The 72,089-nt window shown below is 38.0% G+C and overlaps 1 protein-coding gene across 1 annotated transcript; it reads left to right on the top strand.

Moving 5' to 3' along the window:
• Positions 1-30,373: 30,373 nt before the first annotated feature.
• Positions 30,374-38,294, top strand: LOC139731959 (U11/U12 small nuclear ribonucleoprotein 25 kDa protein-like). Its single transcript, XM_071642829.1, has 4 exons — positions 30,374-30,665; positions 33,309-33,414; positions 35,845-35,919; positions 38,225-38,294. The coding sequence occupies exons 1-4, from the start codon at positions 30,374-30,376 to the stop codon at positions 38,292-38,294; spliced, it is 543 nt and encodes a 180-aa protein (XP_071498930.1).
• Positions 38,295-72,089: the final 33,795 nt, after the last annotated feature.

Consider the following 72,089-nt stretch of genomic DNA (forward strand, 5'->3'; position numbering starts at 1 on the left):
GTGCACCACAAGACAAATCTCCAGTCATCAATATTCAAAGGAGTGCAATGGATGGTTCCATTCCTGATTCTTCACATGATGGGACATTATTTCTATCAAAATGCAGCACTTTGTATGTAATTTAGGAGAAAGTGGTGATTCTTAGCCTGCACAGAAATGATTTCATTAATGTATCCACTACAAAGACACCTTATCCCCCCTTTTGTATGATGGTGTAGGGTATCTTTCACAGCCATGTTGGTAAAGTTGAGCACGCAAATCTATTTTTCTTTCATCTTTAAACAGTCTATGATGCAAGCTGGCCATTGAAATACACTCTTGAAAAACTGTTTCAGGCTCAAACTTACTCTTGTAGGCTTTCACGAAGCCCACTCTTACACAGCTATCTTTGATCGATGCCAGGTACTTGAACATCATGCACACGAAAAAAAGGAAGCAGAAATGCTTAAAGTTTGATTAGTGTCAAACTCACTGACTCCCTCTTCCTGCACCCCCTCCCCCCCTCCAAAAAAAAAAAAAAAGCACAAACAGCAATTAAACCTCACTTAGAATTCTCCAAGCTTGATATTGATCTGTGCACTTGTGAGCACCCTACGCCGCTGATGCTGTCGCCATGGCGCTACCAGCAGGCATCCATTGTGACAAGGAACACTCACTCGCTGCACTCAAATACCACTCCGGAGGACCTCGGGGGATCCGGGAAAAAGGCTCGAGTAGAAATGCCCTTTTCCGATCACAAATGTCAGCGACGTTTTGTCGGGTTCAAATTTGTCCTGTTCTAAAGGTTCTGATCGGCAGGGTTGTGAAAGATGTTGCTATCTTCCAGAGAGACCGTTTTTGCTTCTCTTTGTCAAAATTCTTGTATCCTTGCTTTTGATGACAGTAAAAGAAGGGGGAAGCTGAGGGGAGGTTGAGGGGATGAGGGATGCTAGTCAATGTCTACGTTACAGACTAGTCCCGAGGATACTCGGGCAGGTGTCTATGGGAAACGCATGTTATAGCAAAATCAGTCCATCCTCAATGGGTTAATGCAAGGAGCTTAATACAACAGGCTATGTGTGTGTGTGTGAGTAGTAAGACTTCACAGTGGAAACAGAATGGGATGAAGTATAATAATGTGACCGAGATGTGGACTCTGCATCCAAAAAGGAACAACATTAAAGCTACAAGAGACAATCTTTGGGTCAAGTTCAGATCCGGAGAAGAAATTCTTCTTAGGGTACCAGTATACCAATATCAGGATACCAGGACACCAATTCTCAATGATACCAAAGTCATTGAAATTGGATGTTTCTAATCCATCAAATGACTGATGGATGATCAATCACGAAGGATTGCTTTTTTTTGGGGGGGGGGGGGGGGGGTTGGAGTTAAAGGCTCATTCTATAGTATAAATTGAGTAACCCTTTTTATGTGTGTGTGGAACAAAAACGGGACCTGAAACTTCATGGCAAGCAATATGAAGAATGGATTTAAATCAGTTAACCTACAATGTAAAAGCTGGCATGCACTCAAGAGAAACATTCCCTTTATGAATTAAAAAAAAAAGTGTTAAACTGAGCTGAAGAATGAGGAAGATATACAGAAAGGAAAAGAGCTCTATATTTTATGAATAAATTTAGCAAGAAGGAAATGGACAGAACAAAAGTGAGAAAAAGACATTAATATTAAATTATTAAGAAGAAGAGTAGAAGGCAAAGACACAGATACTTTAGAGAGGAAACAGAAACTTCAAGGGTAAATAAGAAGAGAAGAAAAAAAAAATGAAGTGGAGTTTGGGACGGAGGAAACATTTGGTATTATTTGAGATGCTTGAAATACAAAAAGTACATAAATGGCACTTATTACTGCCAGCCATACAAAGGTATTAATGTGACATGTGTACACTGTCACATGCCAAGTACACTCAGACTGTTACATCATTGTATAATGAACAAGGTTGTGACAAAATTCTCATTACAATGAAGTTGTAATTTCAGGTTCCGAAATCATCATCTGTCCATACATCTACAAAACAATTGTTAAGCTGTCATAAAATGATGATATCTTTAACAAAAGAAAATTGCTGGTCACAAGGACTTTGTAATGATGGGAGTCGCCTGTATATGACATAAATTCAGTGTAGTGTTCAATCTCAAGGAAAACTACTACATTCTTGCCTAGAGACATCATGTGTGGATACGGAGACACTGTTCTCATTTCGTTTCAGAGATTCTTGAAAGCGCTGATGTGAAGCATGAACCCAGTTGTGATCTCGCCGCCACCTCCAAAGTGATTTCATCCATCAACTCGCTCCAGAATGCGCTACAGCACTCAAGTCATAATCGTGATCTGCCACAGACATTTTGAAACATGATCAGCTTCTCCCCCCCCCCCCCCCCCCTTTGCTCAATGACATTTTGAAAAAAGAAAATGGGGGGGGGGGAGTTAGGCCTATACAAGTTTCATGGAAACATGGAGAACAATTTGCATGCAAGACTCTTGAGAACATTCTACACCGTAACAACATACGTGTATAGCACGAGCTATGAAAACTTTTATGGATTACAGTATGTATGGAACAGATTCTATGAAGCGCAGACTATCAAAGGAATTATGGGAGCAAACAATTAACTCACCAAATGGAATTTACATTCAGTTCCTGATATCAAGGAGAATATGAACTCTGATAGCAGGGATTCTTGGGGACAAAATACGAACATATAACCTGATTTTCATTCTATTCTTCCGTACTGCTGTCCCTGTTTCCTATTCTCCCATTTCCACTCTCGAGTGCAACTTTACTTCCATCTCACCACTGCCCTTTGAATGAGACTGTTTGCCTTCCTTACACTCTCCCTACTTCGCTTCTCTCCTCCACTCTCCTCATTCTACATTGTAGGGTCTTTTTTTGCCAACAAATCCTCTCAAGGACTACATACACTTTACCCATTGAGGACGGTTTGATTTTGCTACAACATGCATTTCCCGTAGACGCTTGCTTGAGTATACTGTAAAACAAGGAATATTCACGTGCATTTTAATTTTGCGAATTTCGCGAGCGCTAAGATTTGCGAAATTAAAATGCACACAAAAGTTCTTGTCTACACTATATGCAGTGAATGCCAGTGGCAATTCACAAAAATTTCATGCTGCGAAAAAGGCGAGGCTCCAATTCGCAAAAATTTCATGCCTCGAATATATCATGTTTTACAGTACTCGGGACTCGTCCTCTACGGGTTAATACCACAAACCTCTTCTCTTCCAAATTTTATATGAAACATACAATGTAAAGGCATTAACAGCCACACACACACTAAAAAAGCCAAAACAAAATATAACCACTTTGACTAAATACAATATTGTAATCATATTTACAAGAAAGACAGCTTACCAACTTTTCGATTATTCCTCAACTGAAAGACAAACAAAATTCAGCTCAGTCATTTCCCACGTTATCCAAGATTCATTGCACACTATCCTACCTTCATTCTATGTCTATAGGTGTGCTGTAGGTGGACTATTGAAAAGATGAATTCTCTGACCACACACTCCCGCAGCTGAAGTTTTCGTCTGGAGAAAATCCTCACAATGGTTTCTCCGAGTCTTGCATGTGCATCAAGGAAGAGGCATTAATTCCCAAAGTGAGCTGGCCCCTTCTCAATTTCTCCAAACTTTACCGACCAACCAATCAGCTCCCCTTTATCTACCCCAAGAGTTGCTTCTGGAGCTGGGGGTGGGGGTGAGGGGTAATCAAATTTATTTTCAATAAGGCCCACCGACCACACCGTCTCAAGCTCACGGGCAATTTGCGCTGGATTGGTAAATAACGACATCTGAACGCCTCGGACGATCATTCCCCCGTAAATGAGGCATGCAGCAGTATTGTGGATATCGAGTGATTGTCCCATGAGTTTTGTGAATGCATTTTAAAGTAATCTATGTCTCAGCATTAAAATATATCTTTGTTTGCATAGTGATACAGGTGTATGTGTTTTCACAAATTTAACAATGCCTATGATTGTATGAATGGCATACTCTATGTGTACATTAAGGCAAGACATTCAAATCTTGTCTATGTTGTTGAACATGATAAGGCCAGAAGGAAAAGATGTACAAAGTGTACGTATGCATTTGTACGTGTACACTGGTAGGGGAGCTGCAGCAGACTAGAGGGCACTTGCTCAAGGCTCTATAACCCGTTGAGGACGAGTCCCTTGTAAACTCGGGCAGGTGTCTATGGGAAACGCGTGTTGTAGAAAAATCAAACCGTCCTCAACGGGTTAAATGAGAGGTTCTGAGTTCAAAGTTTCAAATCCTGCTGTCCTGTCTGTAGTGGATTTCTGTTTATTTTTTTATTTTTTGGTTCAAAATGTATTTGAAATGATTAAAGGTCCTGTTTACCTTTGGGAGCAGTGATTAAAAAAATGTTCAAGATATCACTTTTGATGCATCTGTGATGTAGTATGTAGGTCAGTTGTATCACAAAACATCCTACGAGGTACCATATAAAATTTTTGCGATAAAGCCTAAAATATATGAGAGCAAATTTGTCCGACAACTTTGTCGGACAAAATGCTTTATCAAATGCCCCCCTGGAAAACATGAAAACCAAATTGGATCAGATTTGAGTATTTATTTGGTTGGGCAATGCTGCAAACTGGCATAACTTTTTCAGGAATGGACCAGTAAACGATGGAAAAACTGGGTACCTACATGTAGGGCTATTGGTCTGACAGAGAGGTTGCTGCCAGAGTGGATCTATGGAATTCTGTAAAGGGTGGGGGGGGGGGGGGGGGGACGCGAAAAATATTTCTGTGCTACTTCCGGGTTTCATCTCATTCTTTTTCTTTTTATTTCTTTTGTTTTTAAAAAATAAAGAGGGGGTGGGCACCCGGTGCACCCCCCTCTGGATCCGCCACTACAAATTGTAGGTTGGACCAGTAGAAAAAAATGGGTTAGTGTGCAGCCCTGGGTTGGGTATCAAAATGCATCTCAAGATCAGTAATGTTACCTACAAGGGAAAAAGGTTTCATTGTTTCCAATCAAATTTTTGTTTCGTGCTTTCAATACACATCAACCATTTGATATCAATATTGCCTTTTAGTATTCCTCTACAGTCACTACCATTTAATTATTATTATTATTATTATTATTACTATTATTTATAGTGCGCTTTTCCCACAAGGCCCAAAGCGCTTACAATCAATTCAAAACATGTACGACAGTATGTATAATTGGATAAATGTTATATATACAGCTACGAACTAGTTGCTACTGAAAAGATGTGTTTTCAAGGCTTTTTTGAACACACTGACTGATGGAGACTGTCTAACGGTAAGTGGTAAATTGTTCCAGTGCTTTGAAGCAGACACAGTAAATGTCCTATCACCGGCTAAGGTGCGAGTAACAGAGTATGTGAGACGAAGCGGATCACTAGATGACCTCAAATTTCTAGTAGGTGTATATAAAGTCAAACAGGCGTCTAAATATTTCGGAGCTTGATCGTTAAGGATTTTATAAACAAACAAAACTAATTTGAAAATTATCCGTTGCTTCAAAGGAAGCCAGTGCAACGACTTCAGAAGTGGCTGAGATGGGTAGTCCCTAGAAACCTGAAACACTAATCGGGCTGCCCAATTTTGAAGTCGCTGCACACGATCCAGTTGAGTTGAAGGAATGGAAGAGAGAAGCCCGTTACAATAATCTATACGGGATAGAACTAAAGAACGCACTGCGTTATGACATGCAGATTGATCAATAAATCTCCTAATCCTAGCAATATTTCTTAAATAAAACGTAACAGTACTACAAATTTGAGAAATATGTTGAGACATTGACATTCGACAATCAAAAATAACACCAAGATTTCTTATTGTTTCTGAGGGGCTAATTAGTGTGCAACCAACATTGAGCTGAATGTTTGAAAGACCGCGCAGATTGTGGGCTGAAGCTGCTACAAAAAACTCAGTCTTCGAATCATTCAGTTTCAACTTATTTGCTACCATCCATTTCTTAATATCTAAAATACACATTTCAAGTTTAGTGATGGCATTAAAAGAAGCTCCTGGAGTCTTCGGGTCATAAGAAATATATAACTGTATATCATCAGCATAAAGATGATAATTAACATCATAATGTTGGGCTATCTCGCCAACTGGAAGAGTATAAATTGAGTATCCTATGGGTCCTACTATTGATCCCTGGGGAAGTCCAAACTCTAACACAGTGGGGTTTGACAAATTACCGGCAATGTCAACTTGAGAAGACCATCCCAAAAGGTATGACTGAAACCAGGACAAAACTGTTGACCTAACACCTGTTCGTTTATATAAACGGGAAAGAAAAATTTGATGATCAATCGTGTCAAATGCGGCTGACAGATCTAAAAGAACAGCAAAAACAACCTTGTTTGAATCAATGGCAAACATAATATCATTTTTCACTTTTACTAAAGCTGACTCAGTACTGTGCAGAGACCTGTAAGCAGATTGAAACGAATCAAAAAGATTGTTAGACTCAATGTGATGAACTAACTGTTTACAAACTGCTTTCTCAATAAGTTTACCTAGAAATGTTAAATTTGACACTGGTCTGTAATTCTTAAATTCGTTTTGATCCAGGCTGGGTTTCTTCAAAAGTGGTTTTACTATTGCCGAGTGTGCTCCTTTGGGAAAAACACCTGTGGAAAGAGATTGATTGACTATGTTTGTAAGCAATGGTAATACATGATTGAGGTTCTCTTTCAGGAGCCATGTTGGAATGGGATCAAGTTGACAAGATTTAGTAGCAGATGACATAATGATTCTGGATAAATCTGATTGTGTAAGCAACTGAAAATTCTCAAAAAGAGGAATATTTACGTTTACAGTATCACAAAATTGGTTTACAGTGATTCTGTTGCACGCATCTACTTCATCTCTAATTTTTCTTATCTTTCCGACAAAAAACAAAGAAAATTGATTCGCTAATATGGATGCAGAATCATACAAGGGGAGATAACTTGCTTTCTTATTCAAAAGTGAGTGGATAATGCGATATACCTCCTTGACAGTGCATGAACTCAACTTGTCTTTCAAAAATTTCTCTTTAGAGACATTAATAACCCGACATACATCTTTATTTGCTGCAATGAACAGTTTACGATCTGAATCAAGTCTTGTTTTCCGCCATTTTCGTTCTGCTTTACGACGAAGTTGGCGAGCTACAAGTGTGGACTCATTAAACCAAGGCATACGTGATTTCAAAGGGCGAGATTTTGTCTCAGATGGAGCATAGGTATCGAGTACCTTAGTAACTCCAGAAACATACCAATCAAACAAGGACTCGCTATCTAATCCTGCGGGTTGAGACGACACTAATTCCTGCAAAGCATTAGCAAATTGAACTTTATCAATTTTGCGATAATTGCGTAATGAAGAAGTAATAAAAATTAACTCTGATTTCTGTTTAGCCAGTGAGAAACGGATCATATGATGATCAGAGATACATGTTTCAAATGTATTACAATCTGATATTACTAAATCATCTCGGGTAAAAACTAAATCTAAGGTGTGACCCAGATTATGAGTTGGACCTTGGACGTGTTGGATAAGCCCAGCAGATGCTGTACTATTATTCATATGGAGCACATCGCTTTTAGACATGTCTTCCCAATGGATATTGAAGTCTCCTAATAACACCAATTTCCCCGGATACAAGGATATCTCACTTACAAATTCATCAAATTCGTTCAGAAACTTAGAAGATGTGAGTCTATTTACTGAAGAGGGTGGTGGTCTATACACAATGAAAAAATTGACCGAACATGACAAATCAGTAATGTGTGCCCACTCAAAAGTGGAAAAAGACAGAACAGAATTTTTCATCATCAACTTAAGAGTAGACTTGTACAATACACCAATTCCACCCCCACGTGTACTTGTATTTCGTGGTGAATTTATAAAAGAATACCCTCTAGGAGTCAACTCCCCAATTATCACATCATCCTGGGGGTTAAGCCACGTTTCTGTGATAAACATGATATCGAAGTCATGTTCGTGAACATATTCAGCAATGCATATTGTTTTGTTTCTGACAGAATGTACATTCCATAAACAGACATTACAATTGGACTCTACAAAAGAATTACTTAAATTTGGCACGACTTTAAGATTGTCGACGTTCATCCCTCTCAGTTTCTTGTAGGTCAGTTTCCTACATGATGAGGTGATCACTGGTATATGTGACAATGTGACAATTTAATTGGGATCCACACAAGTGAAAAAAACAACAACAACAACAAATGCTTTATACATGTAGCTCAGGAGAAAATCACTGCCATAATGCTTCTGAAGCACATTTTTTTTTTTTTTGCCATCTAAATGTGGCCTCTTTTAACCAGGACAGCTGCTCTATTGAGACAAAGGTCTTTATAAAACTATCCAAGAAATCCCAATGAAAGCAGTGACAACAGCATGCCATATAATACCAATAAGGCTAAATGTATTGAATTAACAAGCAAAAGTCAAACATGATGATTTGAGACAGCTCAGAATTAAAAGAATTCCCAGCTCTTTGCAAGCCAACTCCCAAAATACGTCTAGTTTCTGCAACCAACCTATACTTGGAAGACAGGCCCCATGTCAAAGAGAAGATTGCAATTACAAAAAAAAAAAAAATTCCAAGAGATTCAGTGTAACTATGGCAACAGGTCTGAAGCAACCAGACAGCAGGGAGCATTCCTACTGTTGCCATGGTTACAATGTAGATGCTCCTGTTGAAACATATCATATGCAACTTAATATGCAACATCAAAAAGGCAACCCTCTTCATACTTATGTATTTATAACTCTAAAAAACAGGGGGCCCCCGGCAGTGCTCACACCAATATCAACACTATATACTGCAATCAAGAGACCTCACGTGTCCTTACTCCAAAGAGGAAGATGAAATCTGTGTGGGGTAATGGGCAACTGTGGGTGTCGCCTAATCATCTTGCCCCATGTGTGCCTCACTGATGAGCGTTATGAATATTTGACAAGGAGTAATACCATCACGGACAGAGACTGCGTACCTCATCACCGCGATGAGGCAAGAGATACGTGGACAGAAATATGAGCAGACAAAAAGAACAACACCACCACCCCTCTTGTTTTGCGGATCATGCATGAACTATGAAGGAAGGGAGAAAAAGTACATGAAGTCTCACTGGAATTACATTGTGGTATTCGACGGCACGTACGAAATGTGGATGCCTTCATTTGTAAACGCTACCACATTTCGGCAGTAATTTTCATTCCAGCATGGGTCATTGCATTTTATGGCTGAACCCTCGACCAATCGTGAAACGCATGGGACCATGGAATTTAAAGTTTACACAGAAAAACGATAATGGTGTGTGGATGTTACAAAAGACTTTTTGAGCTAGACAAGATACTTGTACATCATACGCATCATCTGAGATGAACATTCCTACATTTCATTGATTCCTAATATTGCGTACAAATTGTGTACGCTTGGGTTTCATACTTTTACGATTATGATGATAATACTATAGTTTGATTATAAATGTAACACATGCTGTATTGACTGCCACCCTCTCTTTGAAATGGTAATTTCTATCTAGTACATATGTGACCGTGCACCACAAAACAAACAAAAAGTTGCACCCCTTGATTTTAAGTGAGGACTCAAAAAAGGTGAAATGGTTCAACCAAGTCAACCTTGAGTTGTTCATATTTTCTGAAAGAGCTATCTTTCTTCTACATTATTCTTTAGTTTGGGATCATAACACGAATGGGAAAGTGTGTTTTCAGCAGTTTTTGTACAACCCCTTTTGGGGGGAGAGTAGATTGATCAGGTTTCTGTTCGAGACCCCCTTTCATTTCTTGAAATCCTTTGTACACTCTTCACTTTCAAGTCTAATATTAACTTTAGACAGGATAATGCTAACCTGCTTTGAAAGTTGACGATAATCATGGGAAGAATGTGCTGATAGAACATGCTTAATTTCAGCTTAATCTGATAATCCCTTCATTGTTGTTGCTCCAGTGGTTTACATCCTGTGTTTTGTCCCTTTCATGGCACAGCTAGCATGGCTTGGTAAAGATTAAGCGCTTGAATAGACCGTGTACTTCAGAGCCTCTTATACATCATTTTAAAGCTTAGAGTCTGCTCTTTCAGAATCTGCCCTTAACTGAAAATCCATGTCTGGCGACTTTTTGTTGGTTTTGTGGTGCAGGGTCACATAATTATAGAATAACGGCTGAACCATACAATTGTTTGTTTAAATACATATGTGTACAGTCAAACTTGTCTGTAGTGGCCACTGAATTCAGGAAAACAAAGAAGTAGCTGTTACATGTATAAATAGAAGGTGACACTATAGTCTCTCTGAGGGAATTGTGTTTAGTGGCTGTACACATGTACTGCAGGTGGCCACTAAAGACAGGTGGCCACTAAGACAGGTTTGACTGTATCTCTTTTGCACACATCATAAAATTATGCATGTTTAACCCGTTGAAGACTAGTCGTGAGAATACCTGGGCAGGTGTCTATGGGAAATGTGTGTTATAGCAAAATTAGTTGGTCCTCAGTGGGTTAAAAACAATTCACAACTGTATGTTTCCCAATGTGTGTGAAATCTCACACTGGTAGTAATTAATACAAAGGATCAGAGTTGTATACTATCTTCATTTTTTTTCAAAGAAATTACAAACAAAATTATTATCACTTGAGATACTCGTCTTTTGCACTGAGCATACTGGATGGAATTTTATGGTACAAGTAGGTCCAAATAAATTCTCACACTGTGCTACAATAGTACTGTTTCCTCCATCATACATGTACATCAAAGAAGTTTCTAGTTTTATTTGATATTCTGAAGAAAGTCTGTCTGATTTAATACATTTACCTCTATCATATGAAATATCAGGTAATAATGAAAGGAATATAGTTTTCATGGTTGAAAAAGGGACATACAAAATTGAACGGGAGTGTAATATCTCCCTCTCTCTCTCTCTCTCTCTGTGTTGGAGTGAGAGGATAGACACTCACAGTTACATAATCTCTGTCTCTCTCTTATTTTCTGCCTCTCTGTCTCACGAACTGTCCCTATGCTTACAATAATAAAGATGTTTTTTTTTTTTTTTTTTTTGCAACCCATCAAGTTTGTTTATACCTGAAACCATGACTATTTATGATCTGAGAAGGATTTGGTGTGTTGGGGTTGGAATGAATTAGTAGTGTGCAACAGAGAATGCCACTGAATGACCAAAAATGCAGATTTTTACACAAGAAATGAATATATATCGTTATTTTAAGCTTTGGAAGGCATTGTTCTAGAGCAGGCATGTTCTTAAATACCAACTCATACATTGCACCAAATTGCACAATTTTACAGCAAGGGTCCAGGGTAATTTTGTATACATTGTATATCCACTGAAGATATGAACATTGCAGGGATAGATCACACCTGCATATTAATATGATGTATCATATCGGACATTGAAGTTGATAATCATTGGTGTATTCTACATGAAGATGTTGTGTACACATGTGAGCATGATATTAAGTTAGTTATTTAGTGTAGTCTAAGTTAGTCTGTACAACAATAGGTCAGTTCATGTGCACATGGGTTCAAATAATTTTTTTTTTTCTGTGTTGGTTAGGCACTTCAATTGTTTTAAAAGCAACAAAGTGCATGTACATTGTATGCTATACATAAGTAGGCTTGTGTGACATAACAAATTACCATACATACACGTATGTACCAGGTTCATTAGTCACGTTCAAACAAAAGGACAAAGGATGACTTGCGTAAACTGGGGGGGGGGGGGGGGGGAGGGCATTTCATGAATCTTGTCAGATTTTGTTTTTCAGACAAAACTGTCATAAACTACTGAAATCCTTGCATCTGATTGGCTGAATGCAAATTTGTGTGACAAATTTGTCAGACAAAATGCCAAAACTCCATGTCTGGTGACATCTTGCTGGTTTTGTGATGCCGAGTCACATACATACATGTATACTACATGTAATCATATTACAACATTACAACAGACAGCTGCTACATGAAAAAACTCAAATCATCGATATAAAATATCAGTTACTCATGCAATACAGTGTTTCTTTTTTATTGTTGTTGTTGGCAAACAAGCTCCCTCCTATCCAATGTCTCAAAATGCAGAGCCTGACGTCACGCAGGAGCAGGTTACTACCGGATAATGACACCTGTAGCCAAGAATAGGTAGCACTGAATCCCATCAGTATTAAACACTATCATCATACAGGATGTGAATATCACACCTGATACAATGTGTATCTTCTCCACATGAAATGTCAAGCTTCTGGTTTTTACATGATTCATCTATTAATTGAAAGTCTGCATTGTATAGTACAGGGGTGGATCCAGGAATTCCGTGAAGGGGAGGCGCGTTTACAAAATTAAAGGGAGCGCAAATGGCCCCCCTCCCCCATTTTTTCCTTTTCATTTCTTTTGTTTTAACAGAAAATAAAGAGGGGGGCGCGCGCCCAGTGCTCCCCCCTCTGGATCCGCCACTGTATGTACGTACAATATATTCTCCATGTGACCATCTTCAGGAAAATGCGTCAGAGATTCCGAGATCACTCACATGCCTTTGATGGATATCATTAGAGCAGAGGCAAATATGAAAAAGAAAATAACAAAAAACAAGCAATTTGATAGTTTTTAATACCAACATTGTATCAATCCTGTGTGCCAAAAATAATGGTGGGCACTTCAGAACTTGCACTGTAACTCTGTAATGTCTGTGGTTGTGTGCTGATGTCAGGTTTTGAACTGAATATTAAAACCACATTGGATGGTTACAACATTTCAATGAGTCACACATTTTTTTGGGGGGGAAACTGCATCCTAAATTACAATATCAGCTAAAAAAAAACAAGTAAAAATGAATGAATAAATAAATAAAAGCCTAAAAAAGAATATTTTTTTTTTTTGAGGGGGTTGGATCTTCTTGAAACGATCAAGCCTAATTAATTCGAAAAATCAAGAAATCAAGAAATTACCATGCTGCCCTCACTGTCCAAATTTTGAATTTTACTAGTTCCATATTGAAGAAATATTTAAAGATGTAACTTCCAATCAATTCAATAAATCTCCACAAAATTGGGGGAAAAAAAGAAAAATATCCCTAAAATTTGTCATCTAGAGAGATAATCAGGAACTTTGATGGGCTAAAATATTTTGCTAGTAGGAATCAGTTATAAATATATAGAATTACAAATAGTGGGGATTTTCAAAATTCTGCAGCTGGCAAAAACAACTAGAATCTTTAACCCGTTCAGGACGAGTCCCGAGTATACTCAGGCAAGTGTCTATGGGAAATGCATGTTGTAGCAAAATCAGTCCGTCATTAATGGGTTAAGAAGCACTTGGAGAGCTTGGAGTGGCATATTTCCATACACGCACGCTGAAAATTGCTCTTTCATTTCCCACTGATAAAGAAGTCTTTCTGCTCTGTCTCAGACTGCAGAGTGTACACTGTAACTCATCAGCAGCTTGACACAGCTGTAGCTGCATGCTGCGCCTCGAGTGTGTGCTCAGTGCACGTACATGTATGCATGCCTCAAATACTGTAAAAGTGGTTTCTTTCGCGTACAGAAACTTTCGCGGTTTCCATCGGTGCCGACTTTTTCGCGTGTGTTTAAATTCGCGGTCGGTAATTATAGCGTTGTACAAGCGACGAGATCAAAACATTTTCATGTGATGTTAAATTCGCGGTTCAACCTCAAAGCGCGAAAATAAAACCACCGCGAAAGAAACCACTTTTACAGTACGCAGTTTGAACCCCCAGTTTGTTGACCCTAATTGCCAATGATAAACCTTCTCCCCCACCCCCCCCCCCCCCCCGAAAAAAAAAAATCACCTAGAAATATCACTATAGCGACTGGTATGCCTCTGCCATATTGCATGGTTCTCCCCATGGGTCTAGAGTACACAATGTATGTCTTGACAATGTGAGATGACAGTTTTACATAATTGACAAAAAAATTGGAATGACACTGTTGTCACATATGTGTTGAGTGTTTTTTCTCTTTTTTTTTTTTGACATACATTGTAGGATGTACAATATCCATACAATGTATCAATATTAAGAAAATAATTTAGACACATAAAAAAACATGCTGTACAATGTATCCATACGAGAACTCCCTAGTCTGAAAAGCAGCTTAGCAATAAAAACATACATCACCGAACCACAAGAAAAATGGTTTCTGAGAGTTGAATGGTTAAAGATACCGTATATTTGCCAATGATCCACAGCATGAAGGCAATTCATAACGGCATGTCCAAATCCGGTGGGAAATCAACTGGATACGGATGCCATGACATCAGATAGTACAGCCCTCTCAACTTATCAGCTTTAGTATCATACTACAAGTTGCAAATTGTATGATCTATTATCTCTGTTTGGCTACAGTATAAAAGCTTGCTCCTACTAACGAACCCCAAGGACTGCCTAATCTGGCGTCTACTTCATACTTCACAAAAGTAACATTGACAATTTCACTACTGGGATCGACATGAAAGGAATCATGCTTCATGATTCACTGTCATGCTGCTTTAAAGGACTGGTTACACTGAGTTATTTGAAGGGTTCATATAATCTACAGTATGTTGAACCAAATTTATTGTTCGTTTGCTTTCATTTTGACTTGCTACACTGTACATTGTACAACCGCACTAGTAGTATAGCATTTGTTCCAAAACTGTTTTTTTTTTCTACAAAAGCGTTGTAAACATTAAATTAATATGCTGTCATATTTGCATTTTTATATGAGTTTGCATTCAAATGAATTTCTAACGTTCTATTTCACTTCAAGTTGCATCAATCAAGGAAAAAACTAGATATATCGCTACGGCTACTGATATGCCTCAGCCATAATGCATGGTTCTCCTAATAGGTCTATAGTACAATGTCTTGACAATGTGTGATGACAGTTTCACACAATTGGCAAAATATTAAAATGACAGGTTTGACACAAATGTGCTGAATGTTCAGTTTCCTAGAACTAGGTTCAATTGGATGAATGATTAAAATGTCAGAGTGCAGGTATTTGGGGAACTGATGATTTTTACTTGACTTTTGACCCTTTTATAAGTTTATGCATTGAGTAATTTTCAAGGTATTAAAAAAAGTATAATTTCAGTATCAAATGGGAAAATAGCATTATCTAAACCTGGCCTTTGACCTTTGACCTCACAGTTCCAAAGAGAATCACTGTTAGGTTGAACATGCATAAATATGTAAGTTTCATGATGATCCCTTGAGTTACTTTCGAGATATGGAGGAAAAAGTGCAATTTAGCACTTTCACTTGACCTTTTACCTTTTGACCTTTGACCTTTTGGCAAGAAACTTCCCCAAAAATATATATTGGGTAATACATGCCATACATCAAGTTTAAAAAAAAACAAAACCTTCAGGCATATTGCATTTTAAGGAAAGTAGTGATATTTTGAGGAGTTGACCTTGACCTTTGACCCCCTGACCTTTGACCCATGACCCCCAACTTCCCTAGATAATCACTGCCCATCGGTACAAGCATATATACTAAGTTCCATGAAGATACCTTGAACCATTTGCGAGATATGGAGAAAAACATGAAATTTCATTTTTTTTTCCACAAAATAACCCGTGACCTTTTACCTTTGACCCTGTGACCCTAAAATCCACACAAAGTATTATCCCCCAAGGATATACCCTCATACCAAGTTTGATGTAAAACCACCACGCGGTTCTTGAGATATCGACAAAAACAAAACGGGACGGACGGACGTAGGGACGGACGGACGGACGGACGGACGGACGGACGACCCGAAAACATAATGCCTCCGGCCACTTCGTTGCGGAGGCATAAAAAGGACAACATCTGTGCTTTTCCCTTGTAGTGACATTCATATTGTTAGACATTATCTCATACAACTGATGTAGTTGGTATGGACTGGAGTTTCATCGCACACATGCTGTCTGAGTAATTAAGACAACAGTTTTTCATAGACGAACCACAATCATGCCTCCAATGATATCTTTTGTTTTTTCAGGGCCACTCATAGAACACGTCTAGATCTCCTCCATGTTACATGGTCTAACTAACCGAATTCAAATGGCTGGACAAAGGCCGACTAATAACATTATAATCCCGAAATCCAAGCTTTTGAATAAAATGTGTGAAACACATGAAAATAGTACCTGGTACACAAAGTTCCCACACATGAAGACACCCAAAAAGAGCCTTAATTTATTTTGAAAAAGTATTCAACGTGTATGAATGATTATTAGAAAGAATGTGGATTTTAGCTACCCTGACATATGAAAGTGCACATGTCCTGTGATGCAACTTTCGGAGTTAAAGTACATGCTGAAGTACTGTAAAAGTTGATATTTTCGCGTGACTAATTTTTCGCGCTCGGCCGGGCAAGAAGAGTTTCGTGTGTTTTTAATTCCGCGGTATCAAGACATCAACCACTGGAACATATATGGCAAGCAAAAATATTTGCGTGCTTTTATTTTCGTGCTAGTTTCTGGTTGCGCGAAATAAACGAAAATTTCAACACCGCTAAAATTTCCACTTTTACAGTACTGTATTTACTTGTAGGTATTCAAAATATTGAATTACCAATCCCATTCACACGGAAAACTACGGATATGGAATGTCGATTTCGCAGAAATGTACATTATTATGTCTGTATGGGTTTATAGCAACATTTGTGTGGTGCTGAAAGTCTGCAGAGAATTCTACATATCAAATTGCAAATGGATTGGAATGAGTCACAAATGAGAGTGAGCGGGGGAACAATTATAGCCCGATGGAAAAGCATGAATCATCGCTTGTCATTGGTAGAAATTTCACAGCTTTTCACGATGAGTCTTCCTCATGCCTCGAGGCCCCCAGTTAAAACTAAGCCTCTTCCAGAGAGTGCTCACATTAATCAAATTGACTTTTAAAGGCTGTTAAAAGGCAACAACAAATTGTCCTCTTAAAGAAGGTTTTTATTTGGGGTAGGGGATGATTTCACAAAATATCATGACAAGAACTTGCAAAGAGTTTTTAAATCACATTGAATTAATTAATTCAGGGCCATATTTTATGAAGAGTTATACGTATAATGGAATATATAGCTGATTTCTATTGTAAGTCTATGGCAGCCTGTGTGGTAAGGAAATTCATAATCGATTATAAGTTTTGATAAAACAGGGCCCCGATATTTCTTTCTGCACTGCTGCCCACTTAAATGATAGCTCTGTTTATTAAAATAATTGAAAAAGATATCACACAATTGTAGAAGATCTGTACAGTAATTTCATTGATCTACATTAACCGTTTTGTTTCATATCCACCCCCCCCCCCCCCCCCCCCGCAAGATTGCACTCCTTCCACTAATATTGAGAAGTGTTGGACTTCTTTGGAAATCCTCTCCATTTTCACCAGAACTTCATAGCTTTATTGTCTCCCGAAGCAACTTTTTATGACTGCCACCACCAAAGCCAAATTTGTAACCATCACAACCATCAGACTGACTTGCAGTGAATAATGAAGATATATCTTTTTTAGATTTCCTTTAAAACCCATTTCAAAGAGTCAAAGCATTATTTCCCATAATGTTCAGAATATTCTTGCTCTTCAATTGCTGTATAAAACGTATCTTTCAGTTTTCATTTTAATACTACGCCAAAAGCATGATGATCAAGCTGCAAATCTTACCTTGACATACGTAAGAAATCAAACGAGTGTGCTTTCTTTAAACTGCACTGTTACCTTGAAGCTCTATACATTCATTGAGTTCATTTCTGCCATGAATCGAGTCCCTCACTGTGATGTGCCTAAAAAATCCACCTGCAGTATGTCAGTTAGAAACTACACGTAGAAGTGCTGAATGCAATCGAACCTTGGACGTGAAAGTGGGATCGACTGACGAATGACAAAATAGGCCAACTGTGCACTGAAATGACAACACCCATCATTCATAGAGTTGAAAAGGTCTCCGTAATGCAACCTACTGCGATATGTAATCATGTTTAAATATTGGCTGATTCATAATAGAAAGATTTTTATTTTTTTTTCAGATTCTGAAATCTGCTTCAGGCAATAATAAATCCAAGTTTTGTAACAAGGCATTTTCTGGCACCTGGTAAACAAACAACTCCATGAGTTCTCTTATTATCAGCTGACTGCAGAACATTAAAGTGTTTATCCCACTCCCTCTTGAGTATCCTAGGATCACATTGCTTGAGCAAATATCAGCGATGACGTCACTGCAGTACGTTATCAACTCATTTCTTTGGGGACTGATTTTTTTTTTTTGGTTTATGGGTGTGCGTTTGTGTGTGTGTGTGTATGTGTGTGTGTGTGTAGGTGTGTGGGTGTGTTGCTGATTCAGTTCTTTACATCTGCATTATTTCCTGATTCTACCTTCTTCTTCTTTTTTTTTTTGGGGGGGGGGATCCTCTATTTAGAAGAGAAGACTCTACGGGTTCCCTGTTGAATATATAAAAACAGCTATTCGTGGCAACTATCAAAAATATTTATCAAAGATAGCACTCTGTAGACATTTGTATTAAACACTCACACTGATGGTCATCCTCAAATATCATAACATAAATGGAGAGTTTGTTCGCAAAAACCGATAAGTTCATTTTTGAAGATTTTGAAGTACAGTCTCGGTCATAAAGTACAAAATGATACCTTTTAAATGATATATTGGTCATTACATATAAAGGTATATTTTTGAAGTTATGGTCAAAAGAAGCAAAAATTTTCTTATTTTTCTCTTTATTTTTCTTGACCTTTAATTGCAAATATCTCCATTTGGCAAATATGGACTTATCGGTTTTTACGAACAAACTCTTCAAATATTATTTTGATGAAACTCAAATTCTTATTTTGGGAAACTGGAAAAATGTGACATGCAGCACATTTGATGAGAATGCAAAAGAATCAAGCAAACAGCCCCCTTTCCTACTCTTGAAATTGTATGTACATGAATTGTACCATTGTACAATAACCCATCAGCAAGCCAGCTCTGTACTATCAGTGGGCTCTAATCCTTTTTATCCTTTGTATGACACAATGTGCATGGCTGACACCATTTGCTGGATAACTGCAAAACCAGAAACATTTAGGTTTCGGCATGAAATTTTTGTGAATTGGAGCTGATGGAATTTTTCATTGCATGATACTATCCCCAATTCTCCCTATCGCATTGATACAAAATTGTAAAAGCCGATATCAAGCGATATCTCCTTGCGATACCGATATCTGATCGATCGCTCTTGGGACGTACACTTCTGGTTTTGCGGTTTACCCACGTCACGTCCTTCATCTATAGATATTTTCCATAATTTCGTTGTTTTGCATCATCGGCCCAGCATTCATGGGCCGCTTTGCAGAAGAATCCCATTCATCAAAATGTTACAGATTAGAAAATAACTCTATTATTCGACAGATTATAAGACAGAATTTAATACGAACTGTGAATACTAGTACTTCGGCGTTCAATGTGCATAAAAGCGTACATTTACACATCGCGCGTTCATAACCGGAAGTTTATATCCCAAGAATTAAAGGAAAAAAAATTAGAGCGCCACACGCGTTCAGATTTTGAGAGCTATATATATGCAATAGGGAGAATTGCCATGGGCATTCAATGCAATGTGTCTAAAAAAAAAACAACAACCAAAAACAACAACAACAACAACAACAACAAAACACTTTTGCATGCATGTTACTTTCTGGAGTCTTGGTTTCTAGCAAAATTTGTGAAAGTTTCATGCATGCAAAAACTTCTGATTCTACATTGCAAGTCATCTTGGGTATTTAAAACCATGAGGGGTCGGAATCATTTGCCTGTTTTCTGGGGTTGGTAGAATAACAAAGGTTGTACTCTATAGCATGTGGATCACTTCACTGGGTTTAGCACCCTGCTCTTTGCAATGAATGAATGAAGCACGTAGGGATTTTTCACATGCCTAGGTTGAAACTTTTACACCCATAGTGCTTCCATTTTATGTCCTATCTGAGGGACAGAGTGTTCTGCCTCTACAAGAGGGGGCAGCACTTTATGATTCGGCATGCTGTACATCGGGGTACGGCATTGTGTAGGGCCATCTTGTGTCTATCACACAGTTGTGCAATACTGTCATGGCAACTTTTTTCTTGTCACTAGCACCGGCATAAATTGGCGCCGCGATAACAATCCCAATGCCGATTTTCCCTTGCAAACATGTAATACAATCAGTAATAAAATAGTGCAATAATATTAAACAGTGAAGATTACAATAGAGCATCTAAATTTGCAAAAAAAATATATATATACAGTGTATATATATTTGCATGCATTAATTGTTGCATAATAACAAACAAGAAAGCATTTCTGTGCATAATAATACTAAAAGTTATTTTTACACATCTTTTGGTAACCCAGGGTATACAATGTAGTGCTGAAAAAAAAAAACAATTCAATAAAATGGTGAATTTTCATTTGGTACCCAAGGGTACCAAACATTGCATCTGGATAATTACAGGTTGTACACTATGTATAGTGCAAATCATGACACTACTCAGCAAAAAATCACAAGGATTCGAACTCACACCCACACCTGAGCCTTTTTTATTACAGTAGCGTACATGGCAGATATGTGTCAAACCAGGGAGGTGGGAAGAAACACCTCCCTGCCTCATGTACACTGTAAGTTTCTTTGTCAGTATTTACAATGTACAATGTACATAAAAACAATGCACAAAACTTCAATCTTACTTTAAGAATTACTATTAAGTATTAGATGTAAAAAATGCACTAGCCTTGTCTGAAGGTGGATCATTCACCTTCTTGTGCCGAACTGTGAAGCAGATTTCCTTGAATTGTATATTCTGTGTATGTGTGTGTGTGTGTATGTGTGTGTGTGTGCTTGTGTGTGTGTGTCTCTCTCTCTCCCTTCTTTTTGGGTGCCAATGGTGTAAAACCCCTACACACACACATGTGCCACATTATTCTGGGACTGCAATGCATGAACACCTTTGGAAACGAACCTGTGTTTTTCAAAGCAATGTAACTTTTCATAGAAACGTTTACACTATCACAGATGCTAGACATGCAGTGAGCAAAGGTGTGGAAAAAAAAAATTCGAAGCCATTAACGTTCTAATGAAAGTAGCTATGATTATCAGGGGGGATCCAGGCAGGGGCGCAAGGGGCACTTGCCCTCCCCCCTTTAATTTTCAAAATGTATGTTGTTTATTCTTCAGGCCAGACATTAACAGTGGCCAGGTGCAACATTTGATGTCGGGCCACACCAACTTTCCAAAAGGGCCATCTTTTGCTAGTGGCTTGATCGGATATCGTAGCTGAAATTAAAAATGAAGCGATATTCATATAACTACATGTACTCTTTAATACACTGTACATTTCTTTTTCAGGCCACAAAAAAAAAGTTTTAGTGGTCCAAATGGGCCACCAGAGAAAAAAGTTAATAGTGTCGAGCCCCGTTCTCTCTTTTTTCTTTTTTTTTTTTCTTACTCCTCAAATTGCCTTTGATATAGTGCTGGGTAGACAGGGACATAAGGGGAGCACGCTCCCTTTGATTTTTTTAAAATCTATGTTTTTATCATATACTATCTTTTTTTAAATCATCAAATCACTTTTGATTTCAATAACAATTTTTTATATTAAGAATTTTCTTGGAGTTTACTTTGCTGCCCTCACAATGATTTGGCAACTTTTGAACAATTTTTTTTTCTTCTTCTTTTTTGTTCAGATCTAGTATGATCAGGTACAACGAGAACAAATCTAGACCCAAAGCTTGATATCAGAACACTGCAGGAAAGCTGTATACACGTACTACGACCAACATGTGCTTGTTTTTACGCTTAAAAGCTGCGCTATAATGATATTAACTACGCTGTAAGTGTGATCGGCCAATTCTATCCTTGAATCTATGTACGCTGAGGCCTTACAATGCTGGAAGCGACCTCTGCGCAGTTTTCTAGAGAGCTGAAAAGTACCCGATGTGCCCACAAATACACCGATTTGACTGCCATTCCCAATCAGACGGCCCAATCTGATAAAAATGGAATCGTAACAAGTCTTTGTTTCATACAATGGATTTGACAGATTTCTTTGGCTGATTTCAAATAGCTTGTCTTGATATCCCTGCTTTCATACCTTGTTTTTCTTCTGTGTATAAAGATTGATTACATTGTTTGCAAAAACTACATCATGTCCTCTTCTTGTTCTGTTATAGATTACTTGTTTATAGACTGTATTTCTTGGCATTCTTGTGTACCGTTATCTAGTATAATTCTTCAAGGTTTTCTCTTCCCCTTCCCAGTTGCCTTTTTCTTTTTGATATTCTGTTTCTGTTTCATTTGCTACGTTCTCCAGCCTCGACAGGTGTAGCAACAACTTCTGCATCCTCTTAGTCAACATTTGCCTCTCTTGAACCACCTCTTAGCAGACATGTTTGGTCGGCAGGGAAACAAGGGTATTGGCTACATGTATATCAGTGAAGGTGATTGCTTTTATAGCGGTGAGAGCGATATTCAGCCTCAGGCTCAAGTAAGTCTGCGAAAACACTGGAACAGTGGAGCCAGAAATGCCAAGTTCCAACAATTTTTATGCGTGAGATTTTCATGACTCGGCATCTTCGGCGCTGGCGCGGGCGCATGCGAGGGAGCGAAGCGATCGAGCGAGGGATCAGGAGCATGGTACGGAGCTTTTTCAATTTTTAGCTCTTGATGGTGCGATCTGGTGCATACATGTACTTAAGTGACTATTTTTTACTTATTTTGAAAGACAAAAGGGATGTATACCTTCAATTGCAACTATCACATTAATCCTTTGACCTATAAATATTTTGTACATTTGTATGCTCCCGATACATGAGAAGAATGGGTGCCATGCGTGAGACAGACCCTAAATGCGTGGGTCTCACGCAGAATGCGTGAGACTTGGTAACTCTGTGCAGCTAAAATGGAGACAATTACGATTCTGACATCAAAACAACATAGGGTACCCTAGCCTGACCAGACCGCTGTATTAGTGTTTAAACGTTGTAAACGATCGTCACTATTGACGGCAAAATCACATAAAATGCCTTTTATTTTGTTTGATTTTAAGAGTAAGATAATTTTTACAACTCACCTACAGCGTATTTTCCTGATGGTTGAGTTGAATTCGGCGTTTTGTTGGTATCCAGACCTTATTGTTGAATTTTTCAGAGTAGATTGTGCGGTGGCATCTTTTCCTTCGAGAGCTTCACAAAATCAACAAACTACCACGCATGCGCAACCGAAAGTGGTTGCGTTTTACGTACGCCCATGCGCCCGTGCGCCCGTGCGTTTTATGTGTTACGTACGTAAAGCTACAGCACTCGTATCCGTGCGTGCTGCGCCGGCAATGATTTGACCTTTTTATGGGTCACCCCGACTAGCTCATCACTTCCGCTCCCCGACTAGCTACGTTGTAGTATACGAGAGTGAATGCCATTCAAATAACACGCAGATGAGGAGTGAAGCAATACGGACGTTTACAGACCTGACTTTAGCCACGGATTTTGGTGAGTTTTTGACGTAATTAAACAAAAAATCGCATACCGATTATTGAATGATTATCATAGATTACGGGGATTCCTTATATTTTAGTTTTCCACGATTAATAAAGATATTCATGAAGGAAACGCACACCCACCGCTGAAAAATAACGTCTGCGAAGGAATAGACGTGCAGCCGCTGTCGCTTCACAACAGCGGCTGCGTGTAGTAAAAGGTACCCTAACTAATAGACAGAAAGATCCGTCTGTCCGGAGGACTCTTTTGTATTTTGCCATTAACGCTGTCCTCCGTAGACAGACGGAAGGTTGTAGTACCCATTGCTGTGTGGATGTTCTTAACCACTGTCTCTATGGAAAATTGGGTGAGGTACCTCACCCTTCTCGATTGCGTCTAATTCACGGCCCTAGGTCGGCAAATTTAAGCTTGAATACTTAAATCAACTATTCAAGAATAGACTACACTCACCAGATTAATGAATAATCCAATATTTCGGTAGAATTTTCAACGCAAAACACACATCAACCAGCCCGTCGCGTCGTCACGTTCAAACTGCAGAAACATACAGTATGAATATATTAGCCAATCACATGCGAGGTAGTTTCTATGTGTTTTTTTTACTAAATAAAGTACCTCGCATGTGATTGGTTTACAGATTCAAAATGGCGACCTACGGCTAGCGAACGGCGATGTTGCGATATGGATAAAATTTCTGCATTATAACCGCGTTACTGTGAGTATTTCGATTGCAAAATGTGAGAAATTAACCCCAAATATTGCTGCACAATGTGTCATGTCATGTCAAACTTGTTTGAATGTAAAAAAACTGTCTGAAATTTGGTTTATCGTAACGTTTGATCTTTGCGCGTTGCTCCACACAGGAGCTGGGATCATTGACTTCGGTCTGTATACGGAGGGGATCCGTGAAGCCAGACGCAGTCTCCGCGGAACATTCCCCGACGGACAGATACAGACCGATCTTTCGGTCAACCTAACTAACTGCTAGAGCAAGAATGGAACCACATCGTTTGTCTTATTTGTGCGGATGTCACTTCCCTAAAACTAGCCCGACCTGATGCTGTGCTGATGCGTTTTTAATTTTACAGCGACTGGGCTGTGTATACAGTACATGTAGTTTAAATACCCTATTGTATCAATAGTAAACAAGACCTCGCCATGTTCATCCCGATGAGTTCAATGTCAATACAAATTACAATCTTCCTGCTTGCTATAATAGTATACGGCCAAAAGTGGGCAAATTTTGAATCACCTCTCACGCTCTTAGCTTAGCAGACACGTTTGGTCGGCAGTGAAACAAGGGGCAAGAGTATGCCTGTAGACATGTATTTCATTGGCTACCTTTGAGGAGGCAGCCTTTTGAGACAAAGTCTTGTCGGACTACAGTACTTGAGAGTTGAGTAGACCAGTGGCACTGGCAGTGCAGTGGCAGTGAGGCCTACCTGGTGTCGTGTAACACTAACAGTTTAGATCTTACACGTACAGTTGACATGGTTGAATTAGACATATTTTGATACATGGGTCTATTGTATTTATTGAACTTAGATCCTATTTGATAAGAGTAAGACTTTAAAAGAGTTCTGACCCTCTGTAGAAATATCAATGACAATGACATAATGCCTATTGTTAATGGCAATGCATGCTATTGCTAATTTTAGAATAGAAGAGAACGTCCTACTTGTACTTGCGTATGGGTTTGAATATAGGCCCCAGCCAGATCGAGATCTACTCTAGAATCTATATAAAGTATAAACCGTTGAGAGATCTACATGTACCTAACGTTAGGCCCAATGTCGATTATGGCCTGGGTGTCTCCATGATGAGTCCCTACATTATCCATACGGTACGGACGATGTCTAGCTATGAGTTTAGACAGGTTGCTGAGCCCGAGGTAGGACTGAGCTGAGCTCTGGCGGCACATGGATATCCCGGCTAATGATTCACTACATCACAAATGGGCCCACAAATGAAACACGGTGACATTTATTGTCATGTTTGCTTACCATCTGGAAACGAAACAAGCTCAGATCTGCGGTTCGATTGCTCTTTTATTGTCAGGCGACGTCAGGCTTGCGAGGCCGAGGACGATTTAAATGCACCCTCAAAAACAGTATTTGACAAGAAGTGAATCCTCGATTGCTGCGAGTCGCGCCGGTCGAAATATAAGGATGAAAACAAACCCCGCTCGAGGTCTCCAGTTCACACACAAATCATGCACAAAAACACACACAACATTCGCTGTGTGTACTCACCCTGCTGTACTCGTAGGCTGTATGTACGGAATTCCTGTGGCGCGCCGCCACTATGTCAAAGGAAATTACACCGAGCTAGAGCTATGCCCACACCGAACTAAAACATAGTTTTAGTTCGGTGGCTATGCCGTGCAAATCATATTCACTTCCGGGATAGTAGTCTTTTATCTCATATTGGATTGGATTGGATTGGATTTATTTATTCAATACTCCATAAAAACCATACAAACAAACAGAGAAAATACACTACATATAAGTACAAATACATTACATTTAAATTCATGTCGTCAAATTTGTATAAAATAACTGATATGACTGCAACGGATACAAAATATAAACGTCAACATAAGAAATCATGAAGCATTAGGAACTTGACAGGAAGGCGGTGCCTTATATGAAGCCAAGTCCTTTAACATGTACCAAACGAATATCATATATATTACAAAGTTACAAACAGCAGCACAAAAAAAAACAACAAAACAAAACAAAAACAAAAACAAAAACAAAAACAAAACAAAACATAGACACACAAACACATTAAACAAAAGTATATGTATAGTCTTATCAAAAATATTTTTTATGTTACATTTATTCTAAAGATTGTCTGTCACTTAAATACTGCTTAAGATGGGTTTTAAAAATCGTAAAAGTCTGACTTGACTTTATTTCCTCTGGTAACTCATTCCATATTTTCGGTCCATTATAAAATATTGACTTTTGATACGAGCTTAATCTTACAAATGGCAAGTGATAATTAAAAAAGTTTCTTGTTATACATGTATGCACCTGGCTATTGAGCTTAAAGTAATTAGTTAATACTCCAGGAAGCATATTATGAGAACATGAAAACATAAATATTGCACTTTGATATATATACATATTATAAATATTAAGAATTTTCAGACGATCAAATATTGGCATTGTATGAGCACGGTAATCGCTATGAGATACAATTCTGATTGCTTTCTTTTGTAATTTTAAAAGCCTCAACATATTTTGTTCACTACAGTTTGCCCAGATTTGTATACAATAATTCAAATAAGGCAGAATTAGAGAATTATACAATAATAATAAAACTTCTTTTGGATACGAATAAAATCTATACAATAAACCAATATTTTTTGCAAGTTTGTTGCAGACAACATCAGTGTGCTGGTTCCAAGACAATTTTTCATCAATTATTACACCTAAAAACTTAACATATGGAACACGTTTAATAAAAACATCATTGATTTTAATATAAACAAAATCATTGTGTACTTTTTTGTTTGAAAATAACATAAAATTTGTTTTATTTATATTAAGAACAAGCTTATTTATATCTAACCAATAAACTAGCTTTTTTAATTCACTTGCAAATTGTTCCTGTAATATTTGTATATCAGAATTGGACATGAACACACTGGTGTCATCTGCATATAAAATAAACTTTAAACGATCAGACACATTACATATATCATTAATATACAGAATGAATAACAAAGGGCCTAATATAGACCCCTGTGGAACACCACACTTAATTGTCTTTTGATTAGAGGTATAACCATTAATTGATACATATTGTTTACGATTATCCAAATAACTTTGAAACCATTTGTATACAATACCTCTCATACCATAACAATAAAGTTTATCTAGAAGAATATGATGATCAAGGGAATCAAAAGCCTTACTAAGATCTAAAAATAATCCAATTGTTATTTCTTTTTTTTCCAATGCATTCAATATTTTGTAAAGAAAGTCAACTAATGCATAAGATACACAATACTTTGGCCTAAACCCAAATTGATTGTCAGTTATAATATTACACTTTTCTAAAAAATCTATTACTCGATTAAAAACACATCTTTCGAGAACTTTTGAAAATAAAGGAAGAATAGATATAGGGCGATAATTTGATATATCGTCCTTAGATTCATTTTTATGAATGGGTATAACTTTTGCAATTTTTAAATTATTAGGAACTTCACCAGTTGACATAGATAAATTACAAATTTCACATAAAGGAATACAAAGAATATGAATAACTTTTTTAATAGGCAGAACACCAATTTCATCATGCCCAGGACTTTTACCATTTTGAATATTACTAACAATCCGGATTATTTCATCAGGAAAACATGGCTCAAAGAAAATACTACTTGCATTTCTTTTAATATTACTCATATAATTACCAACTCGTTTACAAGATGAGGCAAGTTTGGGCCCAATATCAATAAAAAACTGATTAAAAGCAAAACATATATCATCTTGCCCAGTTACAGTTTTACTATTGCACTTTAATACATTAGGGAGGGCATTTGACTTCTTTCTTGTACCAAGCATATCATTAACTATATTCCACACTTTTTTCATACTACCTGTAGCTGATTCAAATTTGTTTCTAAAATACAAAATCTTAGCCTTCTTTATTTCTTTTGATACCATATTTCTGTATTGCTTGTACCTAAAACATCTGTACTCAGTTGGGTTTTTAACATACTTCCTGTACAATATACATTTTTTGTTACAAAGTTTACGTAATGATGTGTTAAACCACGGCTTATGCATATACTTTTTCTTATTTGTAACACGCTTGACAGGAAAGCAATCATAATATATTTTGGTCAACTTTTCAATAAAATCATTATAAGCATCATTTGAGTTATCATGTGTAATATTCCAACACGTGTTGCTAACCACTTGAACAAATTTCTCACAATTCATAGAATTAATATCACGTGTAAAAAAAATATCTGAATCACTATTATTTTTCAATAAGATGTTGCTCACAGAAAAAACAGGAAAATGATCACTTACATCTGCTAAGAGTACACCTGCAACTTCTTGATCAAGAACGTTGGTAAAGATGTTGTCAAGTAATGTTGCTGACTGGGGTGTAACACGTGTTGGAATATGAATCAAAGGGTATAAACTATTTGACATGCATAAATCTAAAAAATTATTTACATGATGACAAACAGATATCTCCAATAAATTCAAATTAAAATCACCTAACAAATACACAGATTTATTTTCAGCATTAATAACATGCAGAATATTATCCATTGATTCTAAAAAAGAATTTACACATTGGTTTGGTGGCCGATATATAACACCTACTATAACATTATGACATTGAGTCTTGAATTCAATAAATAATGATTCTATATATGGTTCATTAGTATCCAAATCTGTTCTAGGTATAAATGATAATTTTTTATTAATGTATATTCCAACACCACCTCCTCGTTTATTTCTTCTTCCTTTAGCTAAAAATGTATAATTTTCAATATCAAATAAAGAGTCACTCTCATATAGCCAGGTTTCTGTGACAGCTATTGTGGAAAACTGCATCCTTAGCATATCAAGTGTGGACTGCAAATTATCAAAATTTTTACGCATACTCCTACAGTTAAAATGAATGGTTGAAAATCTGCTATAAATATTTTCATGATAAAAAACATCAGATATATCTGTATTGAACTGGTCATAAGTGTAAAAAAACAATTTACATTGATTAAAAGATCCAGACTGAAACACTTTCCGAACAATTATATACTAATTTACTTTATCATAACAAAAATGGTTAACTGCTTTTAATATTCTTTGTTTTAGAGTGAGGAGAAACCTGTCGAAATAAACTTACATTATTTTATAAAATCTTTTAGGTATCTGAAATTAAGTCTAATTCCAAAGAGGACGGTGCCGTGTAGACTAGAGCGCGCAAATAACAAAACAACGTGATACCATCTATGCATGGCGGCTCCCCGAGGCGATGGTTCTACAGTAGGAGTACACGTGTGTCAGCTAGTTTATTGGCATGAATGCAATTTGTTCATTTTGTTACAACTGATTTGTAGCCACCGCAACCTGCGCTCAGCGTAAGTATAAAGGTCCTTTGCAGACAAATTTTGTAGCCAATTTGACCTTTTGTTTATTATTTTTAAATGGACGATCCCTCGCAGCAGGGACCCTGGTATGATCGCGATTGGTAGGCTACTAACGTTTTAGTACTGTACACGTACGTACATTGTAGTAGTGATTTAACGACTTTAGTACTAACTGCGACCAGCCCCAACGCGAAGCGTTCAGTATTAATACTGTGTACCAAGGAGCGCCCCGGCCCGGGGTTATAGTAGACCAATCTAACGTTAGATAATAATCAGCATCATCAGTGTTAATAACGTGTTGAGTAAAATCATACGCTGTAAGTGTAATTTAAATTTACTAGAAACTAACAGTTACTAGCTGTTAGGCCCTTCCTGGGGTAAAGACCACTCTTTGAATATAAGCCTGTTAGTTAAAGGATTTAGGCCTGTCAAATTGCTCTTGTGTGGAATAAACTTACAATTAAAGAAGCCATGTACCCCCCCCCCCCCCCCCGCCGCTAAAATGTAAATTATCGTCAATAATTCATGTTTACACTAAATTACAGTAAATGCAAACCATGTGCATTGATGTGTGATCATGAAATAACCTGGTTTCTCGATCTGCACTCCGTCTCTGTCAGTGTCGATCCACCTCAGCTCGGCTGAAGTTCAGTCCTGGACGAATGTACATATTGTAGCAAGATGGAAGTGGTCCCTTCGCTGCCGCTGGAACCTTCCTCCCATCATCACCAGCCCCCTTCACTACCCCATCCACCTGCCTCGCCCCAGCCTCCCCCAGACGATCACGACTCCCTGCCCCACGTCGAGGTCATGAGCATCTTCAGAAGGGAGCTCCAGAATCTCCTGGACGAAGACGCCCTTCTGGACAACTTGCCGCGCGATGTCCGTGCGGAGGAGGTCAATCTCCAGATCGCCCTGGAGCACGGCCAGGCCATGACGGTCAACGTGCGACGAGCGGACGAGAAGATCATGCGTGAGTGAAAAGTTTGGGCGAGTTGCTTGGAAAAACTTCCAGCAAAGGTGATGTAAATAACACAAGCTGCCCGTAATTCGATCACAATGCCATCCCAAATTTGACCACCTGCTACACATAGAATCCTATGCTTTGCGCACGGTCGAATCTTGGCAGGGAAGGTCAAACCTTGTTGCGGATGTCGATACTTTTAGCAAATGTGTCTGGATTTGAGATGGTACACTCGGGGGAAAAAACAAAATCCCGCCTACAATATACAATGTAATCCAAATTTCCATAGATTTTGTAAAGTTGTCTTCACTTCGCACCTATTGGTTAAGTGTGAAATTTCTGGCAACTTGCTGTGTATGATGTACAATATTAAAAATGTACCCCTATTTTGAATGAGTGATTTTTCATTGCTATTGAAACCAAAAGCAGATTGATGTCACATTTCACTGACAAGCAAGGCAGTGACATGGCTCATTGTGGCGGTAACGCATCTGCCTTGAAATCAACCCTTAGGCCCGAATTCACGAAGGTGGTACAAATGAAACCAAGGTTTAAACCATGGACAAAAACCATGGAGCGCCAAGTGTCGCACGGAATATTTAATTCCAAAATTGGTCGTTTCATTGACAAAATGACCGTTTCGTTAACGAAATTATCATTTCGTGGACGAAATGTTCATTTAGTTACAAAATGTTGTCATTTCGTTACAAAATAATCATTTCATCGAGGAAATGACTGATTTCGTAACAAAATATTCCATGCGACACTTGGCGTTCCATGGTTTTTGTCCATGGTTTAAACCATGGTTTCAATTGTACCACCTTCGTGAATTCGGGCCCCTATGTCCATTCTCATTGAATCTAGCTGAGCAATGTTGTCATACTGTCTCCAACAGTAAGAGGGAAAGACACTCCATTATCCCTTGGGACATAGAATAAGAACCCGTGTCCCATGTCTGTGGGAGCTACAACTGGTGCATATAATAGATCCCAATTCTTTCATTCATCGCAAAGAAGTGGGTGCTAATCTTGCGAAGTGGTCTACTCACATCCTTGTGCTTACACCAGAAAATGGTCAAATAATGCTGAATGCCCAGTTTCTTCAGGCGACTACCAATAATCACAAAAGGTATCAACCAGGCACATTGTGCAATATGAAGAGGAAGGAGAAGAACAGTGACAGAAAAAGAAGTGCACAGGTTTTTAAAAGGTTCAGGAGAATCAAACCTTGTGTCATACTTAGATTTAAGCTGTGCTGCAAATGAGTGCTTCACAGGGAAATTTTATGGATTAACCCATTGAGGACGGGCTGATTTTGCTACAACACACATTTCCCATAGACACATGCCGGAGTATACTCGGGACTCGTCCTCAACGGTTAAGGAGCCTGTTTAACAACAATTCAAATTATAGTCAAAATGCTCCTAAATGGATTGTATTCAACTTTCCTCGTATGTGTTACATACCCGTACTCCACCACCACTGCAATTGTAGGCACAACATTTTTGTTATGGTACATTCCTACTGGGACATTTGCCCATGGTTTAACCACTGCAAAATTGATAATATTCAATTTTTTTTAAAATAAAAATTAGATTAAGGGTTGAGAAGCTCTGAGAAACTCGGGGGCATAATCACTCAACATTGCTCAGCTGGGAATCAAATCAGAACCATCTGATTGCAAGGGAGACATGCTACTAAACTGAGCCACATCACCGCTCAACTTTAGAGGCATGTCTGAAGGGAATTTGGTTTTATTAGACCAGTCTGTGAAATTCGCTGGCCATTGACCCATACCAGGCGATAACTGTTCCTCTTAATACACAATTTGTCCTCTGTCTTGATGATACAGACTGATAGACGTGTTTGATACTCAAATTTAATGTATAAGTTTCTTCCATCCTGAGTTTGTAACAAGCTGCTACGTGTATGTTAACCTGCATCTGAAAACACTTTTATTTCTTGGAATCTAGTTTGCACATGTATGGTTGTATGTCGGGCCAACCTTCGATGGATAAACTTTCAGGTTGTCAAGAAGAACCATTGTCAGAAAGGCACGCGCAAAGTTTGAATATTAGTGAACCGTTCTACATTGGCATTATATTTTTGCTTGAGACTGCAATTGATGATTCGCAGTCAGAGGACTGCAGCCTCGCTAGAACACATTTGTTTGCCATTCTTCCTAAGTGTGTTTATTATTACCTCCATCCGAGGAAGGAGGAGATGAAGTTATCATCGGCATTGGTTTCTCTGGTTGCAAAATAACTCAAAAATTTGTGTGCAGATTAAACTGCAACTTGCAGAAAAGGTCGATTGTATTGACACAAGGAACACCTCATTCAATTTTGGTAGTGGTCAAGGAATTTATAAAGATTTTTGAAGAATTTTTCATCTTTTGGCATATGAGGTCAACGAACTTGGGGTTCAAGCTGTGCCTACTGGAGATTTACATACACGATTGTACGCGCACTAAGCACGCGCTCTGCTTGGGCATCATCCGATCAAGGCACCGTGCAATAAAACAAAATGCTTCTATTTGGGGAAATGGCAAGCATGTAAGGGTGGAAATGAGTGGCTGGCTTGGCGAAGGTCTGTGCTCTCCGAGTCCTTTTCTAGTTTCATTTTGTTTTTATTTCGTTTTTGTCCTCACCAGCCATCGTTGTGATGCAGACTGCAACAGTCAGAGACTTGAAGAATGCTATCAGGCGATACATTGAACTCCAGCAAGATCGTGATGGGACGAAAAAGAAGCTCAGCTGGTGAGTCGTAACGATCCTACCCACATCTTGAGCCTGTTTCACAAGTCAGGGGTCACGCATCAGTTGTTTCCATGGAGACTGCAATCTCGTGGAAACTTACAATACTGTCTGCTAGCATGAGCTGTGTCGCCATTTTCATCTCATGAGCAAAAAAACAAAACAAAACAAAACAAAACAAAACAAAACAAAACAAAACAAAACAAAACAAAACAAAAAACACCAGAACACTGGTATCTTCATTCTCAGTCAAAGATACATTTCTGATTTATCACATTTAAGCAGTTGTACTAAAAGGCAATCCAGGAGTTTTGTAGACATACAGTGTACATTGTAGCTGTAACCCAAACTTTTATTCCTGGTTCAAATTTTCGCCTGCAGTTGTGGGGAGGGCAATCCCTGGCACATTCTTTTGCACATAGTCCTATAGAAGACCAACAGGGTGATGACGAAGCAGCTAGAATTTGCCAACATTGATAATGGCAGGCATCTTTATGAAACAGGCCCCACTGGGCCACATTCCATAACAAGACTTGCAGATGTTACGTGTTACAGTTATTGCCATTGCAATACTGTAGTAATAACTGAAATTCTTGGAACTGATTGGTCAAGTGCTTTCTGCTTTTGTGGTAGCTGCCATTCAAGCAGTCTCCAAGAATTCCAGACCTCACTGTTCAATTCACAAAGGGGCTTCAATTAAACTACCTTGTACAAACTGTCATTTACTTTGTGATTGCCTTGTTGTCATTACCATAGCTACAGAAGTCATGTCAATCTATGATTATATTGTAATAGAAACATTCTTCTGAAATTGCACAATAGTCCTTATCTCAGAAAATGACTTCCAATTTTGCTTTTAGGCAGGACTGGACACAGACATTTTTCTGTGGTGGCATGTTTCGGCCACATAAATTTTGATGGCTTAAATAAGGACTACAGTGTCCCAAAATTAAAAAAAAAAAATCATCCAAATTGAATTTGAGCTGCTCAATCAGGCCACCAAGAGATAAGCCTTTTTGAAATTTCATGGCCTGACATCAATTCCTAGTTGCCTGGGCCATTAGACCACCGTTAATGTTAAGCCCTGTTTTCGGATATTATTGGTTGCAGTACCAACATACCACAATAATCACCTGCAGTTGCTTAGTCATCATCCACAGTGGAATGCCATAATGATATGTTGCAAGGTGGATGAATACTGCCATATGAAACGGGACTGTTCAGTCACCTGACACGTAATGTGAAAGTATTTTGATGTCATGTGCCTAAAGAGAGTCAGGTTGGATGCAGAGTTGGATATTGATTTGCGTGTGTGTGGGTTTTGTGATTTTTTTTTTTTTTTTGTGCATTTTGGAGCTGAAAAAGATATTATTAACATAACACTTTAAAGGGTGTGTACAGTTCTGGTCGAGGTGAAGATTTAGCTTTTAACGTTTTGCGAGATATTCAGAAACTACTCTATGAGATGTCGAAGAGCAAACAGTTCTAAGGGGTATCAAAAGTTTATTCAATGAAAATAGGTTTTGAAATGGCTGAGATATCCAAAAACAATGTGAAACAAAGATATCCTGATAAAGTTGTGGCATGTCGCCTTTTATTATTAGCACTTTTTTTTGGATATCTCAGCCATTTGAAAACCAATTTTCATCAAATAAACGTTGAATCCTTCTTAAAATTACATGCTCTTTCATATTTCATAAGAGGCTTTTCATTATCTCACTTAGGAATGTTCAAAACATGAATCCCTAACTCAACCAGTACTGTACAGTCCCTTTAAGTTATACTGAAGAGTATCCCTGTAGTTTACAATGTATGACCAGCTGGCATATGTAGGGGGGATTATGATAAATGTAACAGTTACGTATTAGAAATTTGGTCTTTAGAAAGATGTGTAGTAAGTTCCACCATGGTACAACTTGAAGAAGACAGGAAGAATGAAAGGGGGCAGTTTGAAATAAGTCTGATATTAAAGTAAAGGCCTCTGCATACCGAGCACGGTAACGGCAACGGTCAGGGTTTTTGCTAGGGTGCTCCAAAAAGAACCTCGTCTGGTTTTGTGAAAAAGATCGTTAATTCGGTACAAAATCACCTAAAATTTTATTCTTATGTCAAAATCACCAGTTGAAGATTTCTTTTGCAACAGAATTATTAGTGGGGAAGTGATATTGTAACCAAACCAGACATGGTTCTTTTTGGCGCACCATGGAAAAAACCAGGTCCATTATTGTTTACCTTGCTTGGTGTCACCCTGTACTTGAGGATCCTCTTACAGATGGTCCAGATGGCAACACGGAAGAAAGTACAATATTTAAAAAAAAGTACACTGTATTGTCCTGGTATATCTCCAAAGTGATCTCACCTTGGGTATGTACAGAGTATAATGTGTGAATATGAATTTTTTAGATGTCTTCATGGATTATGGTCCCTTCACAGGAGGTATGTCTGGAGGGCATTCTATCTGGCATTCGATGGAGAAAAGCTGACTGAGGATCGGAAAAAGCTCAAAGAGTAAGTTTCCTCAATGGCATCCTGACAGCTCTACCAACTTTATACTGCTATGATTGTTGGCAGTGTGAAATGACAGCATATGTGACCCTGCACCACAAAACCAACAAAAAGTCGCCAGACATGGATTTTTAGTCAAGGTCAGATTCTGAAAGAGCAGACTCTTAGCTTTAAAATGATATAAAACTCAATGCAAATGGACTCTCCTATTAAACCTATCTAAATATTGCAAAGAAAGTACACACTCTGGATAAGTGTGAACTGAGAAAAGAGGCTCTGAAGAGTAGGGTCTATTCATGCCCTTAATCGTTACCAAGCATGCTAGCTGTGCGATAAATGGGACAAAAAACAGGATGTAAACCTCTGGAGCAACAACAATGAAGGGATTATCAGATTAAGCTGAAATTGTGCATGCCTTAAGAACACATTCTGTAGATGATCACTGCTAACTTTCAAAGCAGAGGCACCATTCTTTCCAAAGCTATTGGAGTTGAAAGTGATAAGCGTGGACAGGGTTTTTAAGAAATGAAAAGGGGACTCTTTCAGAAACACCTAATCACTCAATTCTACCAAAAAGTGTTTCAGAAAAACTGCTAAAAACCCAATTTCCTTTTCGTTTTATGATCCCAAACTTTAGTATAATGTAGAAGAATACTTGGTCTTCCAGAAAATATGAAAAAGTCAAGATTGGCTAGGTTGCCCTATTTCACCTTTTTTCAGCTCTCACACAAAATCAGTGCGTGCAACTTTTTGTTTGTTTTGTGGTGCACGGTCACATGTGATCCTGATATTATGATCACTGTTGAATCAAATCTAGTAAATGCACATTGCACTGCAAATGCAGAAAGCACCAAGTTAGAATGTGGCAACATTTGTACAACCACCTCGTGAATTTTCTCAATGTGGGATGAAGTAGTAATAAACTAGAAAAGCACTCTGAGAGCGCAGACCTCTGCCAAGCAGCTACTTTCCACCAATGATCTTGCTCTTCCATAGAGTTCAGTGATTTCCATCCATATGCATGCTGAAAAATCGCCCGATTTCCCAATATAGAAACCTTTGTTATGTCATAAACCCTCAGCTGCGCGGCGCACCTTGTCCTAGCAGAAACTAGAGCACGCACTTTAGTGCGCGTATGAAAACCTCAAACACGCGCAGCTTGAACTCCCAAGTTTATTGACCCTACCCGCCAAAATGTCAAAAATCCTTCATAAAATCCATAAAAATTTCTGGATCACTACCAAAAGTTAATCATTTGTTCCTTGTGTCATTTGCAACCTTTCCTGCAAGTTTCATCCAAATATGTGCACAACTTTTTGAGTTATTTTGCACTCGGACAAACAAAACCAATAAACCAATGGTAGTGAAAACATAACCTCCTCCCTTGGCGGAGGTAACTTGTGAACATCTTTGGCTTGATTTCTTCAGACTCTAATATTGTACTCGTATCAGGGCTCCACACTAGCTTTTTTTCCCCATCTGGTGACGTGTGTGGACCACTGATAGCTAAATCTGAAATTTTAGTGGCCCATAGAAGAAATGTTGTTGCCCAAATAAAAGAAGCATAGCAATCCAAAGCGTTATAAAGAATTCGAAGTGAAATCGTAGGTAGGCATGGTGTTGAAATTACAACTAATTTTGAGGTGACTGATTTTTATTTTGCATTATGTTTCTCTCTTTTTTTTGGGGGGGGGGGGAGGGGAGTGATCTTTGCATTTCTTGCCATTGGTAGATAATCTGAATCTGCTTTCCCTTGAACATATGAAGAGTATGTTCGCAAAAACCGATAAGTCCATATTTGCCAAATGGAGATATTTGTGATTAAAGGTCAAGAAAAATAAAGAGCCGGCAATAAGAAAATTTTTGCTTCTTTTGACCATAACTTCAAAAATGTACCTTTATATGTAGTGACCAATATATCATTTAAAAGGTATTATTTTGTACTTTATGACAAAGACCTTACTGCAAAATCTTCAAAAATGGACTTATCGGTTTTTGCGAACAAACTCTTTATATATGCAGAAGAGAATTAGAGTCAACCTTGCTTAAGTTGACCTCGCATTAGCCGAGGGTCTTCTCAGGTCCTCTTCTCTTTATATTCAGTTGATTTTAATTTCTCATAAGTTGAATTTTCTCTAAGCCGAAGCTATTTCTTCAGTCCAAATAGATTAGACTTAGGCAAGGTTACCTGTATTAATAAAAAAAAATCCCCATTTTTCTCTCTTGTACATTTTCAAGCATTGCATTATGAAGTGAGCTATAACTAATGTGGAACTCTCAATTGTGTTCATTTGTTTCAATCCACTAGATATGGTATCAGGAACCGCGCTGAGGTGACGTTCGTGAAGCGGCTGCACTCCAAGGCTGCTGGCCACTGAATCCTGATGTGCTGAGAGCGAACTTCCAGCTCACGAACGCTGTGCGGCCATCGCACCCAGCCGAACGACTTCAAGATGATATGGACAGAAGTATCATCTGCTTGAGATGTACCGCAGAAACGTCGCTACTCTCACAAAAGTTGCACGGTCAATCTGTCGTTTCCTCTGCAGAAGTTATTCAGCGGCAAGGTGTCTTCCCGTCCACGGCAAGCATGCAACGGCTGGAATCAGAAGTCGCGCAGTGGAATGCTGTTGTCTCATGTGATGAGCTCGCCACGGGTGGATTTTTTTACCTTCTGCAAAATGTTTCTACTCTTTAGAAACTGTTTTGTCTTCTTACCATGGTTGAATGGTTTGGGTAACATTTTCCACTAATCTGGAGAGTGAGGAGCTATGTAAGTGTCACAGTAAGATGGACACTGAACACTGTTCCTTTGTGTGGAAATCAGTTGGAAGAAATTGATAATTCAGTTTGCTATGAAAGGAAATCAAAGTTCCTCGGCTGGTAGTTTTTGTGTCTTACAATCAAAGGACCAGATCCTGCTGAGAATGCTGTCCCAGCAACGACTGACAAAAAATGCCATGTCTTTTAATAATAGCAATTATAATAACTAGAAAAGCACTCATAGAGTACAGATCTCTGCCAAGCAGCTAATTTCTACCCATTACACAATCGCCCAATTTCTCGATACGGAAGCCTTTTGTTAACATCATTAGCTTCCAGCTATGCGCCTCGCCCGAGCAGACACACATTTTAGAGCGCATGATATATGCAAACCTCAAATATGTGTAGCTTGAACTCCAAGTTCATTGACCCTATCTCTCAAAGATCAAGAAATCCTTCAAAAATCCATACAAATTGTGGAATTACTGCCAACATTTAATCATTTGTTTTGTGTGTCTTTATCAACTTTTTCTTGAAAGTTTCGTTCAAATTCATTAAATACAACTTTCTGAGTTTTTTTTTTTTTTAACACAAACATACCAACACCATTGAAAACATAACCTCGTCCGTTGGCGGAGGGTATGATAATGTCTTCATTATCCAGGTTCGCTTTGTCAGTGTTGACTCATTATATGGGAACCTGGTACATACATGTATACTAGGTTCTCGAAATGTAGACAAGAACGTCTGCATTCATGGCCTAAATTCATGTTTACTTGCATTATGCTCACCAGAAGTGTGACTTTGATTAAAAAAGGTTTTTTGAGTTTTTTTTTCCCTAACAGTATCCATTCTTTTTCTTTTTCAGAACTGCATGTATTTTTGTCTCATTTATCTTTTACAATGTAGTAGTGTGTTTGTCTTGCTACGTGTATAAAATGAAGATGTATGTAGCAATCGAGGCTGAGTTCGCTAGATTTTGACTTTCGCTGACTCACCTCTTTTGGGTGCCCTCATATACTGTATACGCCGAATATTTCGCGAGGTTTTTTTGTTTTCACAAATTACACTAGTCAGGTGCTATTTCGCAAAATTAAAGACACATGAAAATATTGACTCTGATCCCGATGTGGATGTGACGTACGCATGTACATTAAACCGTTCAGCACAGGACTCCACGATCGCGAATTTAACCACTCGCGATATCGTCGGGAATTCCCGATTCGCGAAAATTTAGACTCGCGAAATATATGGCATATACAGTAGTCTATAACATCTAGATTCTAGTCCAGAGTCCATAGCATGCTCTATTCATATATCACAGCTGATTGATGCTTCCCAGTGTTTGATGGCGCATGTAGTTTACTGTGTAAAGGAAGAACATCTACCATGGGACTTCTTTCGCACAGGGGGTAACCAATCTCTCTGTGTTTTGTTGGTTTAAGGGCATTGAAGGTGGAATTAAGGAAGTAACAGGGTAATAAAACACCAAGAAACCTCGCAAAGTTTAGCCCTGCATAAGGTCTTGTCTTTTTTCATATTCGCAAAAGGACAAGTCCCCGATGTTAACATAACTTATCATTCCAAGACTAACCCTCTGAAGAATAGTCCAGAGTATACTCGGGCAGGTTTCTAAAGGGAAATGAGTGTTACCCAAAAATTAGCACATGAGTATTGAGAAAGAGGTTAGATGTGCTTGTTCTGATTATGGTGCTGACAGTGATAGTGATTATCACATTAATCAATGGTTTACCGGAAAAAAGTTGAATTATGCAAAAGTCGACAATTCAAACAATAAGAACATTTTAAAAACTCTGGAAGTTCGCGATTGCCCTAAACTTATGTGATTTGTCATGTTATGCAATGTCAACTTTGGTTGATATTACCATAATATTTTTCAAGGAAGTTATTGAAGAGAGTTGGTTCGTATCTGAACTAAATGTAAGTGATGTGGTGCACTGAGTACTCAAATATTAAACATATTTGTCTTGCTCTTTCAATACATTCGGAAGGATAAAATGTGAGTACATACCAGTAAATTGCTTGCATTGAACGTAACTAAGTGTGTGCACATTTTGCTGCATTCTCCCGTTCCCAATGTTGTCCAGTGTGTGGTTAGGTGGTAGTGGACAGTCAATAGGAAGAAAGAGAACATAGTCTAGTGGTCAGCGTGGTGGTCACTTCTGAACATGCATGACCACAGCCCAAAGCAATGTTACCGGCTATTGACAGGATACCGTTGGATGATGGTTTGCATACATTTAAAGGGATGGAGCATACAGATACAGTGCACTCCTACTATAATGAACACGATTATACTAAAATTCCGGTTATAACAAAGTAAAAATTCGAGCCGCAACATCATCCGCCCTATGTATTTTTATAGTTCATTTTGTTCAGTTATAGCGAAATTTCAATATAACAAAAGGAAAATGCCAGTCCCCAGGACTTCGTTAGAACGGGAGTGCACTATGGTATTATATTCAGTATTTTGTTGCAAGGTTGTACATGTAGATACAGTGTACAACATTTTCCAGAGCATCTTGTGCTACTCCCTCAGAATACCTGATACCGTAATGCAAGCAATTTCTTCTTCTTCTATTTTTTACCCGTTGAGGATGGACTTATTTTGCTACAACACGCATTTCCTATAGACACATGCCCAAGTGTACTCGGGATTCGTCCTTAAAGGGTGAAGTTGATCGGCACAAGCATTCATTTACGCATCAGTCACTCACTGAGTGGGAGATACCCACTCTCTTATACTGCACAAGAAGACATGTGAACTTCATCTGGGCATAGAGACAATAAACAACCATCTTTGTACACCTACTGTACATCACTGTCCACTGTGAAGTTCTTCAGGAGTGTCATATATATTGTATGGTGGTTGAGCATGAAAGGTACGCCAGTGTCCTCAAAAGGTGTCATTGCTGGAAACCATCCAGTTACAATATATTAAAACTAATGTATGCATACATGTATATGAAATTATATATATTTTCAGCCATAAATTTCCAGAAGGAAAGAAAACTGCTTGTCCTCAAGATTCCGCTTTAAAGTTTCTCTGAAATACAAATGCATGTTGATTTGTGTTAATTTATGATACCTTCAACATCACTTTTGCAGTGAAACGAATACATGTACTAGTATCTAGATACATCCCATATATTTTTAACTAATTTTTGTCCCCGCCGAACGAGTTCGAGCAGGGGACTATGAAACGGGCTCCGTACGTGTGTGTGTCCGTCCGTCCGTGCGTCCGTCCGTGCGTCCGTCCGTGTGTCCGTGTGTGCGTCCGTGTGTGATCAAATTCTTCAATTTGCTACTTCTCTGTCATTTATGAGCCAATTTTGATTCTGTTTGCTTTATATGATAGCACTACATGGGAGCTTTGAAACTTCTACACAGAATTTCAGTCGTGACCTTTGACCTTGACCTTTGACCTGTATTGTACATTTTGCTACAAAATGCTACTCCTTCGCCATTTCTAACCCGATTTCGTTCCGTTTGCTTTATGTGATGGCACTAGGTGAGGGCTTCAAAACTTCTACACAGAATTTTGACCTTTGCCTTCTTTGACCTTTGACCTTGATTTTTGACCTATATTGTACATTTTGCTACAAAATGCTACTCCTTCGCCATTTCTAACCCGATCTCGATTCCGTTTGCTTTATGTGATGGCACTAGGTGAGGGCTTCAAAACTTCTACACAGAATTTTGACCTTTGCCTTCTTTGACCTTTGACCTTGATTTTTGACCTGTATTGTACATTGGCTATAAAATGCTACTCCTTCGCCATTTCTAACCTGATTTCGATTCCGTTTGCTTTATGTGATGGCACTAGGTGAGGGCTTCAAAACTTTTACACAGAATTTTGACCTTTGACTTCTTTGACCTTTGACCTTGATTTTTTACCTATATTGCACATTTTGCTACAAAATGCTACTTCCGGCGGGGACATATATTACGCACCGCGTAATTTCTACTTTTCCTTGTTCTTCCTATTTTTCTTCAGATTATTTTGATACGCCCACAAAAATTCCTCTAAACCAATATTCCTGTTGTGACCTCATCTGTTGATCATTGCTAAAGTACTGACATATTTAACAAAAGACATTGCCAATGCACCTTCCCCTCGACTCAGCATAACTTGCATGTTTCTGTGATATTAATGTGACTAACAAAAGACATGGCAAGGGAACATGCAAGTTATGGTGAGTCCAGGGGAAGGTGCATTTCAATGTCTTTGATTAAACATATTAGTACTTTATAAATGATTGACAGATGAGGTCACAACAGGAATATTGGTTTGGAAGGATTTTCTGTGGGTGTATCCAAATAATCTGAAGAAAAATAGAAGAAAAAAAATAGTTTAAAATATAAGGAATGTTTCTAGATATTCGTTTCACCGCAGAAGTGATGTTGAGGGTATCACAAATCAATATGCATTTTTATTTCAAGAACCTTTAAGGGGAGTCACCTGTATTATGTTCTGAGTAGAGTTGGTGTTCCATTTGTTTATGGGGTGGGCGGGGGGGGGGGGGGTGTTTAAGCATTCCAGACAGCAAGGGTGTGGTGCAGATCTAAGCTCCACCAGACGTCTATATAAAATTATAACTGGAGATGTTCTGGTCTAGAGATTTGCACCCTTTGCTTTCAAATGAGAAATACTGTCATAATTATCTTATGGGGGGGGGGGGAGGGGATGGCAAGCACTGGCGTAGCCAGGGGGGGGCGATGGGGGCGGTCGCCCCCCCTAAGATTTGGACCGGGGATTTGGGAGGCGGAAAAAAAAAATGCGTGTATACTGTATGCATGCACATGAAGCGGGTCTCCTTTGCAACCTTTCATCAAATAAGATATATTTTTTTAATATTTCACTCAAAGTGTGCACCAGATCGTTGAATTTCAATTCAAAATATGCAAAATCTCTCGTGCTTGGGAGGGGGTATCCCCTCCCAAACCCTCCCCCTCTGTGCCTCTTTCCCTAGCCAAGTACACTTTTTAGATCTACAAAAAATTCTGAATAATTCTGAGTGCCCAAGACTTATCACTTATATTCCGAAAACTGAAGGTTCCCTCATGTATCTTAAGGGGAATTTCCCCTTTTAATCGACCCTTTCCTCCCTCAGCCCCCCCCCCAAAAAAAAAAAAATCAGTTTTTTTTTTTTGTGTGATTTCTCAAATGTTGATTCCATCAAATATGCGTATACGAGATATCTCAATTTCAACCTTAAAAAGATAAAAGTTCCATCGGCAGGGAAAGGTGGAGATAACACTCGCCCACGCCTCCTCCCTGCTCGCCCCCCCCCCCCCCCCCCCCGGCCATGCAAAGAAGTAGACTGTGGCTATACCCAGATCGCTTTATTTCAATTCTAAAAACGCAAAAGCTCCGCGAGCGGGAAGGGGAATCCCCCTTCCCTTAAGCTCTATACCTCACTAGACTTTATACATACGCACAGATGGTGCACATTCGGAATAAGAGCTAAATTCCGTGATTTTAACACTTCGATGAAAAAGTATTGCACCAAAAATTTGCACCAGATCGCTGAATTTCAGGTCTGAAAACGCAAAATCACCTTCGTGTGGGAGGGGATATGCCCCTATCTACACCGTCGTGTGCATGCTTTTTTGATTGCTGAACAGACAGCGTTCATGATATTCAGTGTAAGAATTAATACAAGAAGACTAGTGTATCTAAATTATACCATTTTATAGGCAAATGGTTCAATAATAATCTACACTAAAATATACTGCAACCTTAAACAAGTGGGACTGTTTCAACTCGTTAAAACACGCAAAAACGTGCATCAAATTGCACCATTTGCAACATCCAAATGCAAAAAGTTCTCGCCGTGGGAGGGGGGACACCCCCTCCCACACCCTCCCCTACCCCCTCGCTCGCTCCGCTCGCTCGGGTTCAGTCGCGTTCATGATATTCAGTGAAGAGAATTAATACAACAAGTGTATCTAAATTATATACTATTTTATAGGCAAATTGTTCAATAATAATCTACACTAAAATATACTGCTACCTTAAACAAGTGGGACTGTTTCACGTCGATGAAACACGCAAAAACATGCATCAAATTGCACCATTTGCAAAATCAAAATGCAAAAAGTTCTTACCGTGGGAGGGGGGACACCCCCCTCCCACACCCTCCCCTCCCCTCGGTCGCTCCGCTCGCTCGGGTTCAGTCGCGTTCATAATATTCAGTGAAAAGAATTAATACAAGAAGTGTATTTGAAATATACCATTTTATAGGCAAATTGTTCAATAATAATCTACACTAAAATATACTGCTACCTTAAACAAGTGGGACTGTTTCACGTCGATAAAACGCGCAAAAACATGCATCAAATTGCACCATTTACAACATCCAAATGCAAAAAGTTCTTACCGTGGGAGGGGGGACACCCCCCTCCCACACCCTCCCCTCCCCCCTCGCTCGCTCCGCTCGCTCGGGTTCAGTCGCGTTCATGATATTCAGTGAAAAGAATTAATACAGGAAGTGTATCTATAAATTATACCATTTTATAGGCAAATTGTTCAATAATAATCTACACTAAAATATACTGCTACCTTAAACAAGTGGGACTGTTTCACGTCGATGAAACGCGCAAAAACATGCATCAAATTGCACCATTTGCAACATCAAAATGCAAAAAGTTCTTACTGTGGGAGGGGGACACCCCCTCCCACACCCTCCCCTACCCCCTCGCTCGCTCCGCTCGCTCGGGTTCAGTCGCGTTCATGATATTCAGTGAAAAGAATTAATACAAGAAGTGTATCTAAATCATACCATTTTATAGGCAATTGTTCAATAATAATCTACATCAAAATAAACTGCTACCATAAACAAGTGGCACTGTTTCACGTCGATAAAACGCGCAAAAACATGCATCAAATTGCACCATTTACAACATCAAAATGCAAAAAGTTCTTACTGCGGGAGGGGGGAAACCCCCCTCCCACACCCTCCCCTACCCCCTCGCTCGCTCCGCTCGCTCGGGTTCAGTCGCGTTCATGATATTCAGTGAAAAGAATCAATACAAGAAGTGTATCTAAATTATACCATTTTATAGGCAAATTGTTCAATAATAATCTACATCAAAATAAACTGCTACCATAAACAAGTGGGACTGTTTCACGTCGATAAAACGCGCAAAAACATGCATCAAATTGCACCATTTACAACATCAAAATGCAAAAAGTTCTTACCGTGGGAGGGGGGACACCCCCCTCCCACACCCTCCCCCCCTCGCTCGCTCCGCTCGCTCGGGCTCGGTCGCTTCGCTCCCTCGCACACTAACCGCCCCCCCTAAGATGAAATCCTGGCTACGCCGTTGATGGCAAGAAAACTGATTCATTATGCCTGTGACTGCAGGTATATGTATTCACATTTTCGTTGGTGTGTATAAAAAGTCCCATTAATTCATAATCACAAAAACAAGCTTTGACATAATTATATTTAGATGAAAACGTATAATATAGAGTTAGTAGTTTGTCTAAATTCAGGTCATTTTATGAGCAGCATCTATACTGCACGATACTGAGAACCTGTAGGACGTGGCCACAAGAGAGAGAGAGAGAGAGAGAGACAAACAGATAGACAGACAGACAGAGACTCCAGTCCCATTCCCAAAGCTGACAACTTTCCCTCAAAATACTACAATATTACAAGTAAACCGATTCTGAGTTTGCGCGTGCAAACTCAGAATTTGTTTACTTTCAGTGTTCTGAGGGAGTTATCATGTTGGAACTGGACCCCATGGAAGACCAGCTTAATGAGCTGAATACGGGCTATCCAGCCATCTTCTCAGATGGAAATGAACAAACAAACAAACAAACAATCATGTTGCATATTGGTAGAAAATAATGACGGATTTTTTTTTTCTCTCTCTCTCATTAATTTGGTCATAGGCACTGCACTTGTTTTGAAAGTGACATAAGCTAATGCATAAGCTGATTGACCCGGTATAACAATTTTGGAATTTATCAATCATGTTCAAACAAAGAATGACACATGTCTACCCAGGCGATCACATTAGCCTGTCATTTCAACTCTTGGAAAGGATCCATTGCATTATTTGGCATTGAATGTATTAACAAACATCTTCTTTTTTTTTCTGTTTATATTGCCAAATACCAGGCTTGTTAATTGTCAGGTGGATGTGCTGAAAAGCACCTTTTGTCAGGATTACGTGAATAATCATGATTATATCAAAGATGTTTATGTCCGTGCATCATGACCAAAATACCAAGTTGGAACACATGACCTTCTTCTACTCATGCCAGGAGTGGGACCCCGAACTGGCTTTTTCTGAGCTCGCGTTCACATGAATTATAATATTCCGTGAACTTTACTGAAACTCGATGCAATAAAGAAAAAAGGTCAAAATACGCAAAATTTATCTTTCACTATCTTTGACGTTTGACATTTATTGAAACATGACGCTTATAAACATGCAAGGACATATAATGCTTTACAGTAGGTAAGTGAAGATCAAAGTGAAAATCAAGTATTATTTTGCACAATATTATTACATGTTAAATATTTTTCTTGAATATTGGCTATAGATGACAGTTATACCTACTCGTAAATTACCTAAACGGGCACAGTTTTGAGGATGTACAATGTTTGTAAGAAATAAAGTGAGCAAAAGGGAAAATATCGATTTTAATATACTAGATTATACATAAATGCAGAAATGTTGGGGTAATAATCATCCTCTTCAAATGAAGCAGACCTATCTTTTAAGCTTTAATTTTCAAATTCTTCCGCCTCGTAAAATTTCGCCATACTTTAGTATAACACTGTTGTATTATCTAGAGTGTATATTTTCATTCATCAGAGTAAATCGGGGAAACCTTTGTTTTGAGAATTCAGAGGTTTGTCTTCAGGATGAATATTGAAGGGTTCGAACCTTTATATATGACTTATACCGTTTGCAGAAAAAAAAAACATAACGATAAGATTCAACTCATGATTATTCAAAGCTTCTTAGGACTCGATAATGAATAACGATATTCACCTGTTCCTGCTACAAACATTGTAACGTTCTGACACATACACTTATGGATAAACTGGCTATCTCGAAATCCAAGACCATTCTTCCTTTCTTAAGAGCAACTAAATTAAACATGCATTGAGTTACCCTGAACTCTTTACATGTCGGAATAATCTGCTATGAGAAGTGATATTATATCATCAAAATCATTTATTTAGTCATAATCATGCTGCTATCACTTTTAGTACATGTAATGAATAGTTAGTCTTACTCAGGTCGACTACTATATCTACTCATTGTATATACTATCACTATTTTGATCACCATAGTTCTGTTAGTACTTCTTCTAATACTACCTCTACCATATTTTACTATCACGACTTATCATGATGAATATTATCGTCATAATGATACCCATAATCATTTCGCTATCACTTTTACTATACATCAAGTACTGCTACTACAACTATACTGCTGCTGCTGCTGCTGCTACTACTACTACTTTTACTGCGGTTCCCTACTGATATATCATTTTTTATAATCACTATATTCTTATCACCATTGTTATAGTAATGACCTTCAACCATCGTAAATCTAATTGGTAATTGACATCGAAACATTGAGGGCAAGAGCTTGCAGCTTAATGATAAGTTGTTGTTTGTTTTTGTTTGTTTCCTGTTTTGGGGTTCAGAGGGTTTGAATGGGTCTTTTTCGATTTCAAATGTAAGCAAACACACACATACAACTCAAACTTCATGCGAAGGCCGGTAAGTTTGATATGTTAATCCCCCCCCCCCCCCCTTTCCTCCCGCTTCGTTTGCGTCGTGCATGTGTGGTTCATGAGATGCTTCATTTTTAGTGAATGCCATCATGGCTGAGCGGGATAATACCGGTATTTTGATTTATTGTTCAAATGATTTGACCAGACGAACGACATTCACGCACCAACGATATAATTTGAGTTTGAGTTTTTTCATTTATAACCACACGTCACTCACTTCACTTACTTGTGTGAGTCCGTGTAGTTTAGAAATCATACAATGTGATATTTTGCTTTCCTTTTCTTAATTTGCTAATTACATTAATTGTCCTTGTATATCCTTTTGTGAGAATACAATCATGCGCATGATAATCATTATCGTAATATCTGTCATCTCATCTCACACTTTTACCGTCAGTACTACGGGGGCGGAACCAGCAATTCCGTAAAGGGGGAGGGGGGGGGGAGCGACAAAAATATTTCTGGTGCCACTTCCAGCTTTAATCAGCAGATAAGCAGACCAAAAAGAAAAAAAAGAAAGGGATCACGTGCAATGTTTTTCTTCATTTCCGGGTTTCATCGGTTGGCAAGCAAAAATAAAAACAAAACTAAGCAAGACAAAAATAAATAAATTCAAAAAGGGGCGCAATTGCGCCCCTTTCAGTTTTGTTATTTCTTTTATTGATTTTTTTTTTTTGGGGGGGGGGGGGCGGGGGCGCCCGGTGCGCCTCATGGATTTGCCATTAGCTGAGTGCTGGGCCGGTCGGTGAGTGCTGGGCCGGTCGGTGAGCGCCATAAATTAACAGACTTGCATACTACACTTATAACAGGTTCGATTAATGTTTTTCTTTGTTTGGAAGTCACGAAATCACTCGTTGTAGCAGTGGTGGTTATAAAAGTTATTTCACAACAGCCAGTCTCGCTATAACAGTAGTGTTATACATAGACCTGTGTGGAAGGAAAGCTGGCACTACGAAAGTTTCCTCGTTATAACCGATATCTCGTTGGATATCGCCATATACTGCCATGTGTTACAAAAGGACAAGGGGATGCCAGAAAAGTAATTAACTTAATTCGCTAACCTCTATAATAATAATTACGATTCTCTCAGTTACTGATCAATTTGTTAGAAAATAGGGTTTGACAATTCGGGGGAAAAAGATGAAAAGATTGTTATTCTGAAGGTTCCTTCATCGGAAAATGAAAAGAAGGTGCTTCCTAATGAATATTCGGAATTACGAGTCTTATTTCTCATACGGATCAAGAAACCGTCGGAATAATTACGAACCTCATAACTCTCTGCAATGTGTCATGAATTGAGCGGACGCAAACAACTATTATGGCCCCGAACGCGTGGTAAAAATTCGAGATGACGCGAGATATAAACAGATCGATTTTTCTCATGCGCAGGACAGGTATTTTTCCCCTCGGAACGGCCGCGGCGGGAAAAACTAAAGCTCCCTATTAAGGACGAGATGGCGGTTACAATATCTTTTCGTATATCAACATTGCATTACATTATAATTATATTACGTTACGCTACGCTATACGCTTCATTACATTACATAACATTACATTACATTACATTACATTACATTACATTACATTACATTACATTACATTACATAACATTACATTACATTACATAACAATGCATTACATTACATTAATAGACAACGTTCCGAGGGTATATTGAGATGAAATAAAGCGAGCTAGCAAGGAAAAAAAAATAGTGCCTATATTGTGACCACCATCAACTTGAGGAAAATCAGTGTAGAAAAACTCTCATCCTTATGAAGATATGACATGTCTCCCAAACTGTATGTTTCAAACCATTTTTATTATGATGATTCTCTTAAGAGTGATTCGTATGGCAGAATGTTCTAATAGACAGAACTTTGTTGACTATTATATACCACGACTATAACTCCTTACGCTCTCAGGCGCATGGAAATCATATTACCATAAAAAGATGAAATAATGAGGGATAGCTCAGAATTAGTACACTGTCCTCAAATATATAATTTCACGTAAATATCCACATAAAGGAGATCTGCTTCTAGATCTTTAGAGACAAAAATAGAAGAAAATATAGAAATACATTTGAAGTAAGTTTAAGCGCTGGCGTAATATTGCGAAATTGAAATGCACGCGGGGTTTCTTTTCTACACTATATGTATTGAACGCAAGAGGCAATTCGCGAAAATTTCTTGCCACGAACAAGGCCGTCGTCTCCAATTCGCGAAAATTTCGTGCTGCGAATATATCATGTTTTACAGTAAGTTTTCACCTTCTTTTTTTTTTCTTCCTGTGAGGTGCCCACGTTGTACAAGCATAGTCTTTTGAGTGGGTACCTCCACTTTTTTTTTGGCAGAATGTATGAATATGTCTGTATGAAAAATGCCTAAATTTGTAATGATTATTGGCAAATGTTATCCTTTGCTATCTATGTATCATTCCTTCAAACGTATGTCGAATCTATATTTTTTGTACATTCTGTTGAAAGAAGTGAAAATAAAACCTTTGAATTGAATTTGAATTTGAATATACAAAGTTGTATACAATCTCCAGATTAAACGGGGCAAAATTTCATTTCATATGATAGTAGAGATTCAGAGGATCATTACCATAGCATTTATCTCAAAGAGCAAGGAAATGGTTGGATTTATTGTTTGCACACAAACAGAGAAGTTTTTAATAAATTTAAAATTCGTGATTATTCGCATTTCTAAGAACTTGGTAATGAACAATAAGACTCAATCTGCCTGTTCCCACTGCATATATTGCAGTATACACTCGAATCAACTGAGTATATGAATATAAGAACGACCCAAGTCCATGGAATACCATTCGAGTAAACTTAAAACACTTCATATCTCTTTTATTTGTCCAATGATGTTATATTTAACTGTGATGGGAAAGAATTTGTATACACAAATTAAAACATAATTATATCATTATGACAATTACCATTTACATGTGGAGAGCCCATTTTGTGTGATGGACTTGTGTCGTTCTTTGAATCATATGGACTTGGGTCGTTCTTTTATTCGTATACATGATAAAAAATTGTGCTTTAAAAATGAGAGAAGGATGATAGAGGGCGCCACAATATGAATGTAAGAATGACCCAAGTCCTTCATTCTTCCATTAATATAAGATTTAACTCATTCATTTCAGGCACTTCCGGGGGTAATTAGGATTTATAATTTACACACAAGATGAGTCCATGCATAAGTTACAATTTCCCATGTCAAACTGAATTTGGCCAAAAATTGGACTTGGGTCGTTCTTATATTCAGGTCTTCAACTGTCAGTGGGCTTAAAAGCCAAGGAGAAAACTTTCTAATTCATAAGTAGGACGGTTAGTGATAGGAACAACCAATGTCACAAAGATATGCGAACACCTTCGCAAGTTGGAATCTACCCAGAGAATTCGGATCATCATCATGATCATACCTGCAATCAAGATTACTCTACTACCACTCTACTACTACTTCTACTATTACCACATTATTGTCATCATTGTCAAAGTCGTAATTCTTAATTGATGTCATGATTCATTGTAAATGGAGTTGTTGCTATAGTTGTGGCCTGATGAATTAGTGAGTATTTAATCAGTAGTGAGTTATGAAAATTCACGAATTGGCAAAAAATAATGATAAAACTCAAGGGTCGTATATTAACGTTTGATTAGCGTTTAATCTACAAAGTTGTATTCTGAGAGATTAACAAAATGTCGGGGTTTATCAATTACCATGACAACATACGTTTTAGCAGGAAAGTCTTGCGCTTGCGCATATCAATGCGCGTGCATCTCTGAGAGCAATAATACAGAGTGTATGACAAATCGGTATTTCGAGAGTATGATTAACGGTGAAAATTAATGGAAAACTTCATTATACCAAAGAATGCCATTAACCACTCCCGGTATCAAGCATTACAACGTGTGTGTGTGTGTGTGTGGTTTTTTTATATTTTTTATAGCCAATAACGATGTTTACCGTCTTTGGTGATCGAGGAGCGGTTGAATCTTAAAGTCAAGAACCCTGTAGAATTTGGACAAAAAAATAGACGATTTCAAGGAATTTTGTCATTCTATGTGATCAAAGAAGATGAGATATTCGCATGCGTAGGTGAAGGGTTGTAACTGGGTTGTAATCAAAGACCAGTGTGCGCACGAAGTTCCTTGGTTGCAATTACAGGGTGTGATGGGGGAGTAACGCGCATTATTGCAGGCCCATTTACTCATTTGATTGGGAGGAATAACAATTAGATGGGAGGAACCTAAGATGATTATAGGGGACTTAATCACACAGTAATTACGTCCTTAGAATACTAGCCCAGAATATTACTTATTTTAGATTTGACATAAACATACATTGTATTGCATCATGAAGTCCACCTCTATTGTCACTCTTCGCAGAATGAATGGAACTTCCAGTATCCCTCTGAACCCAGCCCTGTCCAGACACCAATGTAGTTGATATCCAGTGGCTGCGGGTCGGTCCATTCAAGGAGGGGAACCTCGTTACCATACCTACCCATCTTGAAATGACCCCGAACAAAAGTCAGCCAGAAGCGATCGTACGTTGATATGCCAGATAGGATCGGAACACTGCCCATGTCAACGTTTGTGGAGGACGTAGCAGTTTTGCACTTATACCCATGTGCGCCATCTTCACAATTTCGTTGAACACCCACTCTAAAGTTGTTATCTGCACCTATAACTGCTCATACACACACGTTTTGGGAGTTAGGAGGAGGGGATTGGGTGGCCGGGGGGGGGGGGGGGAGGGGGGGCGGAGGGGATTGCACAGAGAAGACGAAAATTAATGGATTTATTCTTACCATCGTTGTGGAGACTGACTCAGCGTTACAGTCTGTTGAATTTTGTCGACTAAGCTGTTGAATACTGTTCGGAGGGATGGTTTTGTTTTGGTTGAGATCTTTAAAAACCACTTATGAAATATTAAAGAGCTGTAAGAGGACTTCATCTTTTTTTTTTTTTTTTTGATGAACATCAGTTTTAAAATGGCTGAGATATCCATAAAAGTAAACAAGGTCATGGTGGGTCCAACCTTTATCAGGACTTCTTTGTTGCTGTTTTTATTTTGTGTGTGTGGATATCTCAGCCGTTTCAACACAAATTTCCATCAAATAAACTTTGAATTCCTTTAAGAATTCTATGCTCTTTAAGATGTCATAACATGTTTCTCATGATGTCACAAACACGTTGGAAACCTGGAGCTCTTTCTGAACCAAAACGATACCACCCCTTTCAGAAAGTTGAAGAAAATATACTGTCACTATATGTTTCCGTGCAATTTGCGTTCAATGACATTTATTCCAGCAAATTATCTACATAAAATGATCATGATGGAATCTACAATCTCAATTGTGTCTTCTACCTAAAAAGATAATCGTGGGAAACAGAAAATAGTTAGGATGATGAAAGGTAGCAACATGTTATTATAGAACATAGAACATTAGACATGTTTCCAAACAACTGTCAGTATAATTAACAAAGTAGGTTTTAATGTTCAGTTTGATACCACCAATACATGACGCTTGTCTTAAGATACGGGAAGATTATTTCAAAGTATCGGACCCGGATAGGAAAAAGCACGAGGGAGGCCTATAGGCCATACAAGGAAGCTTTAACACTTCTTTTGACCTTTGACCACTTGGTAAATAATCTTTCCCTAAAAGGATCATTTTTCAGTCATGTAGGACCCTGCATGAACGTAAAGTTTAAGTGTATTATATACATTTGGCCATTTCTTCATGGAAATTTTAACCTCAAGACCACAAATAATAATAATAATACATTTATATAGCGCATTTTCCATAAACATACATGTTCATTGCCAGTTAATACTGGTGCAAGTATTGCCTACTGAATATTTACGAAAACACTTCGAATCTTTCCAAGATTCATTTCCAAGATACGGAGAAATACGATAAATTTTACCCCCTTCCCTTGACCTTTGACTCTGTCGATTTACTTTACCTAGTAATTTACAAATTAGATATTGTGACAGGAATAATAACAAGAACAGCAAACAGAGACTGGGACGAAATTAGAGACATGCATTCATAACTATTGACACTTACGGGGACGCAAACAAGGACTTATATAAGCCACCTAACAAGGGGGAGAGTCGTATAAAACACTTACCAACACGATACATGGGGTTCTGACTCGAGTCTGCGCTGGATAAGGCCATGTGTGCTTGTAATTCGGTCCTGATTTCAAAGTCCAGGGACACCACACCGCCGGTGACGTCATAACCAGGGAATTTGAATTCCCTTTGTTCAGTTCCTCCGTCCTCTGTGTGGATCGATTTGCATGCTGAGATGGGAAAGAGATAATTGTATCTCCGCATGTTCAAAGAGATAGGAAATTCGTCATGTCTCAGCAACATCATAAGAATATATAACCTTGCCGAAATGAGATAGAAATGTAATTTGTTTGATAGATAAGACATAGATTTCGAGACCTTAAGATTTTTTCAGTTTTGAAACTTACATGCAGATAACGCTTTATAACCGAAATCGGCTATGATAGAATATGAAAGAAAGGTTGTTATTCTATCCCATGAAAGGTTAGCAATAAAGTAATGATAACAAATTATAAAGAAGTATAAAAAAGCGCAGAATCAACGGATAAACATGTTACTTGCTGCCCATAATAGATTATTCATTTTATGAATTATCAATTGTGGTATATGATCTTCGTAATTTCACCATCACGAGAATAGCAACTTAGTAAAACTGCAGTGCGTTTGAAAGGTAGAATTTTAATGAAGTCATCACCAAGGAGCGTTTACGTAAGATCATGGTATAAGTTTAGAAGCATTATACATAACTAAACAAAGCTTGCTTAGGTAGCCGCAGCCTTATTAACGGGATATTATAATTCCAACTATATTTTGCATGATTAATTTTGTGAAATGCAGTATATAATGGGCCTACAGTGATGAATCGGTGGGGATAACTTAATGTTCGAGGCACATTCATACTAAAATCACTGACGCCATGTTGGGGAAGGAGAAGGAGAGACTAAAGAGAGAGAGAGAGAGAGAGAGAGAGAGAGAGAGGGGGGGGGGGGGAGACACCAAGATAAAGAGAAGGGAGAAAGAGGGATTATACCACAGTGCGGTCCGAAGAAGTCATCCAGACAGGAACACTCATAACCCGTGGTGGTCTCGTTACACGTTCCTCCATTTTGACAAGGATTCGATTCGCAACCTGGAACACATTGGAAACACAAAGCGTTCATGAACACATTATAAACACGGTTATTCAAGGAACACGGATCACTCCGGCGATGATCCTTGTAATTCCCGGACAGTTTTGCCCCGGACTGTGCGTCAAGGAGCGTTGATAACATTACTGTACACACGGTATCAACACGGCAGCTGGCCGGACCGGCACGGCATCGACATAGCGTTCACACGGACCCCACAGATCATGTCGGACCCGCCCGACAACTACATGGTCAATGCCGGCAGAGAACGGCATCTACAGGGACCATTAGGGCGTCTGCAATTAGGACCAACACGGCAGCTACACGTTCCTCGCTGGCAGACAAAAAAAAAAAAAAAAAAAAAAAAAAAAAAATCTACCATTATTATAAGCAAGTTGATTTTGGATTTTGTCAATCTACTTCTGGATCTCAACACGTAAAGTAGGGACCGTGTAGATTCGCGTTCTTCCCTGCAATACCGTGTTTGAACGTGGTGGTTCGTGTAACTGCATGTGGCTGCCACGTATAGGTCCTAGTAGCTGCCTTGATCATCCTTGACAGTCTTAATGTGGGAAAAAAAATATCACCGACTGCCGAGGATACTCACGGCGCATACACGAACGTTCCAGGGAGCCACAGGGACCTTCGCGGCAACTACGTGGCAGCCACACGGACTATCCCGGATTGCTCGGCCAACTGCCGTGTTGGTCTCCCGGACGCCCAGACATCTACACGTACCTTCAGGGACCTGCACCCACGGATGCCCAAGGCGTCTACACGGATCTCTTCCCGGATCACGTCAAATCAGATCCGGCGTGATCCGGCATCTATAATAATATGTGACTTGGGCTTAACAATTATCCTATTATTACGTCGATTTCCTCTAGGGCATGGGATTAAAACTTTGAAGGAAATATTGTGAATATTCGGTCAGATTTCATTCGATAAGCCCTTCCAACCAGCTTTATATTGCATGTACAAAAAAAAATGGATTGGAATAAATCATAGTCCATATTGTATCAGCAATATACATAGATTTCGGGTTATGATTTTTATTTTATCCTTCTTGACGACTTTCTCGGATTTACAATACCAAAGATCTACAAATTCCTGTGCAGGGCAGTTTCCACTCCAATATTCTCTGCTCATGAGCAAAAAGAATACAAGAATAAAACACATCCGCACTCCATAAATGTTCTTGGAGGTTGGTCTTCAAGGCTGCCAAGGGGGGGGGGGGGGGGGGGGGAGGAGGGGAGGTGCAATGTCGTAACCATGGCTATCGGGAGGAGACAAGCGAGGTCGAAATGTACGGTTGAATTAACAAAATTAATAGACTAGATCGGAAGTTAAGGATAGAGAACGAGAGCCACGTACAAGACTGGAACAAAAAAGCTTTTAACAGATTAAACTGACTACTCGCGTGTAAGAACTTATTCACTTGGAAGATAGAGATCCTATTAGTTAACAGATACTCCAATAAGTAACTTATGTCATGAATATGTGCACACATTATTTTTCGCTCCCCAATCATATAAGAAGAGTGCGAATGCACAAAAAAACAACAACCAAAAAACAAACAAACAAACAAACAAACAAACCCACTCTATTCACAATTTTATTCAAACTGATGTCAATTCAAATAAAGAAAATGAGATTTTTCCAATGATCCTGTAACAACGAGAAATATTCTAGGAGATGTCTATTGACAAAATTATCACGCAAATTTTGATAATTTTTTTTTCAGCAGCTTTAATATAAAAAAACCCCACTCAAATTGATGCAACTGGATAATGCATTGCCTGTTTTTGCATTTACACTTGTTTAAATTGTTTTCTTTTATAAAACTATGCAATTAGAATAAAGTATGTTACCTGCAATTACACACACGAAAGAGTTGTCTGTCCGAAGATGATAGCTCCCTAGTTTTACGACGTCCTGGCCGGTCACCAACCTTGGAACCATGGCAACTGTCTTCCCTGTATGCAGTCTTATCGTTCCACAGATACCTTTTACTCCCGAGCAAAGTGTCCCGTTTTCTGCTGATGAATCTCCCGAGACTTTGTCAAAGAAAAAGACGGGCAAGTAGATCGGAAGAAGCTACCCTATAATTGGAAACCTATTGGCAACATGTTGCCAAGCAACACTATTCCTCTGTTATATTGAATTATTGTGAGCAGTGACCGTGATTCTGCAGCGAAATCTTTTTTTTTTTTTTTCAGCGGGAGCCCCTGTTACTTTTGGTCAGTACACTTTTTCTGTTACGAATGCAAGCTTTTGAGACTTTTCGCGCTGCCCTCGGATGCTTTAAAGGAGACCTCCGTATGATTTTGAGATTTTTACATTCAAACAGCTATAATCAGTTATACTGAGGACAGAGTTTCAGAATTTGTGATAATTGGGATGAAGAATAAGAATATCATCAAAACTTAGAGCAAATTGCAATGAACAAGGATGACGACTTGACAGAGTCACCATAAGAATGCATGAGTTGAGGCTCAAAGAAGCAGAACAAAAGAAGAAGGCATGCATAGTTTATACACAGGTGAACTCGCAAGCAAGCGGTATCGTAATGGATTACACTGCTACATCTCTGAAATATATGAACCTCCCATGTCATCGTCGTTGTTCAGTGTAATTTGTTTAAGGTTTTTCAAAGTATTCTTTCTCTGCTCAAGAACCACAATAAATTCCCCCTAAAAAATCTATACATGGAGTTGTCGATTTATGTACTACATGATGTGAAATTATGAAAATCGTCTGGAATGTCCCTTTAACTTTCCACTTAACTGAATTCATTCTCATCTTCATTTAGCGAATTGTCAGAATGTTGGTATATATCATTACAAAGAGATCTATGGAGACCCAATCGGGCAACTAAGAATTTCATGATGAAAGCCACAAATAAAATCATTCTGGTGAGAATAATATCAACTATAAAGTATCAGCATTTTATCGATAATGTCCCCCTTTTTTTTGGGGGGGGGGGAGGGTGGAATACAAACGAAGAGAGTGCAATATAATGTTACCCCTTAAAGCATACAACGAAGAGTTATCTTTTTTATTATCTCTCTTGAAGGACTTAAACATACTTTGATCAAGGAGGTTCAAGAGAATGGAGTCACAACCGTCTTACTTCCTTTGCTAGATGTTCGATGCCGCAGCTCAAAAATATTTGAAGCATGTGCCATCTGCCGCGCAGATAGGAAGACAATTGACTCGTGTCTCATTGCATAATCACCAGCCACTTTATAAGGAAGATATTTCTTTGTGATGGTAATTACTGTTTTAATAACTTGAAGATTATTCCATATTAGTTTTATTTGTGGAAAGTAGAAAAGCTATAAAACAGGTTTTCCAGGATTGTGCAGTTTTAAACATTTTCACATGATACAGCTCTGATTGACACTTCTTTGTACAAATTTCTGGACGGGACTGACTTTTGTTTTACATGCTTTATCATTAAGTGAAATTTCGTATAGTTTAATAAATGAATAAACAAAATAATGATTCTTCAGATTGCTCAGCAATACGGCGGCGTCGAACATCGATCATCAAAGGCACAAATTCACCTTTGAAAATCTTTTGTACATCAATAGAAAACTGATAACTGTTCGAATAATTACAGCCAGTTGGAACTCCAACTCTTGACAAATTCGCTCTTCTTCCTCATAAACAAATACAACTCAAAGCAGGATAAATGACTGATAGATTTAACAATATCTTTTGCCTAAATTATATACAAAACAAAGTAAAGTAATGTTAGAAACATTATATCACACACTCTCTCATCCCACCTTTAATCATGTCATTTCAACATCGGCAAACCTTGAATCACCTTTAAAGGAGACCTCCGGATGATTTTCAGATTTTTACATTTGAATAACTATAGATTAGTTATACTGTAAGGACATACAGTTTCAGAATTTGTGATAATTGGGATGAAGAATAAGAATATTTTCAAAATTTGGAACAAATTGCAATGAACAAGAATGTATGAGTTGGGGCCCAAGGGAGCAGAACAAAAGAAGAAGGCATGCATAGATTGTACACAGGTGAACTTGCAAGCAAGCGGTATTGCAATGGAATTCACTGCTACATTTCCGAAATATGTGAACCTCCTATGTCATCATCCTTATTCAGTGTAATTTGTTTAAGGTTTTTCAAAGAATTGTTTCTCTGCTCAAAAACCACAATAAATTCCACAATTCTATATATGGACTTGTCGATTTATGTACTACGTGATGTAAAATTATGAAAATCGTCTGGAATGTCCCTTTAAGCACCTGCCATGCCGTACTCATCTAAACTATTATGAACTCACCAGAGCTGGTAGTAATAAGAGCATGTAGAAACAGTTGTTTCCACCAAGCCATATCTGCACTTGAGACAAAGTCACAACGTCGAATCAGACAAAAAATGTTGAGCTGAAAATGGTTTGTACCTTATCAAGCAACTTAATAGAATGACAAACAATAACCTTGATATTCCAGAAAGTACAATGAACAGAGTTTGACCCTGAAATATGGAAGCACCAATCAGACGCTGCCAAGCGACGTCTTACCATTTCAGCCGGAGAAAATGTTTGCGACAGAGGTCGGTTAAAGGGATGACAGTATTGGTTGAGGTGAGGATTCAGCTTTTAACTCTTTGAAAGATACTTAGAAACCATTTTATTAAAAAAATGTTACAGAGCATGCAATGCTGATAGGAATTCAAAGTTTATTTGATAAAGATCGGCCTTGAAATGGTTGAAGTATGCAAAAGCTAAGTAAAACAAGGTGGGTCAAGGTGGGTCCCAACTTTTAGGATCGCTTTGTTTAGGATATTTCAGCAATTTCAAGAGCGATTTTTCATCACATAAACTGTCGATTCTTCTGAAGATTCGATGCTCTTTTTTCATCAAATAAACTGTCGATTCTTCTGAAGATTCAATGCTCTTTTATATTTTTAAGGAGGTTTCTCATTATCTCAAAATATCATCATAACAAGGTGGAAACCGAAAACTCTATGACAACTGTATCATCCCTTTAAAAGCTAACTGCGTGACAAGCAATGATGAAATACTGGTTAAGCTTCCTAGGTAATAACTAAACGATACGTGCGTGCGCGTGTGTGTGTATTTGAATTTCATTCAAGTGATTTTATCAAGAAATTATAGTTGGCGGCAGGTTTCAGTGAAATGCTGTATTCTAAAGTGAGCGACGTGTGTATTAAAGCAGATATTAGTTAATTTGGTTGGATTGATCAATGTAGCTTCTTCTGAGATTTATGAAGAACTTTATATCACGTTTGAACACATGGTATATTTTGCAAAAAAAAAAAAGAAACAAAAATGTATTTTGTGTTTTAAAAATGTGATTCAGCAGCATACAGTGTTAATTTTTTGTATATATTGATTAGTTTGATCGGTTGATCAAGATAGATTTTCAGAAATTTACGAGTGTTATATCAATTTGGTGTTTTGCAAACAAACCAATATTGTATTATATCTTTAGATAAAGGAATGCGATTCAGCAACACAAGTTAGAAGAACAACTGTTTTTCTTGTTCGAATTAATTTCATTGTGAAAAAGCCTGATATCGAATGAAATTCGAATAAAACATATAAAAAGTGTATGTGTGTGTGTGTGTGTGTGTGTGTTTTGCGTGTGTAGTCCCTGATAGGTGCAACTGAGGTTCAAGAGATGGTGTCACAACGGTCTTATTTCCTTTGATCCCTTGTTTGATGGCACCACTCAAAATATTTGAAGTATATAAAGTACCGAACTGCTGTGCTCCACAGACTACAGATAGGACGGCAATGGATTCCCGTCTCATTGCACGATGGCCAACCGCTCTTCAAAGGAATGTATTCTCTATCATGGTAATTTCTTTTCACCACCCTACATGCAAGTATAAAAGATGAGCGGTATAAATGATGGTGCAGACACGGCTGTGAGCGAATACAAATTGCGCAGATATTGCTCACACAAAAATAAATCTTTTTCTTTTTGTCGACAGCACATGTATGGACTAGTGGCATATAAATTCAAATAGAACTATTAGCAATCATTTTCACATTCATCATCACATTTTGAAGAATACAGAATATATCTGTTTCATTTGTCCGAAATAATCGAAAAAGCAATAAACTCGACATCCCAATTAATTCAAATTAAATTCAATTCATTTTTTCTTCCACAGAACAGGACAGAAAATAACGTAATAGAAAACAATATCACAATTACTCTCGACTACATACGAGTTGACTGTACCATGAAAATAAAAGGCTATTACAAATTAAAAGCATATAAACATAGATACCAATTAAGCGTATTACAATATGTCACTTTATCCATGCTCTATTAGGAAAGAAAACAACAACAAATCGGAATCACTTAAAAGCAGAGCTTGTACATTGTGCTTAACTCATACAATTGACTCCCCCAACCCCCCCCCCCCAAAAAAAAAAAAAACTTACAAAAGAAAGAGAGATATGACGTCATACTGAACAAGACAAACATAACAGAAACATAACAGGGCAAAAAGAAGAAAGAAAAAACACAAACACAAAGTCACAGGAACATAACACGGCTGCCTACAAGCTGGTATTGATGAATTGGAACATGCATAATCAGAAGCGTTGGTTGAGTAGCTGTAAAACTTATGCTGATAAAGTAAAGTATGTGCATTCCATTATCGCAGGATGATGATATTCAAATTCATTATCGTTTAATCAGAAACAGCACCTTGGTAGTACCCCAACATACACGTACATATTTCAAATTTTCCTTTAAAAGAGTACAATGAAAGAGCTTTTTCTTTTAAATTTTGCAATATGATCCAAAGAATTACCAAATGTAGGGCCTGTCTATGTAATTATATCTTGAGCTAATAAAGTCCTTGAAGAGGTAAATGAAAAATACTAAAAGATAAGACTATCTGCTGTGAAAGTGACTTCTGTACTCTTTCATTTGTCGGAAAAACGGAGTAAAAAATACATGGTAGTGTATTATTGCTGTAATCAAACATATTGTTCCAGTTGAAAACAACACAAACCTTTAATTTCTAGTGTTCTATGTGACTAAAACGTAATGCATCTAAATGCAAACGGTGAGCGACTCAGCAAATAATTCGTACCACCTTCTTTTGCAATAAAACTGTCGTCTATCAAATTTTGATGGTGTTTAACCACGCCAAGATTCCATAATTCAAGTAAGGTAAAATTAAAGAAGAATATAAAGACAACGAAGAAGAGGAAAGAATAATGCATAACTTAAGCCTGTCAGTGATACCAATGTATTATGTGAAATTGTTTTTACAGATGTTCAGATATCACAATGAATTAGTAACACCCCCAAAATTAATTTCATTTCCCGAGGATGCATTTTCAAACACTTTCAAAACATGCCACTCAGATTGACTTATATTTTTTGACGGATGTGACTTGTGTTTTGTATGATTCTGCATCAGATGAGGTTTCATTGCATTTTATATGTAACCAAGCACGTTATGCTAAATGTTTCAAATGAATCTTCAGATTGGTCAAAAGAAAGTTTGAAACTCCGTTCAACAAAGGCAAAAATGCCCTGTGTAATTCTTTCGTGCATCAATAAAAAGAGAACGACTGACAGCTGTTAGAATGATTATGACCAGTCTGAACTCCATAACTTTTTTGATGCAACGTCAGAAGTATCATTAAACTTGTCCCTTTAAGTGATGTATAGAAGCTATAGTGTTTTGTGCTTTCGGCATTGGTGAAAATGGTTTCTTTCTTTTTCTTTCTTCTTCTTTCTTTCTTTCTTTCTTTCTTTCTTTCTTTCTTTCTTTCTTCTTCCTCGTAGTATACAGCGTTCAAACTTTCCAATCTACTGGTGATTGATTGTGATGTCATAAAAGGGAAGATGAGTCAAGTTGTTTTATTCGTTTGTTTATTTCAACACTGGTATAAAGTATAATAAGCGTTATTGCTGTTTTTCAGTGATTCCCTACACTGGTTTACACCATAAAACGAAACGATACGGTAAATATATATATATATATATATATTTCAAGAAAAGCAACATATTGACAGAAAAAGAAAACAATTAGCAATTATGAAAAAAATAATCTGCAATATCACAGACTGTGCTTTGTGAACTCATATGAACAGAAGAAATACCAAGAGGAATGGAAAACCGCACTCACAAAATAGGATTTGATACCATTTTTGGATTGCACAAATCTCAATTTCCCTGATCAAATCGATTTTTGGAATATAATGTGATCAATGTTTGACAAGTATTGATTTTAGTGCACAGGTTTCACAACTGACAGTGATTGGACGGTTGTGACAAATTTTTTCACTCTACAGATATAGGGAGGTTTATTCTCTTGAATTTAGTGTTTGGATGTGTTAGTAAGCCCTTGGATTCTCCATTGGTATAACGAGCATGGATCTTGGTGTGCCTGTATTAAGTGTGAGTGAGATTTGTATTGAAACCATTGGACACCTCCCTTTTGTAAGCCGAGATGTAGGAGTTTTTATTATGGTATTTGAGGAATATATCGTATACCTACACCCAAGAACAATCCTTCCTCTAATTATGAAAGATTCTCCAAACCCTCAGAAATCACATGCTTAGGTGTGTGTACGTTCAGTGTAATTACCGATCTAAAGGTTGGAACCGGAAATACGCCGAGGCTCTTAGCATAATTACATTGATGTGTAATGGATGACTGGCTGAAACGCTTGGTTGATGGACCTTGAAATATCTGTGGAGACGTACCTTGTATGGTCCAGCGCAGTCAACCATGTCATAATCATAAAAACGTCGTTAATGTCATATGGTTGTCATAAACCTAAAAGAAGGTATCCCTAATGAGAGTGATACCACAGTAAATGACCACAACGACAACTAAGTAATTTATACACATGTGATAGTAGTGACCAACGGAAGAACTTACATTTAATATATAACATTGATATCAGAAAATGAAATAAATAATGTGAACATTAAATAACGAGTTTTCAGTAAATTTCTCTTTTTCATCATTTTTTTTTTTGTGTCGCTTTGTGGAAAGTATGCATTTTTGCTCTCACTTTGTGAAAAGTATGCACTAATTACATCCAGTCCTTGATAATGGATCGTCGACTGAGAACCAAAATGCATTGTCGCAATGGGAGCGGGTACAGAATTACTTGTATCATCACGTCGTAGAACTTAATAACTATCATCTACTTTCTGGCGTCAATCTTAAATCATTTTCATTTTCAGTAAAATGTTAAAAATCAAAACAACAGGGGTGCTATTTAGGGAAATATTTTGAACAGTGCTCATTAAACCTCCCCATTTGATTAGATAAGCTGTTATTTCATAAAAAAGGTGAATGTTACGTTTTTAATTTTTTCTCAAATAATTAGAAAAGAGGGCCTCTCTCGTTCTCAAGTTAACGATAATGATTATAAAACACAGAGTGTTTATAATATATATATATTTATATATATATATATATATATATATATGTATATATTTGCATAGGTATGTATGTATAGTTGATTTTTTTACAATATATAACAAATATAATTATGATTATGAATAATTATGTAGATGTACATATTGTATAAAATTGTTATGACATGGGGCCTACATGGTTTTTAAAAACTGTTGAGAATATAAATTTGATAATTAGTCAATCAAAGTAGCAAATCAGTAGTAATTGGCGAGCTCACCGTCCCTTTTGAATCAAACATTGACTCCGCTCACAACAGAAAATCTGAAAAATACGCCTCATTGGTGCTTGACATTGAAAACCAAGGATACTCATGTGAGTTAATCTGTTTCGAGGTAGGATCCAGGGGACTGGTGACCAAGGAAAACAAACGTCAACTCACTAAGCTGTTCAAGTTTGTAAGTGACACCCGAAGAATTCGGAAACATATAAGAACCATATCGAAAATTGCTATTCTTACCTCATTTGCCATTTATAATGCCCGCAACGAACCCTCTTGGACAAAACCGGCATATCTCCAGCCTGCAATGGAAGATTCTTGGTGTATCTAACTAGTTCTATGTACACACACATACATAAACACCCATATGAATACACACACTCATACCCACATATAAACACACACACACATGCACAGCACCACACACACTCATTTTTCACACTCACACATGATTATAAACACACAAAACGCATACACATACACACACGAGCGGGCCCATGTGCGGACCTATGCATGCCTTATATTCACATGTTTCTTTTTGGCGAGTACAGTATAGTAGATTGATCATTATAGGTCAATGATTTTGATTATCATCAATAATATGTACCCCTCATTAACTTGTATTGGACATTCTGCGCACCATATCAGTATATCATTCTGTTATAAATGTGTTTTATATCTGCAATGAACAACGAATGGATTTTGTATTGTATAGGTACTGTGAAAAGATTACGTATCTTAAATTCTGATGTATTGTTTTTGGCATAAATTGTCAGAGATAATTAGTTAAGTGTCGCTTTGTTTTATGTATTGTATTTTGGGGAAGTTTTCAGACCTGGACTTTTTCTTTGATTTTTGGTATTTTGTATTAAGAATTTGCAGTATATTTTTTTGTTCTCAGGCATCTTTACAGTACATGACCCAGCCCATTCAGAAGGCTCAAAGAGTTACATGTTTTTGCATATATCTTAGTAACAAGTAGAAGGAAGGCGTATTTTTCCTGTAAAATTGAATATATTTATTTATAATGATATTCTTCTGTTAAATATGCCAAATATAAATAACAAAACAGAGGTAAAAGTTTAAGAGGGGTGAAATGAGATGATTCTAAAGATTGCAAAGGTTAAGAATTGGTGGGTTTGCTGGCATCTTAGACTCATCATCCTCTTCCTCATCGCCACTATCATGATCATCATCAACAGCATCGTCACTATCATCATCATCAACATCGTCATCATCACCATCATCATCTTCATCAATATTGTCATCATCATCATAATCACCATCATCATTATCATCGCTATCATCATCGTCATTACTATGAATTACACCATAGAGGTGAGAGGAATATTATGTATATCATTTGTTTATATACAGTAATTATTTACGGGCCGGTTATGTCCACTTTGATTTTCCCCCTTTGTATTGTTGATTATGTATATTTATAGGATTTATATTTTTGCATATGTATTTATCATTATGTATATTTTCCTGTTTTTTCTATAATATTGGATGTGAAATAATTATGATTATGTTGGGTGGATTTAATGCAATTTATTGGTAGTGAATTTCGGTAGATTCGTATAATTGAACGATGTGTGTGTGTGTGTGTGTGTGTGTGTGTGTGTGTGTGTGTGTGTTTCTTAGGTTAAATGTATGCTGACATAAGCTTATTTTAGTGTTTTTTTTTCTTTTCGTCCTGAAACAGCTGTTCATGTATCATGCTTGTGTGTAAATGTACTTGTATGCATGTATATATTTGTGTAACTGTCAATTGTGGTGTGATGGACCGGGTCCACTGTATTTCTTTCCTTGTACTTACCTGCCTGTGGGCAGGTAGTATCCTAGGAATATTCATCACATGCTTTAATTTGCAAAGGAAATAAAGTATGTTATATATATACTATGCATAATTTTCTTTTGGATAGAAATTAAAATTCTATCAGATTGAAAAAGATAATTCTGTTAGGGAGGCGGGATGGACTTTTTGAAAAGGAATAATGGGGGGGGGGGGGTTAGGGGTCTTTTAGCACAATTACAAGTTGCGATTGTAATCCATTTCGCCAATGAGTGAACACTGATTGTAATGAATATTACAATAAGTGTTACTCTAAATGTTGATGATATACGACATGTAATTAAACATAGGTGTCTTGACGCTTGGAACGCTTTATGGCGCTCTTCTAATTAAGGACACCATCTTTTCAACATCCAACCCTGTGCCCCAAACCCTTCACCTTTGAAAGTCTGAATAGACGTGATGAAATAATAACTCACCGACTCCGCATAGGCAGAGCCAGATTTGCAACTTTTTATCATAATCCCTAAGCATCCCACCGGTCTATGCTCAATATGTAATGTATTGGAAACAGTTGAACATTATTTATTACACTGAAACAACACACACATCAAAGTATACGAATCTCATACGTGCTATCTATAAGCAATCACCCAGCATCTCTGATTTACTCGCAAACCAAAAAGCTCTGGACGCAGTTATTACCTATGTCAAGGAAACAAACAAATATCATGCACAGTATTTAAGATTGCATAACTTTGCTGTAGCACGGACTTTGCGAAGTCTTGCAAAATGTATCTACTATCATTTCGCAAACGTAGATTTCAAGATATTTTGTGAGTCGTCTGTATTATATGTTATTATGTATTATGTTATACATTAATTGCTTATTGATGATGTTTTTCTCACTTTGTTTGCTGTGGCATGCAGTTTGGGAAGTTTGTATATTGTATGCACTATAATTGCAGAGGTGGATTTTCAAGATATAAGGTATATGTAGTATCATCTGCAAACTCAGATTTTCAAAATATTTTTGAGTTGCCGACATAAGTTGGCATATATATGCTTCTCAATCATGTGTTTTTTTATCAATGCTGATTTGATTGTGATTAATCTCACTTATGTTTTACATAGGGGAAGGACTTTCACTCTCTCCTATCCATCAGCGTAATAGACCTTCACGACATCCACAGCGGACTTCGCTCTCCGGTTCCCTGCGAGATCAAGCCGAGCCTGGTCACCCGTCACGTCGAGGCCTCCACCATTCTCCTCGCAGAGGTGCCGGAATCTGCAGCAAGCAGGTTTTGGGAATCACTCGCTGCTGCAGATCCCGGCATCTCCCTCAATTGGTCTTATTATGTAAAACATAATATACATGTATAATACATTGTCTTACGTTCCTTCCTCGCCTTTCCCTCGCAAGGACAGGGGATTTCTTTGTTCATATACTTATCTATTGTTATTCATTTTTAATGATACACTTTTCATCCTTTTTGTAGTGAGAACAACTGTATATTTTGTAAATCCCCCTCTCGTATGAGTCGCCTGCACTTATTTAATACTTATAAACTTGTGGCTTAATTCATTTTGATGATTGTTATGACTTCAACTTCATGGCACTGAATTTCTATTTTCTCCTTTCGGCTTGAAGCCCGCAGGTATACTCATACATCATTGAAACCACCATTATTTTGTACAACATTTCTCCGTTGTTTTGCTGCAAAACTACTTTGCTGTATCAACGCCTCTGGATTTTTCCATACAGCTATAGTAATGTTCCCTATTTTGTAAATTTAATTATATGCATTGTGTGTGTGCTTTATTTAAATGTTGTATATTATTTTGGGTTGACACGTGAGATTTGTATGTGTGTGCGGGGCTGAAAGTGTGCGTGTATATGTGTTTGAGCGTGTGCACGTTGGTGAGTTAGTGTGCGGTGCACGCGCGCGTGTATTGAATAGTTATATGAGTTTGCGTGAAAAATATGAGGTATTCATCAATATCATATAAGCTCCCTCGTGGAGACTTAAGGAGCTCCTTTGTGGAGACGTCATATGAGCTCCCTCGTGGAGACGATTCGAGCTCCCTTGTGGAGACTTGGTATATCTAATATTCTTGTTTTTGTCTCTAAGATTAATTATCATTTCATAATGTTTTGTTATATGTTAGTGTTGTCTGAGGCGAATTATTTGTATAGGGCAACATTTTATTCCTCTCTTCTTTCTTCCTTTAAAACAACAACAACAACAATGAGTGTGTGTATATCGTGTGTGTTTTGGAGTTTATGCATACGAGTGTGTATGTGAGTTTGATGTCTATGCGTGTGGGTTTCAATTGTTTTCTTTTCATGATATCCTACCATTTTATCTCTCTCTCTCTTTTTTTTAACAATTAGACTTTTTTTGGCCTCTAAGAAGCTTGAATCATTTTCGGTATTTTATCCTTGCAGGTTGAAGGGTAGAGTGGTGCTCCCTCTGTTTCACTTGGACTACTGGGGGCGCTGTGGCATAGTGGATAAAACTCCCGACTCCCAATCGGAGGACCCGAGTTCGAGTCTTGCCCAGTGCTTACGTCCTTGGACAAAATGTTTTTACCCACTATGTCCCTCTCAACCCAGGTGTATAAAGTGGTACCAGCACCGTTGGGATAATGATAATGGCAGGGTCCTCTGGTAGAGCATTGGCAACACTGAAGAGGATACCTTGGATAAATTAAACCTTATTATTATTATTTTTATCTTTATTATCATTATAACCATTATTTTCATTATCATTATTATCATTATTATCATTATTTCTATCATTATTGTTTATTACTGTTATTATCATTGTTATTATTATCATTATTACCATTACAATTACTAATTTTGCAGCTCTCTTTTGCTTTTCAGCTTTGATTAAAGATTGTATAATCTATCTTGATCCTCTGAGTGAGCTTGTTTTCATCTATGTGATCTTTTCATGGCACACATCTGCTGAATTTATTTCGAAATGTTGACTCCTTGGTCTGACCATTAAAAGGGAGCTTTAGATTTGCAGCCCGGACGCCTGAGACGATATGGCGCTTTACTGCTGTTCTCCTCAGCTCCCCTGCGTCGTGCTGAAAAGAAGCTTTAGATTAGAAGAGTTTGTTCGCAAAAACCGATAAGTCCATATTTGCCAAATGGAGATATTAGCGATTAAAGGTCAAGAACAATAAAGAGAGTAATCAGAAAATTTTTGCTTCTTTTGACCATAACTTCAAAAATGTACCTTTATTATGTAGTGACCAATATATCATTTAAAAGGTATTATTTTGTACTTTATGACAGAGACCGTACTTCAAAATCTTCAAAAATGGACTGATCGGTTTTTGCGAACAAACTCTTCCGAATTTATGCTAGGAGGCAACCTACAAAAATAAAGTGGCGCACCCATATGATCGGTGCATCAAGGGGCTCTCTGCGACGTAAAATTGAGCGGACGTAAAAATAGCCCAGAACGCGTAGTGAAAACCTCGACGACGCGAGCTAAAAATAGATCAACGGGATGCGCGTGTTTGCGCATGTGCAGAACATTTTTTTTTTTCCCTCTGAACGTCCCCGTCGCGAAAATCTAAAAAGGTCCCTAATGACTGCTCTTGAAACGTTACTAAATACATGTAGTGAAGGTGCTTCGTAGCCAAACTCGGTACAATCAAAGAAGGTCGTTATCTGGAAAAATTGATCTCTTACAAGGCCTATGATTGACTTAGACATTTTATTTCAACATTCTATATCTCGTAATGACACAAGTTATAAACCGGATCCACGATGCATTATACTGGCTACTGAATTTGCCGAAGAGTCACGCACATGAACTAGTCCAGGCGCAGCGACCCAGAAAAAATGACTTCGTTCAACCCACCCCGCAGAAAAGGTTTGACTGCATGGGGTGGTCGGTTGGACCCTCTTGAACACCCCTAGGTAGTATGTGATATCAAATTGTGGTATCAATGAAATTTTACAGGCCATTTTAGTTGCGATATGACCATATTCTTCGAGGAAGCGTCTGCGCACACTAAGACTACTACACGTACCACTAGCACTGCTACAGGCGCCAATCCCAGTGGTGCGTGTTATAGTCTTAGCGTACAAAGACTTTTTCCGCGACAAACATCGGTTTTTGCCTGCAAACTAACTTTTCACGCTAAGCTGAGGTCGGTGAAGTGTAGTTTCCAGACGTTTTTATTTCGTCTATATTTCTCCGAGTTGAAGCAAGCCAAGTGAGAGTGCATACCCAGCGATTGTGACGCCCGAACCTTTTTTTGTGGCAATCATTCAGCATGCACCCTCACTCTGCTTAGCGCAATACAGCGGGATTCTGCACAATACACAAGCTGTAACTCAGAGAAATAAAGGCAAAATAAAAACAGCTAGAAACTAAAACTAGGGTCGGTAACGCTTGTCGCTATTGGGGCACTGAAAATAACAAAATTATCACAGTTTTTGCATTTATTTCACGAAGGATTCATCGAATCGCCTTAAAACTATATATGTACATGTTGCTAGAGATGTCAGCAATACAATGGGATACATTGTAAGTTATAATATTGTGCATGGTTACCATGGTAACCGGATGTCTACAGGTGATTGGTAACTCCCAAAAATATCTGGAATTTAGACAGGTTTGTTTCTTTTGCCTTTCGTGCACATCACTCATTGTAGATGAGCTCTACACTGTAAAATTGGTCTGGATAAAAAGGGAAAAGACGCCCAAGATTTTTCCCTCATTCTCTCCTCAGCATTAATTCATTACTGCACGTTTTTAATAAAATTTACATATCATGATATTTCATTTTATTCTATATATACATATATATATATATATATATATACATATATATATATATATTACAATAGCTAACGAACACAAAA

This window comes from Diadema antillarum, unplaced genomic scaffold (assembly GCF_040938485.1).
Source record: "Diadema antillarum isolate AM-2024a unplaced genomic scaffold, OU_Dant_1.0 seq00000389_RagTag, whole genome shotgun sequence".
Taxonomy (NCBI): domain Eukaryota; kingdom Metazoa; phylum Echinodermata; class Echinoidea; order Diadematoida; family Diadematidae; genus Diadema; species Diadema antillarum.

What these genes read in the sequence shown, in the direction of transcription:
- LOC139731959 (XM_071642829.1), top strand. Translation starts at nt 30,374, where the DNA reads ATGGAAGTGGTCCCTTCGCTGCCGCTGGAACCTTCCTCCCATCATCAC. An exon ending in AGCGGACGAGAAGATCATGC is followed by an intron (nt 30,666 to 33,308) that starts GTGAGTGAAAAG and finishes TGTCCTCACCAG; the next exon opens with CCATCGTTGTGATGCAGACT. An exon ending in GATCGGAAAAAGCTCAAAGA is followed by an intron (nt 35,920 to 38,224) that starts GTAAGTTTCCTC and finishes TCAATCCACTAG; the next exon opens with ATATGGTATCAGGAACCGCG.